Consider the following 72,089-nt stretch of genomic DNA (forward strand, 5'->3'; position numbering starts at 1 on the left):
GATTCTGGACCCAGTAATGAGGGGTCACTTCCCTTGCAAACAATCTTTGGCAGCCACCGCGTTTGCCATTGAGAAAGCTGCCAGCATAGCGATGGGGTGTTCCATGACGTTATTTATTGAACATGCTTTATTTGCTATTTTGAAGAAACCTAAGAGTACAGAGACAAAGGTCTTCTGCCTATGAGGTGGTCATATCGAATCCAGCAATTAAAATAGTCAGATGTAGAATAGTAAACCCTGCCATGTTTGTAGCAGAACCATTGGCAGAAGACGAGCACGCACATGACTGCTCGAATTATGAAGAATTCTATGATGAGATCCCAAGAGTGAAATAAAATGCTTTGGCAGCTGGCGAAATTCTCGTTATTGACGGTTCTTCAAAAATCGATCAAAATGATGGGCAAAGATATACAGACGCTGCTGCGGTAAATCACAGGGTCAATGGGGAGTTTGAAGTATTGATAAGTGCACGACTACCATCTCACTTTGCAGCACAGGCTGCATAATTAGTGGCGCTGATTGTCGTGCTCGAGAAAAACACAGACCAGGAAGTAACGGTGTACAGTGACTCCGCCTATGTGATGTCAACAGTACACACAGGGCTAGTACATTGGAAGAGGAGGGGCTACCTCCGAGCAGATGGCACTCCGGTGCAACATGCCACCGTATTGGACAGACTTATTGGAGCACTACAGTTCCCAGCAGCCATTGCGGTCGTTAAGTGCGCAGCTCATGCTAAGAGAACAGAATTTATCTCACATGGAAATCAAGCCACAGACAAAGAAGCAAAACGAGTTGCATGTTCAGAAGTTATAATGAGCTTTGATACGCCTGATGTGAATGAGAGAATGGTGGTGATGATGAGTGTGAATGAAAGTTTTAACAATTTGTCTAAGACTCAACTGATGGAAATTCAAGGGGAAGCACCACAGGATGAGAAAGATCTGTGGACACGGAGGCGGTGTTCTTTAACCCCTTACAAAGCATTGTGGCGACAGGTTGAGCCTGTTAGAACATGTTGCATTTTATGTAGTAAACTGCATTGTATGTCAAATGTTAACTGCTGGGCGCACGTTGCGTACAGTTAGAGGAGTTATACTGTGACCTAATGGTGTTTTTCAGCATTTACACATCGACTACGTTGATATGCTGCAGATCTGTAATGGATACAGATATCTGATAGTGGTAATATGTCTCTTTTCAAGGTGGATTGAAGCTGGTCCTTGTACACATCCAGATTCCACCTGCACAGCGAAATGTTTTGTACGAGAAGTGTTTACTAGATGGGGAATATGTGAAGTATTAAGATCAGCTAATATCCCCCATTTTGTAAACAAAGTCTTTGAGCAAATAAGCTTGTTGCTGAGTATAAAGCACAAGTTCTCTTCGGCTTATCACCTGCAAGCAAATGGAATCTGTGATCGACTCAACGGCTTGCTTAAGGAAAGGATAGCTAAATTAAAGCTTACATTGAAAAAAAGGATGGTTATATTACCTTCCCCTTGCATTATATGCGTTGAGGAATCAACTAGGCTCTGACCATCATCTTACGCCCATAAAATAGTGACAGGGAGGCGAATGACAACACCCCTCACTGCTCCATCGAGAACTAGAAGTGATGCCCAGACAACAGCAGAACTGTTAGAAAATAAGCTACATGCCTACTTAACGTGTATGACTGCAAGTATCTCTGTCATTTCAGAACAACTCAGTCGGAAGGGGTGTTGGGCTCAGAACGCAGATGGAGATCCTACATCAACCAGACCTGAACAATTACATCTTCCCAAATGTTTCCCCGGAGATGAGATCTTAATAAAGAACTTTACGAGTAAGTGGCACGAGCCCCGATTCAACGGCCCGTTTGTCGCACAAGACGTCACTCCATCAGCAGTAATAGCCCTAGGAAGACGAGCTTGGATATTCCTCGGAGATGTAAAGATCTACACCGGAGAGTCCCCTTCAGCCCCAACCCAGTCAGAAGCAAGCAACGGAGAAGAACTTCAGCATATGCAGACTAGATAGATGACGAGGAAAAAGGACGCAGAAACTGTCCAATAAGACAGATAAAGAGTACATTGGAATGAGGTTCTTTCGGGACACTCTTTGCAATTGCTAAACAAGGAGGGGAAGAAAGGTTATTTGTTCTCGAGCCACAGGAGCTTGCTAAACATTGGACTAAGACACATTTAAGTCTTGATCGAGAAGGAAGAGATGCCAGATTTGGAATTCATTTTTGATGACTGGAAGCGGGAACATTTCCTCTATTCCTTTCTCACTGAGTTCCTTTTTGGAGGCACCCATGGTAATGCCTGATGGCCACATCCACCAGATCATTCGCACTGTTTTATCTTCATTCTTCGTGCATACCCTGCAATTGTGGGGAGAACTGTTAGCGTTCATCTGTTCCTGCAGGATCCTAAAAATTGTTCAATCGTGAGGAGATTGCTTGCAACCATAATAGAGCAAGTACTCCTGCTTCCTCAGTACAGTTTGGAAAACATTAATGCCACTATCTGAGGACAATGCTAATAGACTAGTCGCAATGGTCTTTTATTTCCTGATTGAAGAACATCCTCATCTTGTTGGATGGCAAACTGACGTTCGTACTTTCCTTAGAGATCCACGAAATCTAGTGGCACTTAATCAGTTGCTTTGTGACATTAAGGAGCAACTACGTTTGTTTTCTGAGATAATTTAAAGTGACTTTCCAGAGAAGACATTCAGAACTTACTATCCTTGGTCTTTTATTACTTACTGGAAACACATCCTTATTCTGTCTGGCGAAAGGACGACTCCTTTGTGTACATCAGGAATCCTGTTAATCATCCTGCAATTAGCCAGCTGCTTGAAGAGCTTGTGGAACAGATCCAGATGCTGCCAGAGTATTTTATGATGTTGCCCAAATAAAAATTGATTTTTCCTTCCTTAAAAAAGATTCAGAATGGGCAAAATCGACAGCAACAACAACTTGGCTAAAAACGAGAGGCCACCACGACGAGCAAGGGGCTAGTGCTGCATCAAGTGGGCCTATTTGTATGCCATTTATACATGCATCTTATTAATTGTGATCCTTCTCTCACTCGCAGTACATACTGTCTATTATGTGGACACAAATAGGGCAAGGGTCCCTGTGTATCTTCATATGCAGAGGGAGGCTACAGATCTGGAAACTACAAGACAATTAAGGCCTTATGTAATTGTTCCTACACCAGTAGCACATGTAAAAACACTGATTTCACTGACAAATGTTCCTATGATTCCCCCAGTAGGAAGAACCTATGCTGATATAATTCATGAAATGATTAAGAAAGTTCATGAGACAAGAGGGAGACCTAATAGAAGTACTAGGGATGATGATCATGATTTGAATGATTACCTGGATAGTACAGCACATTTGGGAAACAACATGTGGTATCAGCACATGAAAGAAGTGGGAAGGCGCGTTCACTGACACATGTTCCTATGATTCCCCCAGAAGGAACACATTATGCTGATATAATTCATGAAATGATTAAGAAAGCTCATGAGACAAGAGGAAGACCTAAGAGAAGTATTAAGGAGGATGATCATGACTTGAATGATTACCTGGATAGTACAGCACATTTGGGAAACAACATGTGGTATCAGAACATGAAAGAAGAGGGAAGGAGTTCATCAAAGGAGGAATGCTATGTATGTGCTCTCCTGCCTTATAGTATGGGGAAGTCTAAGATTTTCACAGCTATTGAAATAGATGTCTTGACAGCACATTGTCTATCTCACATTGCATTCTGCCGAACAAGAGGTCAGTTCATGGGCCGAACAGCCTATCTAAAATGGGCAACTGAATGGACAGATCCAGGTGAAGATGACTATGTTCAAAACACAAAGACAAGACTAAGAGCACATACGAAAAATCACATCATAAAATACAAAAAAGCTTGGAGCAAAAGGAGCTGGAATCAGATGGGAAGTAAATAGAAGACTTGAGAGTCCAGGCAAATCTGCATAGATTCAAAGATGGAAGGAAAGAGGACAAATGCAGATTTGGGGTTCAGTACTTTCCTCAGATGGCTGGGAAGAAGGTGTGGAAATCTGCAGAGATTGAGTAATAGTTGGTAATTACAAGCCAACTGTTGAAAATTCGGGAAAACTGTGTGAACCATTATGGTCAAAACTTGCAAAACCATTGACATGGGTCGAAGACAAAGGAGGGCCTTTGCAGATAGTGCCTTTGGAAAGTGCAAAGCTGTGTTTCAGAAACTATGGCACAAGAAAAGTTGGGGAGTACCAGAATTGTAGTCGAATCTTTGAGGCACCAGGAATGAGCATTGGAACAGGAGTGATAATGGATCACTACTGGGCTTGTGGATCCAGAGTGTATGTGAAGCTGCCCAAGGATTGGGGAGGACTATGTTCTATAGTAAATGTTCATGTTCCAGCATTGGTGATTTCTAAAAGTGACCTGAACACTGGTGAATTTCCAAAATCAGATGCCCATATGAGGAAGAGATCTGTGGAGCTGATAAGTCGAATGAAGAGAGAGAACTATTTCTAAGCCAAGTCAATAGAAGCCTTTGATTCCATCCCATATGAACACAGATTGTTCAGTCGGACTTCAACAAAATTCACGATAATCTTCATGCCAAGGATCCAGACAGCAGCAAATACTAAGTGGTTACAAATAACCAGATGCGAGTTGTTGCAGACAATCAACACTACCATAAAGGGATTCAATGCTATCAGGGAAGAGCTGAGAGCCATAAGACTGATGACTCTTCAGAACAGATACGTCCTGAACATGATTACAGCTATGGATGGAGGTGTTTGTGCCAACATTGGAGAATCATGTTGCACGTTTATACCTTCTCATGATGACGAGAATGGCACCTTGACAGAGGCCATAGAGATGCTGACGAAGCTATACTTCTAGATGGTAGACGAAGTGGAAGATATTGCTGATGACAGTTGGTTTGGATCATTCTTTTTGTGGGTTCCACAATGGATGTCAGACATGTTCAAATTCCTTGGAGCCCTGATAGTGATGCTGTTACTTGGATTCAGTGTAATCAGATTGGTTATTTCACAATGCAAGAAGACTGCAAAGGAAGCTATAGGAATGAAGATAATGATTGATGTGGAATAAGGATGGAAAACTAAGGAGCTAACAAATGAAGAAATCAGAGATTATGTGAAAGCCAGTATCCATGCACCTCGGGGTACGGAATTCCTGTATCCAAAAGACCATAAGGTGTATGTGGGGAAATTAATCTACTGCAGTCCAAGTGTACAGTGAATGCTTATGACATGGAACAAGGATGAGCGTGTGAAGTCAGCTGTATGCCTGAAAGGAGTAATAAAGATATGGGTCCCGAAAAAAAACGTTTCTTCAGAAAAGGATGTCTAGATATGAAGACTGATGGGAGAGTGGTCGATGAATCGCCCTGAGGACGCTGTGTAGAGAAGCAGCCAAGTACCCCAACCTCAAGCATCATGCCCATGTTGCCTATATGCTGGGAACCGGAATGTGAAATACGTGCAGTGCCAGTGAAGATACCAATACCAATCACTGTTGTCAGTGATGTCATCAATGACATTTGTGATGCCATCTTTCATGTCCTGGGTGTTAGTGTTAGCAGTGCACAGTGGTGATGGCAGGTGTGGTTGTTTAGCCTACCATAACAGGCGAATTTCAGGGGGTTTTTGGTTTTACTTTGAACCATAATGGCACGTTTGAAAAGTTTTTTTAGGGAAGTGCAAAGGTTTTTGGTAGCGCAACTTAACCATTACGTCCCCTTAACAAAGTTTTTTTTGTTGTGAATTGTATGGGTTTTTAGTAGAGCAACCTAACCATAACGTCCCTTTAACAAAGTTTTTTTGTTACTGAATTTCACAGGTTTTTGGAAGGAGAACCTAATCATAAAATTACGTTAACAAGGTTTTTTTGCTACATATGCACTATCATATGATCTTGGGAGATTTGTAGTGTAATGTACTGACTTTATACACATGTAACATAGAACATACAGAACCCTCTCGCTATTGATATTTGTAAGGCACGGACTGAGCGCCTGTTTGCGGACGGGCGCGGACAAGGTCAACTCTAACCAAACAGTCAGGGGGAATCTGAAATTGTAATATTGTTTTACATAATAAATGGTCAACTTTGAAAAAGGACACATAAAGACATGATAAGTACTAATAAATTAATGTGGAAACCTAAACGTGTGAAATAAAAAACATGCATTCAATAATCATGCAAAATTAAATGGATTATACCATAACAAAAGAAAGGTATGCCTCCAATGCAAGTACCTCACAGAAACTTTGCAGCCAGGACCGACAGTGGACGCACACAGTGCAAGGAAGGCAAATTACAAGGAAATAGTAAATGAAATTAATTTTTCTTATATGTGTGTGTATTTTTGTTGGTAGGGGGGATCAGAAAAAAATATTCTTTCTCTTGTTTTGACACAGAAATGTGCAGTACTTTGGAATGGCTAGAGGAGAATTTTCCGCATGGGGAAATGTCAGAAGATAGCAATATTAATGGTGTAAACTGCTCTGCATAAGCAAAGTAATGGTCAGTATTTTATGGGCATTTAACATATATATATATATTTATTTGTAACAGATCAGGAAAAAGAAGATGAAAGGCCAACAAACAACACAGAGGAAGACAGGCTGAAAAGGATAGAGCTGAAAATGGACACATTGAAAGATAATTTTAAATGTTTAAGGGAATTAGTGGAGGAGTTTGCGAGAGGAAAAATACGTTATCACTGTCCCACCTGTACCTGCCCCCCTTCTCCATTCCCTAGTGATCCGTCCCCAAATCTTCAAGAGGAAGATAGACGTTTTGATGAAACATCCATCCCTTCTTCCCCGCACAAATCTTCCCCTCACAACCAGCCCGTATTGAATCCTAATTCCCCTGTATTCGTGTCAGTATCTGCTTCACCCTGTATTTCTGTTGATTGAAGTGTGTGTGTGTATTTGGAAAGTTTTTGTATATTAGTTTTTATTGAAGAGTTTGAGGAAAAAAAAGTTTTTTAAAAAGACGTAAAATGTTCGCAAACAGCACGCCTTTTCGAGCTATCCGTAAGCAATAGAGTATGGATGTTCTAAGGGCAATACACCTAACCATAGCAATGGCAACCAAGATGGAACTGATGTTAGAACGCACCATCTGTGCAAGTTGTGCGTAAATAAACAGAATGGGGCGTCCTAAGGACATTGTACTTCTCCGTACCGCTCATAAACGAGATAAAACATGTTCTTAGAAGACACCAGGTGTCCGGGATGTCTGTAAATGAGCAAAATGGGAGTGTTTTAAGGACACTATACATGTCCGTATCATCTGCATCCAAGATGGGAGCGTCTGTAGAACAGGGGCGGTGGGCGGCATGTTCCTAGTCAAAGATAATGGAGGTGTCCTAAGGACACTGGACCTGTCTGTACAGTCATGAGGTAATGCTTGCACATGCGCAGTACACTCATAAGTACATCGAACATTGCGCCAGTCCCTAACTGTCCGTCTCACTTGTATCGCACTTTTAATTAGTCGAAGGACCCGAACACTGTCCGTAGGACATTTCCGCGCATGCGCACGTTTGAAAATCTGCATTTGCTGTCCAGCAGGCACTCATTTCCCTCGCGTATGTGTTCAGGACGTCATCATGTGACCACACCCACGCTGAGCTTGTAGACTAATTTGCGCAGTTTGTGTGCTTCCGCAACATTACAAAAGAAGTTATATGCAGAAAGGGAAATTATTTCACAGTATAAAATCATCATTTCACATTTCCCATACAATAGCTGTACCTGTGTAAATATTGTTTGAAGTTTTTGGAATGCTTTTGAGTGATGAAGATGGTCGTGAGCCACACCCCTCCATCCCTATAAATGGCCGCACCCCCGAGTGCATCTTCATTGTGCTTCTGGCTATTGCACATTGAGTTGTGTTGCCTTTACTGGGGTAGCAACCAATTGGAAAGTATCCATTATGGCATCCATGGGTACTGTTGCTTCATTAGCCTCAGCAGCACCCCCAAACCCTCCACCGCCATCACCTCCCCAATGGCCTGCAGATGGATATACAGGTGAGGATGTAGAGATTGAGGAGGAAGAGGAAGAAGAGAATGAGGTGGAGGAACTCCGCACTACAAGCACTCGCCGGGAGTCGTAGGTGTGGCGGTTGATTTCTGTTTGTGGGAACATACCAAAACCACGTGCGAACCTGGTGAGGTGCAACCAGTGCCAGTTGGTGCTGAGTCACAGGAGACCTGGTGCGTACAGCTTTGGTACGACAACCATGAAGCGACATCTAAATTCGTTCCACAGTGCGGACATTCGCAAGGTGGTGCCATGTGAAGAACGTAGTAGATTGAGTTCCTCCACAGCATCCTCTGTGTCCAATCCTCTCACCACAAGAGACACTCCTGTGGGGGAGCGCATCCTTTTAGCTGCCTCACAAGCCATTCAGAATGCTGTTGACCCTTACCTTTCAAAGGTGACAATATTGTGTGTGTATTGCGATGCAGTACTCTGCGGGGGGGAGAATTTTCAAAGTGCTTTTGAGGCTACGGTCATGGAGCACCAGAAGAAGTGCCTCGTAGCCACTTAAAGCTCACCCTATATCTTTCTCTCTCCTCTTGCCCCTTCTTATCCCCGTGGTTGGTGTCCCTTCCTTACCCTCCTTTGACCTCCTCTCCTAGTGTGTCGTGTGGCCAAAAGCAGTGAAGTGGAAAACTACAATTTTTTTTAAAAAAGGGCTCTTTTCAGAGCCGCCTTTCTTAGTTTAACAATAGAACTATCAAGTAACCGTTGTAGGCCCCCGCACATTTTTGAAAAATTCCGCGGACAGTCGTAGGACACACAAAAATGGAGGGTGCAATTGGAACAAAACCAATGGCCTGTACGCTGGGAGTAAGTGGTGGCTCTGAAAAGAGCCTTTTGGTGGGGTTTTGTGTGCGTCAAAACTTGTACATTTGAAAAAACGATTGTCAAATAGGGTACAGTGAATGCAAAAAAGGTTGCAATGCGGATTGTACATTGCGAAGAAAAACTTTGATTGCCAGCATATGTGAGATGGACTCCATCTCTGCGAAAAATGAAAGAGCTGCGAAACAAAATGTTTTCATTGTGGAATGAAGACATGCCAACATCTCTTAGAAAGGCACAAACAGCCTTATTGACATTGTGCCTCGCTTTCTCCATTTGTGGACCAAATGCAGAAGAACGCAGCCATATTTGTCTTTGTGCAATACGGGAAAAAAGTATTTGAAAATTTGGAAACATGTCCATGGCCTTTGCAAGCCCTTCCATCATTGCAAATTGCAAAGAAATGCCAGAGACATGGGCTAAACTGTTTCCTCCACAATGAATGATAATTATATCAGGATGACACTCTTTCTGTAAAGTAGCACAGAGAGGTACCAAGTCGAGCCACCTCATTCCACGCACGCCATGCCAGTGCACTTCCACATGAGGAAATCCAAGATATGCAGATAGACCGCAACTTTCTGTATGCACCTTCAACCAATTTATCCTGGAGTCTCTGAAAATCCAGATAATCTGTTTGCGCGCACACAGAACCATGGCTGTCTAGTCTCCTGTCAGGGAGAAGACGGTCTCAGTAAATTTCTCCGTTCTGAACACACCCACTGAACTTTACTGACCAACCCCTAGCTCCGCTCATTTTCATTTGAATACGTCTCCACCCAGAATCCCCCTTGTTAACATGCGCTTCCTGCAAACCACTGCCATGTCCGCGGACACGTACAGGATCAGAGAGTGATGACTGTACATTTAAGTATTATTTCCCTTTTCCCCTTTAAGGTGGGCTCTGAAAAGAGCCGTTTTTTTTGTTTTTGGCCAGAGGCCTTACAGACACCTGTTATTTTGTGTTTTTTTAAATATTTTGCTTTCTTGCTTTACTCCTACAACCATTATAGAACCTTCTCTAATGCAAGCCGTACATTCCAAAAGAACATGGCATTTCCCAAAGAAGACAACGCAACACCATCTGCTTCAAAATAATCGGCATTACTGGGAACAATGTTATCGTGGTTGCAGAAAAACATACCAGCTCGTAACATGAAAGCACGCATGCCGCGATTGATGATACACCTCCCAATATTTTGATCAGGACAGAAAACAGAACTGTTGTCCCATTTTCCTCTAGGTAATAAACCAGAAAAAATTATTGTCGCAGTTGGAAAGATGTTCATGACAGCTTGAACCAACTGTTCCAAATCTTTTAACAAAGTATGTGAAGTCACGTAGACCTAATGGCAAGCACCGTAGTGCAAAAGTACCACATGCAGAGTGGTCATCATACGTATGTGTTGGCAAACTTCCAGAATTGCCTCAACATTACGATCACTCTCAGCGCTCCACACCACCTCCACTCCTCTCACATTGAAATGATGTCTCACATGCCTACTCTCGGCATAGTTCTGTAAACCATGGAGAAAAATATCCCCAAGCACCAAAACCCAGACTCTGCCATTTTCAGTGTACGCACCGTCTTTTGACACAAAAGAGCAATGTTAACATCTGATTGGCTGATGCCTACAGTCCCCTTTCCATGCTGGATTTGCTGTAGAAACCCGTATGCGACAAGCCCTACCCGCGGACAAGAGTTGTCTACGTGCGGAACGTAACTCTTACCCAGTCCTTCTACCCTTTCTACATCATTCGCGAATCCATTCCCTCATTGAACAGAACTAAGCAGTCACACAGCCATCCACCAATCACAATCATCATCCCTAAATCAAACTCCGTCATAAACATTTTGCCCTTCAAATGTACTATTGATGACTCTAAATGGAAGTTGCATACCATTGCAGAGCACCTACTTCAAAAACTACTGTGCAAGTGTCGCGGATTTCTGCATACATCTCCATGCATGCGCACATGCATGAGTATAAAGTACAGGTATGCATATTTTAATCAGAGAACATGTGCAACCCTTATGATTTAATTTAAACAAATTAATGCTAATAAATGTGCATAGGAAATACATACCAACTCTCCCCCTTTATGTGCAAGATATTCCATTTTTCATTGACAAACCGCACTACTTCTTACTGTCTCCTGCATAACCTATACATACGTCACAACTGTCCCTATTGAGCAGGAAACTCTATTGTCCATTAGAAAATGTCTGAATTTTGTAACGTGTACCGCCTACATTAATAATACTTGCAGTGCGATCGTATGAGAAAAATAAATGCTCCTGATTGCTGTGGTGACATCTATCGCTGAGGGTCTCCCGATTTTTCGGAATCGTACTTATAATATGAAAGTAGAGGAATTTTTCCCATCTACTATAATGACCTATCGCTTACAAACCTCTCTCCTATAGAAGATGCAGCTTTGAAAAAACAAGGCATTTTCATAACCTAAAAAGTGTACTCATTTCAAAAGCACGTGCAATTAAGATACTGCAAATAACATATAGAGGTAGCACATAGTGAAGTGAAATGTACACATGCACTATGGTGAAATATGAAAGGAAAAGTAACGTATATAGTAACATCACTTCTTTAAGCACACAAAGTTAGTAATTGTTTTTTTTTACATTCACAGTGAAAACTACTCTCCTGAAAATCAACAGCATCTACACTGCAAACGACATATCCGAAGAAACCTGGTCATTCTGCAAAAAAGTAAGTACAGTACTACCTTTATATTCTAACTATTACTCAAAGAGACTTTGTGGGTTATTTATTTAATTTGTACACCAAAGCAAACATTGATTTTGGAACCATTCTACCCACGAATCCCCATTTATTATGTAAAGAATAACAGGCAGAATGGCTCACAAATCCCTGTGTGTTTGGATTGCAAATGACATACAAAATCGTTAGAATGTTAGTACTAGAAAACAAATAGATGTTTTAATTTTATGCCATTACGTTTACTGTTAATGCTTCTCCTCTCCACTAGTCCACTTTGTACTCTCATCTGAAGCACATTGTAGTAGTATACAAACAGAAAAATAGCCTTCCCAAATCATTGTAAGAGGCCAATGCACATTGACACACCACCACAAAGAGTTTCCCCATCAAACGCATGCACGCAGGCACACAGCATACATTGTACAACAGACCAAACCATGCCTTCTTTTTTTCAACAGACCCCAAAGAATGGCTACCAAAAAGCAAGTGCGTAGAAAGGAACGCAGAAGTAGAGCAAATAAAAATAAAAGTGTCCAACCTAAGCATCCATCTGTAGCAGAGTTTGTACAGAACGTTGGGACAAAACCGCTAATACAGTCGTTTAGGAAAACAAAGGAAGCTTCAACTACCGACACTTTACCTACTCCATCAAAATGTAGCATGAAACACAAAACTCTTCACAAGAAATCCGCTACCAGTATTTCTAACAATCCTATTAATGCTGATATAGTAACAAGAACTCATAGTAAAAAAAGTATTTTAGCAAAAATGTTTCACCACACAGTCCTTCAGAATCTAATAAGAACAGGACCAAAATCATCCTCAACCCTTAAAACCTACCATAGAAAATTAATCCTACAAGCTCTCGTAGACAGTGCAATCCTTCTCAAAAGGAAGTTGTTCATATTAGTGTTAAATAGGATGAAATCAGTAACTAAACTAAGTACCAAACTACAAAAGAAACTTATCAATAAACGGAATGTGAACAAAAATAACTTCTTACATATTTGTGGAGGTGAATGGAGTCACACGACAACCACAGAACCATATTTTAATGATGAAGCATACAAACAAAATCAAACGAACACAATTGCCATCCATAGCAGTGGACGAGGGTATGAAAAAATCAATAATACCATCATGGAACAAGAAACAGTGCTTAGAAAAGTATCTCTTGAAAACTCAGAATTACCTCTCGATTTGACTGAACCAGACAGTATACAAATGGCCGTGCACATCAATGTGTGCCATTCCTAACAAATCTTTCAAATCTTTACGTCAGTTCCTCAATCAGTATGTTAAAGGTAAAGACAAAATTAAAATGAAAGTGCTGCAAAATATGGATATGTGTCCCGTGCGCAAATACACAGGACTGCAAGGACATTCATTAGCCTGCATTTCTGGACCTATTTGCAAAAGCACCTTCCATGATATCAAAAGGATATCAATACATCATTCAAATGTAAGAAATCTAGTGTATAAAATATACTATGCTAAAAGTCCAGCTTCAGAATTAGCCAATTTAAATAACACTCTTCTGCATGGTACACCCAAATACCTACAAGAAGAAATTGACCGTATCCAGAGAAAATATTTTGGAAGTGAAAGCCATTCACAAAATGCAATAGTTTTAGAACAGAGTAGCAACAAATCTGCACATAGCAACCTTCTATTACACACATACAAAAAAGAAATACTAACATTTAAAAGTGCATCTGCTGAAGTACCAAACCATGTGTATGTGTGTTGCCGCAGAACGTTTTACAAAAGGAACACAAACAATGTAGACATAGCATACAAAATAGAAAACAATGAAGATTCCAAATGGTTTCAATTAGCTCTCTACCTTTTAGCAGAAAACAAATATGAAATAAGAGAACCCCTAATTTGTTGCAGTTACTGCACTACAAAACTAGACAACAACCAAACTCCTTCTCGTGCTATCACAAATAATTTGAAATTGTTCCCACTACCAAAAACCCTGCAACAACTCAATTTGTATGAGAGAATCATAATTGAAGCAGTTCACCCATTTCAAGCAATTAGACGCCTTCACCCAAAAACAGCAAAATTACCTCCCTCTGAATTGGTGAAAGGCATTCCTGGCAAAGTAGTTTATTTGCCATTAGATCTAACCGAAAATGTACACACACTAGGAGTGCAACGTTTAATTGAGCATTCTTTAATTGTCTTGGTAAATGGTGTACCAACAAAGGATAAAAAAATTTGGCAACAAGTCGTGGACTTACATAAAGTTAGACAAGCCTTGCAATATCTGAAAGACAATAACGCGTACTACAAGAAAATAATTATTGAAGAAAACTTAAGGGAAGCAACTGAAATAATTCAAGAGCCATTAGAAACTGGACAATTTGAACTTCTGGATTCTGCTGCATTATGCACTCTTTTGGACCAGTACACAATTCATCCATTGCATTCCAATGAAAGCATAGCTGATGCACTAGAAACTTACCAAATGCGACAAACCAAAGGTTCAACAATGAGTATATGGGGAAAAAAGTATAGAAGCACATGCTTTTCCACTGCTATTTCCTACTGGCAAATGTGGAAGATACAATGATAGACCCACTCAGAATACGGCATCAGAATACCGCTCATTACAAATGTATTCGCAAGATCCCAGATTTAGGCAAAATGTAGAGTACATATTTCACCTACTCTTTGAAAGTAAACTAGCAATGCTATGTTACGGAGTTGCACACATTTTGAAATTTGGAACCCACTTTCAAAATATGTCAGCTATGCAATTAATACAAAAAGTACAGGAAAAAGATGAGGTTTTACAATCAAGTATAACAAATTTGTTTGCAAACATGCGTGGTACAAAAGAATACTGGTTTCGACGGCACGGAGACGTACGTTGTATGATCAGAAACCTTGGACCACTGACTTGGTTTGTGACACTAAGTTGTGCAGAATATGCATGGGAAGATTTACATGAGTTCCTACGCATAGCAAACACCTGGAGAACTTTGCTCTCTAGATCCAGTTAATGTGTCCAGATATTTCCATCATCGTTTCATTGCTATGCTACACTTTATTTGGAATAAAACTGTTCCTCCCCTCGGAGAAGTGCAACACTTCTTATGGAGAAAAGAATATCAAGCGAGAGGCGCACCACATATTCACATGCTTTTATGGATCAAAGATGCACCTAAATTTGGTCACGACAGTGATGCAACTGTTTTGCAGTTCATCCAAAAATATGTCACTTGTGAAATCCCATCACAATGGACACATAGTGACCTGCATGGGCAGATTTTACAATTTCAAAGACACAAATGTGGCAAATATTGTCGTCGCAAATACAAAAACAAAGGTAAATACTACACCACATGTCGCTTTGGTTTCCCTAGACCAGTTATAGAAACCGGTGAAGTGAACAACTTCTTGTCTTCAGTTCGACATAGTGTTAAAGGTAAATCACCTAAGAACACGTATTACATAAAAAGAACAGAAGAATCAAAATATATCAATGATTACAATGCAATCATTGCTCTGTTATGGAATGCAAACATAGATGTGCAGTACATTGCAGACAATTCTACTGCTGTTGCACGATATGTTACAGCCTACTTAACAAAAGCAGAAAAAATAGAGCTTCAAGACCTGTGGGATGACCTAGCATCAGACAAAACACTATCATAGAAATTGTACAGCCTAGGCATAACAATGCTCTCTCATAGAGAATGTGGTGCCTATGAAGCAGCAGATAGTTTAACTGGTACTGCTTTGTATGGAAAATCAGATATCATGGTATGGCTAAGTCTTGGTCCTGCTAAATCTAGAAAAAGAGTTCTGAAATCATATGAGGACATAGAAATGATAGCCAGAAATGATCCCAACAGCCAAGACATTTTAAAAAACAATTTACTGGACACATACTATCCGAACAGGAGTAGCACTTTGAAAAGCATGTGTCTATACCACATAGCTCAAAACTTTGCATACAAAAATAGTGTAAAACTCGATGAAAGCAAAGGTAGATATGGAGTAACCGATTGTGAAGGCAGCTTAGTGAAACTAACCAAACGAAGCTTAATTAATCATGTTAAATTGTCATTAAAAACTCCTCAGCAAAAAGAATTATATTACATGTCTCTGCTACAACTTTTTAAATGGTGGAGAAAAGAGGAAGAGATACTAGATAACTATAACTGCTATGAAGATGCTTTCAAAGCAAATGAAAGCGCTATCACCGATGTGAACTTTACGCAGTACAATACAATGTTACACAATGAGCAGCAACACGAAGAAGAACTTCAGGCCCAACTAGATAAGGACATAAGGACTCTTCCGACAGTAGTCAACCTTCTGTAACAGGAAGCCAAGAACCATTAGGACAGCCACTAATAGCAAATGAGGCAGAATTAGCTATGACAGGAGTGGAAAACACCATGTGTCACTATCAAGAAGATATAGAAGACCTAACTGTACAACAAGCAAAACTTAACAAAGATCAGCGCACCATTTTTGAAGACGTAACAAAACAAACTGTACATGGTGTGCAACACGAAAATAAAGAATGTACCTGCCAAAATTACAAACCTATACTTCTGTACGTCAGTGGTGAAGCTGGGTCAGAAAAAACATTCTTAATCAAAATCATCAGCAAGTTCCTTCAACAATTGATAAACAACAAACTGTCAGCTGTTGTAACTGCCCCCACAGGTTTAGCTGCCTACAACATAGGCGGTATCACTTTACACTGATTACTACCCCTTCCAGTAGAGCACCAAAATAAATTATACTATTACAAACTTTCTGCAGAAGCTGCAATGGAAGTACGCAGAGTATTAAAACAAATGAAAATGCTACTAATAGATGAAGTGAGTATGGTCTCCAACATAATGTTGGCCTTGATTCACCTCAGATTGCAAGAAGTACTTAAAACAAACTACGAGGAACTCTTTGCAGGAAAACACATTATCGTTTTCGGAGATCTTCTACAATTGACACCAGTGAAAGGCGAACCTATTTTTAAAACTTTAGGACACAAACTCTGCCTTAAAACTTTTGGCAGCATAGGAAATGTCAACCTTTGGCAACATGTCCAATATAGAGACTTATCAGAAAATATGCGGCAATCTGCAGATCTCACTTATGCCAACATCTTAAAAAGTATTAGATATGGTGTACTATCGCAAGAAGCACAGGCAATATTGAAAAACCGGTACATTCATGTACTTTATGGCGATAATGCATGTGCTACTGATGTTATTCAACAATTAGCCCACAAAAATGTCAATTGTATGCCCTTAATGCCAACTCTTGCAAGCTGTTTCAAATTCAATGAAACAATGTTTTTTTTTTTAAACATATTTTTATTGTTTTCTAATGCAAAAATAAACATTAACACAAATTATTTCTCCCAACTTCCCCTTCCTCCTCCCCGGAAGAGTGGGTCCTCATCAGTTTTCAGTTCTGGAACATTTACGTGCTGAACATGTCTGATATTTTAATATTATGTGGGCACCATTGGGCCATGTAGTCTGATTTCAAATACTCTAGGACTTGTCCCCATTCCTTCATGAACGTGTTGTTTTGGTCCTGGAGATGGTGCGTGATCTTTTCCATGGTCATTTGGGACCACACCTTTTGCAGCCAGGTGAATACCAGCGGCGGGTCTCGTTTCTTCCAACTTTGGGCTATCGTTGCCCAGGCTGCAATGACTAAACCCATGAAGCTCCTCCATTGTGCTTTGTGGAGTCTCTTGGCCTGTGGGTCTTTAAATCCGCACAACCACACTCTTTCCCCCATTTGGTCTGCCTCTGGAAACATTTTCTGGATTTCCGGACGCACTTCCTTCCAGAATCCCTGTATCCCCTGGCAGTCCCACCAGATATGCCTCCAGGTTCCTGCGACCGGGCACCCCCTCCAGCAGCGATCCAACGTTGCCGGGTACATTGATTTGAGCCTCTCTGGGGTGTAGTGCCATTGTGTGGTTATTTTCAACCACATTTCTCTGGTTTGGACTGCGCTGGTGAGTTTTGGGATGCCCGCCCAGAGTTCTTCCCATTGCTGTCTGGTTATTTCTTCCCCCAGCGTGGCTTCCCATCTCCTCATGTATGCCCATTTTATTTCCTCTCCTTGTGTGTTAATGTGGGTATATAGAGTTGACACCAGTTTTTTGTCTCCTGGGTTGGAAATTATGTACTGTTCAAATGGTGTGAGGTCCCTTGAGGCCGCCTGGAAGATCTCTGGTGTACTTAGCCAGTGTTTTAATTGCTCGTATCTAAAGCGGTCGGTCTCTGTTAGTTTCCACATGTTTTTGCATTCCTCGAACGATCGTATTTCATTATCCTGGATCATTTCGCCTAATTTCCTGCATCCAGCTGTTTCCCATTTCTCAAAGGCGCCGGATTCCTGTCCCGGGGGGAACTGAGGGTTACGGCAGATTGGCGTGAAGGGGGCCAGTGGGGTGAGGGGGCCAGTGGGGTGGTCATGATTCCCTTCCTGGTTTGGTCGTCCCATGCGTTGAGGGTGGCTTTTGATGACCTCACTGACTCTGAGGTTTTGGTGTCTGTGTTGTTTTTGTTTCCATAGTAGGTCTTCTAGGGGAGTCCTGGCCACTGCCCTGTCTTGTGTTGCCCAGATCGTCTGTTGGTCCCCCCCCAACCATTCCTTGAGGATCCAGAGTTGGGCTGCCTGATAATATTTTTTGAATTGGGGGAGGGACATACCGCCTGCCTTGGTAGGTGCTGTGAGAATGGCTCTAGAGATCCTCGGTGGTTTCCCATTCCACACGTATTGGGATATGGCTTTGGATAGTGCTTTGAAGAAGGAGTTGGGGACTGTCACTGGGAGGGCATGGAAGTGGTATAGCACCCTGGGGAGTATATTCATTTTTACTGCTTGGATTCTGCCCCACCACGAAATCCTAAGCAGGGACCATCTTTCTAGATCCTGTCTGACTTTAGCCAGGAGATGTGTGTAGTTGTTCTTATAAATCATGTCTACTCTGTGTGTTAGCGTTACCCCAGGTATTTGATTCCCTCTTCCAACATTTTTAGACTTAGCATACCTGCAACTGTTTCTGTTGTCTCCTTGTCTCCGGCGAGGAGCATAATCTCTGATTTATTCTTGTTAATCTTCAGGCCTGAGATCACCCCAAATTCCTCCAATATTTCTATGGATCTTGTCAGGGAGTTCACCGGGTCTTCCAGGGCCAATAGCATGTCGTCTGCATATGCAATAACTTTATGCTGCCTGCCCGCCATCTCGATCCCTCTTACCCCCACCGTTTCCCTTATCTTAATTAGGAGAGGCTCCAAAAATATGGCATATAGCAGTGGTGATAGGGGGCATCCCTGTTTCGTACCCCTCGTGATCTCCACCCTCCCAGTGACTTCTCCGTTTATTGCTATTCTTATCGATGGGGAGTTGTAGTTGGCCTTAACCATATTTATAAACTGCTCTCCGAACCCCATATGCTTCAATGTTTTAAGGAGGAAGGACCATTCAACCCGGTCAAAGGCCTTCTCGGCGTCTAGTGAAAGTAGGATTGCTGGTGTGTGGGTAATGCCTATTTTTTCTATAAGGTGGATGACTCTTCTTAGATTGTCGTGTGTTTGTCTACCTGGGATGAAGCCTGATTGATCTGTGTTTATAAGGGTCGGGAGTAGTGGTGATAGTCTGGCAGCCAGTATTCTGGTGTAGATTTTGGCGTCTAGGTTTATTAAGGCTATCGGGTGGTATGAGGCCGGGAGAGTGGGATCTTTACCTTTTTTGTGGAATACAAGGACTTTTGCCTCATTCATGGAGAGGGTGACGTTCCCACTGTCCTTGAATGTGTTTAGCAGCCTCGTCAGGAATGGAACTAAAGTGTCCGCATATTTTTTGTAAAATTGGGCCGTGAAGCCATCCGGGCCTGGTGCCTTTGACTTGGGGAGGCCCGCTATTGCCCTCTGGACCTCTTCCTCTGTAATCCTTGTGTCTAAAGCCTGTTTGTCTTCTTCTGGTATTGTCCGGATGGGAATAGATTGCAGGAACTTGTCTTGTTTCTTTTCGTCCGGGTGTTCCGTTGCATATAGTTCTTGGTAGAACGCCTCAAAGACCCCCCCATATGCTCATTGAGTTAGTATGTGGTACACCTTGCGGATCCTTGATGTTCAAGATCGACATTGCTTTCTGTTTTTCTCTAATTTGTCTTGCAAGATATTTGTCTGCTTTGTTGGCCTTGATGTAGTGTCGCTGTTTTAAATAAAGTAGGGATCTCTCTGCTTTTTTGTTGCGGAGCATCTCTAGTTGACCATGCACGTGTTTCATTGCTTTCTTGAGAGTTCTAGTGGGATGGAGTGTTAGCTCCTCCTGTATGTCTGTTAGTTTCTTTTCGAGCGTTCTTTCCCATTCTTGATGTTGTTTGTCTTTGGCTGCCTTTTGTGCTATGACATGACTCCGCGTTACTGCCTTAAAGGCTTCCCAGACTGTTCCCAGTGGAACTTCTCCATTATCGTTTAGATCAAAGTATTCCTTGATTTTTTCCCTTAGATCCTCTCCCTGCATCTGGTCAGTTAGAATGTCGGACGGCATTCTCCATCTCCAGAGACCTCTTTCCCTTCCGGGGGCCTGTATGTCGAGCCATAGGGGGCGTGGTCTGACAGCGCTATCGCTCCCTTTTCGATATCCTGGATCCTACCCATCAGTCCCACCGACACCCAGATATAGTCAATCCTCGACATCGTGTTGTGCACGTGCGAGTAGTAGGTGAATCCTGCATCTTGTCCTCTTATTTCCCTCCAAGCGTCTCGTAGTGCCATCTGTTCCATCCTTTGCTTTAATCGTTTGGAAGGGGTCCCATGTGCCTGCGTTCCCCCCGCACTCCTATCTATGTGAGGTTGCCAGGCCAAGTTCAAGTCTCCTCCCAGGATTATCTCTCCCTTCGCAAATTCCTCCAGTTTCCCCAGGGTATCCCGGAGAAATCCGTCCTGCCCAGTGTTTGGCGAGTATATTGCGGCTAGGGTGAGTCTATAGCCTTCTAAGGAGATATTAACAAATGCAAACCTCCCTTCCCTGTCTACTCGAGTGTCTATGAGGTTTGCCGTCAGACCCCCTTTCGCAGCAATCAGTACTCCTGCTCTTTTTTCCCCAGCGTTCGCCTGCGCCCAGATCGTATATCCTCTGAGGTGTACTTTCTTTTTGTCCTGTGCCTTAATGTGTGTCTCCTGGAGGAGCAAAATGTCCGCCTTTTCCCTTCTCAGCAGGGCCTCCATTTTTTTCCTTTTCACCGGTGAGTTCAGCCCCCTTATATTCTGTGAGAAAATTCTGAGCTTCCCCATCTCTTCTACTCTGCTTGTACAATTATCGTTCCCGTATGCTGTGATCCCTTCCCTCTTCTGGATTGTCCCACACCCTGGTTCCCCCCCCCCCCAACTTCCCATCTCTCCCCCAACTATTAACATGAATTCAACTTCGATCCCGAGGAGGGCCCAGGCACCTAAGGTTGCTAGGGCATTGCGCCTATCTCTCCCTGCCCTCTCATAGCTCGGGATTAACTGTGCGGGGGGTCCTAAACCCCGCTACATCCTCTACCTAGAGTACTTCCTTCCCATTCCCCCGCCGGGCCTGTTCTACTTGGTAATCCGAGGTTCTAGTTAATCTTCTTCCGTCCTCTCCCTTCAAGGGGGGACGAGCCGGTGGCCCTGTTGATCATCTCTAGTGGTCTCCTGCTGGTTTCCCTGTTTTCCCCCAGCCATTTGGTTTCTTCTTTTGTCTCACTACCTCCCATCCTCTTAACCTTTTGTGGGTCTCCCTTTTCGTCCTGCTATCCCCTGTGTCCGTCTCTTCCATCTGCTTGTCCATTATATTGAGCCCCTCCTCGCAGGTAGTCACCCTTCTCTGCTTGCCCTCCCATCCAAAAACTAGGCCGAATGGGAACGTCCATTTGTATCTGATTTCTTTCGCCACCAATTTCTTCACCAATGGGGCCATTTCCCTTCTTTTTAGGAGTGTTGCTGAGGCGAGATCTTGGTACAACTGTATTTCCACTCCATTCATCCTAATGTGGTCAAGGTGCCTCGCTTTCTTTAGGACAAGTCTCTTGTGTTGGTAGGAAGCGAGTGCTGCTAATACATCCCTGGGTCTCTCACCTGGGGCGCCAGTACTTCTCGGACCCACCCTGTGAATTCTGTCTATCCCAATGTTCTCTGATTCTTGTTCTTCGATTATATCTCTGAACACCTCCTGTATCGCTGTTTTAAGGTCTTTGTCCGTCACCGATTCAGGCACATTCTACGGATGTTGGATCTGCGGGAACGGTTCTCCAGATCTTCACACTGGATTTCCAGGTTATGGGTCAGCCGGATCAAGTGCTCTTGTGTTTCGCTGTTCTGTTTCGTTTCCTCCTCTAAATTTTGTCCGATTCTCTCTACTGTGTCTGTCCTTTCCTCCAGCTTGGCCACGTCTATTTTCAAGACCTGTATCGCCTGCTTCATCTCGTTTTTCATGGAGGCGAATTGGTCCTGGACTGTGGACATAAACTTGTCCTGGAGCTCCGCAAACCAGGCCTTCATATCATCCCTTGTCGGGGGGAGAGCGCTCTGGTTTGGGAGACACGTGTCGGAAGGGAGTTCTTCTCCTGATCTGTCTCTTGGGACTGGGCTTCTGAGGACCACATTTGTAGCAGACTTGTGTCCTGTTTGTGGGATTGCGATATGGGTTGAGAGGGGGCCCCTTTCCCCTTTGCTTGTGACATCCTCCTTGATTGTGTGGGGGGGGTGGCTGTGGTGGTGTGGTCACCCTCAGGGCTGCCAGAGTTTTCTTATCGGGGGGGTAGTGCCGCCTCCCCTGCTTCCTCCTTGAGTGCCCTGAGGCCGACGTCTTGTGTATGTGCCCCCGCCTGATCGTAGCCTTATGTGCCGGGGATAGTGAAGGGAGGGGGGGGGGGACGCTTGTGCGGGCACGCTCACCTCTCAATCTCCTCTCTTATGTCCGCAATGCCCGCCGTGCCGTGTCCGTGAGTGCCCGGATGGTGCCTCCTCCTCCTCTCGTTCTTCGCCGCCGGAGTGTCGATCCCTGTGTGCCTGTGTGCCTCGATGCTGTCGATCCGGCTGCTCGTGCCCTTCTCTCCCCGTCTGCGCTGTGCCGCCCACCGCACCCGGCGGTGATGGGGGAGTTCTTCTTGGTGCCGGGGCGGGTCCCGTTGCTCTTTTCTGTGTCGGGATAGTAGGCGGCCCTCTCCCCGGGACTGTTCTTTCATGGGTCCGCCGCTGCGTGGCCTTCTCCACTAGGCCGCCGAGAACGCCCTCCGTGGGGGAGGGGCAGTAGGTTCTTTCAGCGGCGGGATCGCCGGGGGCTGTGTTGCCGGGGTTGTCTCCGATCGCCACCGAGTCCACTGTCTCTTGGGTGTTGCGGCTCCGATTCCAGTGCGGGAACCGTCGGAAAAGCTCATTTGAAGTGCTTTTTTGTTTAGGCCCTGCGGGAGCGCGATCTAGACGCGACCGCCTCTGCCGGGGGCCATCTTGAAAATCAATGAAACAATGTTAAATAAAGAATGCAACCAATAATAGAAATTAGCGCCACAGACAAACTAGACGTACATGGTATGACACTACCCATGTGTGAGCAAGCCACAACAAGACTAAATAGCTTAGAAAATTCAATCTCCAACACAGCTGGGTTGGGAAAAATATTAAAATTATCCTTAAAATGTAGAGTAGTGCTTAAAAGTAACCTTGACGTGGAGCAAGGGCTAGTCAATGGGGCACGGGGTACAGTTATTGGCTTTCAATCATACCCACGTGACAACAACATTCAGTTTGTCAATATTCGCTCTCGACAAACTTTCAGAAGTGAAAAACATAGGGCGCTCAACTGCTCGATTCCTTCTCTTCAAAGACATGTATGTACGTAGAGAACAATTTTCTCTAACTCTTGCATATGCAGTCACCATTCATAAATCCCAAGGTCTTACCCTTGACAAAGCATTGATAGATGTAGGAAACACAGTCTTTAAAGAAGGCATGAGCTACGTAGCGCTATCACGCTTACGTACAGTTGACGGTCTATTTCTAATGAACTTTGATGCAACTACAGTGAACGCTGATATTCCTTGCATTTTAGAATACAATAGACAGCGTTCACTGTACACCCCACATCTTGAACAATATCCTGTTCCAGAAAAAGTAAAATGTGGTAAAAGAAAACTAAATCAAACAGAAATGCAACAGAATCTGATAGAAAATCCTTCAAAGAAAACAAAAGAAGCTAAAGCTTCATCAATTACCACAAGCAAAGAAGAACCTATTAGGGAAAGTAAACCAGGTACTTCTTCAAAGAAGGAACAGAAAGGCAGAAAAATGCACTCAGATTCACAACTAGCTGGTCCATTCAAATTTTCAAATGAAACTGGTGTAAGTTGCTATGCAAATGTAGCAATGAATATTCTATTTCAATTGCCACCAATTGTTAACAATATTTACTTACACAGTACAGACCAATTGTGTTTGCAAATGTTAATCCTGCATAGAAATGCAACAAACAACCCTGACAACACGTACAGTGTTCACGGAATAAGACAAGAATTGGACTACTGTGCTGGAATGTTGAGATTCACTATAAACACACAAGAAGATCCACAAGAATTGCTAATGTACTTACTACAAGTACTGGAAAACAAAAGCATACCTATAAATGAAATCTTCCAGATTTCATACATGTGGAAACATACATGCACTCTCTGTAGCAATGTAATACAGGAACAAATCCCAAATGAGCGATTTGTGTACGTATCCATACCTAGTTGTGAATCCATTCCATTTCAGAACTTGTACAGAATGCAAACCTTGGCAGATTATGTACTATGTGCAATTCAGACAATCACTCCACCTTCCTGATACAAACACATAGTAACTACATAATACTTATGCTTCTACGTTATAATGTAGATGGTACCAAAAACAACTGCAAGCTGACTGGATTCACACAGTCAAGTGTCACTTGGAAAGACAACCTTTACAACAATAGGTATAATCTACCATGCAGGAGCTACAACCGATGCAGGTCACTACACTGCATACATTAAAAAGAAATGTGGATGGTTGGAATGTAATGATAGCACCATTATTGAAAAACCTATCCTGGACGCTAGTATACCCACAAACTACAGGCCAATCACCACGGTCCCGTTTCTACTAAAAATCCTCGACCGTGCAGCATATCTACAAATTCAAGATTACCTTGAATCTAACAAACTCTTGGGACTTAGGCAATCTGGGTTCCGGCCACGTCACGGCACTGAAAATGCCCTCATAGATTTAAAAACACAGATTGAAGATCTAAAAGACAAAGGCAAACTTGCTCTCTTACTCCTCTTGGACCTCTCGGCGGCCTTTGATCTCATCAATCATGAAATCCTCTGCCACCACCTTAAATCAGCTGCAAACTTCTCCGATAAAGCTACAACCTGGATTAGCTCCTTTTTAGACAATAGATCTATGAGCGTGTTCTCTCCACTATCAGCCGCCCCACCTGCACCTGTCTCCTGTGGCGTGCCACAAGGATCTTGTGTTTCACCCACGTTGTATAACGTGTTCACCAAACCTCTCTTCGATATCTTGGACTATCTGGGTGTCACTTACACCAACTACGCTGACGACACCCATATACTAATCCCTATCTCAGGTGACTATACGGCTGACTCCCTCGCTATCAATGTCATCTACCAGGTCATCCAGGTGTGGATGGCTCAACAAGGACTCTGTCTTAATGATGAAAAGACTGAGCTCCTTATTCTTGGTTCGCCACAAAAACTTACCAAACTCGACCCTGCGTTCAAGCCCTTCATCATCGATGGGAACATTATCCCAACCGCCAAAGACACAAAAACCCTAGGGATCTACATTGACTCAACCCTATCCCTGACCAGACAAACTAACTCAGTCTCTTCCGCAGCGGCATATACCTGCAAGCTTATTACAGCCTGACGCCCTTTTCTCTCCGCAACCAATTGTGTCACCTTGGCTAGAACTCTTGTATTATCCAAGATTGATTACTGCAATGCGCTGTACCTAGGCACCAATTGCTGCAACCTAAACAAGTTACAAATTGTCCAAAACAATGCGATTAGAGCTGCTCTCAACATTCCCAGGTGCCAACACATATCCGACACCAGACGCAATATTCGCTGGCTCTCAGTCCCACACCTTATTTCCCTGAAAACCCTGGCTCTTACCCACAAATGCCTTCATAACCAAGCTTCTTGCTAACTGGCCAACCAATTTGCCCTCCACAACTCCATTAGACCCCACAGAATGGCTCATTTAAACTGCCTTGAGGTTCCACGTTTCAATCTCCAAAGATCAGGTGGAATTAGCTTCCCTATCTTGGCAGTGAAACTCTGGAACACGCTTCCTAATGAGCTTAGAGCAGAACCCTCATTCCCGAGATTCAAACACCTTACGAAAACCTGGCTGGCCGCCCAGGACATTTAGCACTGGGTTCTCTGCTTAATTTGTACATGTATATATAATCTGCTTGTCCTCCCATTGCTATTATTATACCTGTAAATTCTGTATTATACTTGTAAACTTTGTAATTATGGTTCTGTCTGTTTTTCTTATGTTGTAACTAAGTGATGTGCCTGGTTGCCCCTGAGCCTGGTGCACTATACAAATAAATAAAATACAAATACAAATTACTCTAAAGCAGAGATTGCCAGCTAATCTCACAAATGCGTATTTAATCTTCTTAAAGCCAACATTTTATAACTAATGTGTACTTCAACATTTCCCAAAAAATTAAGAGAAAGACTACAAACAGTTAGAATACGCCAACAGGTATCTAACTGCCCAAGAGTGTATAACAACGACACAGATGAATGAATATCACAGATCCGTAACCACAAAAGCACAGTTAGAATACGCCAACAGGTATCTAACTGTTGCTAAAAATCAGCAGCAAGGCAACAAAGATAACATTAATCAGAAAGAAGAAGGAATCACTCAAAGAAAAGAAAGAAATAGTGTGTACAATAGCAAATAAAGTTTTTTTTAAATCTGACAAGGATTTTTTTCCCCCAGACCCAATGATTTCAATAACAAACACAGAAACTGAGCAAAATGCACAGTACACTGGTTTGTAAACTAAATATGAGGATAAGAAAAAAAAAGCTAAACTGTCTATTATACAATGTAATAAGTCTTCATAAAATGCAAACACTAACATGCTTTTTTCTATTATCACAGAAATTTAAAAAGGATAGTTCCGCCAAGTACTAAAGTCATGTAAGACATAAATGGATTCAGAACAAAGTAAATAGTAAGTATATTATAGTCATCTCATACATATGCAAATCTACATGTGTAATCTATGGCACTAATATGCTGCAGCGGCTGTAGGCTAGCCCTAGCATCTTCGTTGTATAACCTACCACCTACACCCTACGGCCAAGCTACCAAGACTATAGGTCCTACCCACAACCATCGATGCATATCAAAACCCTAGTGCTTGTTATTTGACTACTTATAAGTTTTCTCTTGGGTGCATGGTCTACAGCCATGCACGCAAGACGCTAGGACGTGCACACAACTACAGCACCACACCACACCCATGTTCACGTGTAACCTCACTGCTTATGACTTCAGTCTTGGGTGCATGGGCTTTGGCCATGCACCCAAGAATCTGGGTCCTGGCCAGAACCATCACAGCATATGGCATCCATTGTGGCTTCTAATTTCACTACGTATAAAGTTGGTTTTGGGAGCATGGCCTTTGGCCATGCCCCTAAAACGCTACGCCCTCCCCTGAATGATGTTATATAGTACGAGTGTACTTATATCCGTGATATGCTGCAGTAGTTGTGGCCACAGGCTACAGACTCAGGTGTGAGGCCATAGATTTTTCAATGTATGGGTATGCAGTATATAAAATCCATAGAGGCTTACAACAGCAGTGCGTATAACTTTGTTCTTCGATGCATGGCCTTTGGCCATGCACCAAAAACTCTATGTTCTGCCCACAACTACCACACCATAAGACACCAATTGGGGCGTGAAACTACACTACGTACAAATGTGCTGTTGGGTGCATATCCTTCGGTTATGCACCCATGACTGCAGCCCCTCCCCACAGCCACCTGAGTAATGTACTACCACACCATATCACACCCATTGTGGCTTGTAACTACACTACGTATAAATGTGCTGCAGGCCCTCCCCACAGCCACCTGAGTGATAGGCGATACTACAGGTGTATGTATAGTTGTGGTATGTTGCAGTGGATGAGGCCATAGTATAGACTCTTATTTGTTTGTCCGTAGATATTGCAATGTGTGGGTGTGCAGTAGCTTAAAGCTCTAGTGCTTACACTACAGGTGTACCCATTGCTGTGACGGCCATGCACCCAAGACTATAGGCCCTGGCCACACCCAGCACAGCATATTACATCCATGGTCGCTTATACATCACTAATACACCCATACAATGAAACATTGTAAGTGGACCATGTACTCAATTTGTACACAGGACTCTAGGCCCTGGTCAGACCTACCAGATACATAATGGAATGTATGGCTGTGGTGTATGAAAGTGATGTCCTGCAGTGCTTGTGGCCAGGGTCTACACTCTTCGGTGCGTGGCCTACAGCCTTCAGCCATGCAACCAAAAGGTTATGTCCTGCCCACAACCACTGCACTGTATAAAATCCATGTTGGCTTATAAGTTTGCAGGTCATCTCCACAACCACCGCTGTGATGTGCCGTAGTACGGGTGTATCTATAGGTGTGCTATGCTTCAGTGCTTCTGGGCAGAGGTTTTACTCGTAGCTGTATGTGCATAGATATTGGAAGTTATGGGTGTACAGTGGCTTAGACCACCAGTGCTTATAACTTTGTTCTTGGGTGCATGGCCCCACAACAAGCTAATCGAAAATCAATACTACAGGTGTAGCCACCTACGGCCATGCATCCAAGACTCTAGGCCCTGGCCACAACCACCGCAGCATGTCACAGCCGTGGTGGTGTTTGAATGAATGGCGTATGCATAGGAAAAAGTAATGTATATACGGCATGTACTCAATTTCAATGTTCGCTAACAGCACGCGTGTCCTTAGAACAGTTTCATGTTCCCTGTACAGAGTACGGACTGAAATACTACCCTTATTATACCCCTCATTGTCTGTACGTACAAACATCCCGAACAAGGCGACCATAGAAAGTACATCAAGAACACCTACCGCCACAACAGAAGCAGTTTTTCACCCATCTCTTACTGTCTAAACCTCCCCAAGCACTTTGACACAGCAAAATAGGTTTCGAAATAGCTTGTTGCCACTGGTACCCGCTCCGCGGTCGGCGGATCCAAGATGTCGGGCGTATCCACACAACTTGACGCAGAAATCTCGCTGCAGCCATGACCCCATCCCCTTAGCCAATCGGTGTCTTTTCCATGGACCGAACAGGGAAGTGTGACCGCGGACCAGACATAGATATCACTAATTTTTTAAGCCCTACTTTTTGGTCATTTTACAGAAAAGTACTACACGGAAGGTCACCAAATTTACAAAAGCACACTTTCAGGACCAAGCCGCTGCTCCTGCCGCAAATCTTGTGAAAATCCGTCTAGCGGTTTGGTCTTTTTTCCTCCATTCAGTCTATGGGAAAAACAGAAGTTTTGTGACCCCCCCTGTAACTTTGTCCCCCCCGGACCAAACCTCACCAAACTTTGCAGTATTCAGAGTGCCCCATATACATTTTTTGCAAAGTTTCGCAAGGATTCGCCCAGGGGGAGCAAAGTTATAAGCTGCCCAAAAAAGTGCTTTTCCCATGGAAACAGCAACTTAACCATAACTCCCTATATGAGTGAGTGAACTATGGATGATTCCACTATGCATTTTAGCAGAGCTGGACCAGAAAAAGGAAGGCTTTTCCAGTGCGTCACAGCTGAAAAGCAACTGAAATACAGAGGTGAATCAAAAAGGGTGAGGCTGAATCAGCCCCAAGAAAGATCAGACAGTAGCTACAAAAGTGTGAAGGAACAAACTCCTGTTCAGAAGACAGGCACGAAAACAATGAAGACTTTAGAGGTTAATTAAATAGTAGTATTTTAAATACACCAGTGCTCAAAATCATGGTCTTCAGTCATTTGGATGGCTGAAAATGGGCAATTGTGACAAACCAAACCTATGCAGGGAGATAGAGCATGCTATACTCCCTCGTATTCTCCAGAGCAAGGGACATTTCAAAGGGCGAGTTCAAAGCCTTAATTGATTTACAGACCGCAAGAGGTGATGATAGATGAAATGCTAATTGGTGGGAAGCTATGGTCAAGACCAACCCACCAGCACCTGGATGCCAGCCTGAGTGCTGCTGGGGTATGTGGAAAAGTACTGACGGATGTAAGGGTGCCAACCAACTGTAGTGGGCCACGTAGTAAGGAGCCCTATAGTTTGTGTAGCCAATGGGACATTGTATATTTGACGACGTTCATAGTGACCTGTTTAAGGGGAGGCCTTAGTTGCCCCACCTGATGTTAAAGACCCTATCACTCTTGTAGACAAGTATGGAGCGTATACCTAGATGTTCCCGAAGACCCAATCACTTTCTCCAATAGGTTTTTGTAATTTGCCACATAGATTGACATCAGCAATGACGAGTTTTTACTACATAAGCCATATTTTTTATGAAATGCTGAGAGATCATGCTGTGCGACATCCGTTGATGTCTGTTGTACTCCTGGTTTTAGACAATTGCAAATAAAACAGTTTTCTTTTGCCAACTGCTGAGTTCGTTTGATTATTGATGTTTGAGTCTCTTCTGCATCCACATCCATCTCAAAGTATTAGATGATTGATAATAAAACAGCAAAAAGACTTGCCTTCTTCCTGAATTGGTCTGATTATTGTAGTATGGAGTTTTTCTGTTTCCCATCCACCTGCATGACACGCTACCTAATTTAAGACCCAATGGTTACGTGGTAGCAGTGGCAGGATGGTGCAGACCCATCGACCTGTTAACTCTAGATTTTCAGACGATCGAACATCCTACGCCATCTAGCCGGAAGACTGCAGGGTTTCATGTGGAGAGCGGCCAAATAGAAAACTTGCAAGAAAATCGAGGTGGTGGGCAGGGTCCCTCTTTGATGAAATCCCTACCTGGTTTCCACAGGATATCCCTACCTGGTTTCCACAGGCGCTTTACCGACAGAAGGCGAAAGTGGTCAGTTGGAGGAGGAGATGATACCGGGGGCCTCGAGTCTAACGACCGAATGATGAGTAGATTGAGGGAAATTGAAAATTAAGGGGATGGGATTATGATAATTTAAATGTAACAGGAAATATTCAGGAGAGATAGAGATTAAAAAAAGCACCCAGAAACCTGACCCATGGGGGTCTAGAAAAGGTTGTCTCACAATGCAGTCAGAGTCTCTAGGCTACATGTAAACAGGTGTACATAAGGAGACAAAAAATGTGATCGCTGAGTATTTTTTAGTAAATGTGTAAAGTTGACTAGTCTGTCTGTTTGTATTTGTGTTGAGTTAAAGTGTTGAAAAGTGATATATGTTGTAAAGAAATTGAAATTAAGCTAAGAAGCTAAAGGGACTATCTAGGGAAGTGGTTGGTACCAAACCAGGGATAGACAAAGGCTTGAGTGGCGATTGTTGGAGGGTGCTCATATTTGTTGTTTTCAGAATATCGAAAAGTGGTGAAAGTATTTTCTAAAACCTGGTAAGTAGTGACAGTCAATTGAGGCCCATCAAAATGGGAGACACTCCTTTGATACATTTGTGTAAGACATTGCCAAAAAATATGCACCAGCTCAAACAGTATAGTGCGGAATGGGTGAAAGGCATGGCAGATAAGATGTTCATGCCTTGGACTCATGGGCGATCATTGTCAAAAGCTGTATTGCAACACATGACCACATACTTGCACGCTGCCTATAAGGGGAAAAAAATTTGAGAACGCGTTATAGAGCTTTGGAAAATGTACCATGAAGAAAAGGAAGATCCACCCCCTGAGGAGTGGATGCTTAATCAGTGTTAGGAGGAAGGTGTTGAGCCTTCAGCTCCCCTTGCCTCACCTGAAGTAAAAGGCGCTAGTATGGAAGAAGTAGGGTTGTATCCTTTAAAGGAACTGAAAGCAGCAACAGGGTATAGTAATCCAATATACGAACCACCCGCCTACAGCACTGATGATAGTCCAGAGGAGAGTAAGAGAAAAAGAAGAGGTCTTTAAGATCATACAAGACAAAGAAGAGAAGAGTGGGCGGTCAAGCATATCAACAAAGATAGAAAGAGAGATTTAAAGATGCAAAGGGGAAAAGGACAAAGCTGACGAGGCAATAATCGTGCAGAACGAATGGATGGGAGGAAAGATATTACTTAAGTCAGATGGGAAATAATAGAGGAAGTAAGGCAAAGGGAGATTGAAGGAAGATGAGCACAAAAGAAAGAGCAAGGAACGACGAGAACAGATGTATCAACAGGATCGGACAGAGGAGCAAACAAAGTATGATAATAGGCAGAGAGCAATGGAACATAGGGATAGAAAATAAAGAAAGAGAGTGGAGGAGGAAGCACAGAAATTACGAGACTATAGGATACAGAGATGAAGAGAAGAGGAGGAAAGGAGAGCAGAAGTAAGGAGAGAAGAATGAAGACAAGAAGAGGAGAGAATTAGAAGGGAAATGCGAAAACAAAGAGAATTATATGAAGAGTTAGAAAAAAAAGGAGACAGCAGTACTGTGAGATTAGCTTTGTTTGTAAAGAACAAGTAGAGCCAAGCCCAGCAATATGATGCGATAGAATAGAAGAGTTACTTCAGTTAAAGGGAATAACATCAGGGGCATCTAGATTAGCATTAGAAGAGAATTTTGATATCGGAAGTATCGGAGACAGGATTGATAAGGCCTATCAAGAGTTAAAGGGCGGTAGAAAATCTGGTACCTGAGGGAAGGGAGAATCACCGCCATATGTGAGTAAGTTAGGATCGATACCAGCAGGTAAACTGACAGGAACGATTGTCCTTGCCATAAATAGTCAGACGATGGGAGCACACTGCGGGTTAGGGTTTACACAGTTTCCCTTATTGGAAAAATGGGGAACGAGACCACAATATATTCCATGGCCGCAGATGGAGAAGAAGAAATGAAGGTGCAAGCTCCCGAGTTTGACGTAGGGTGCTGGAAAACGGATATATGAGCTAGACAAAATGACAGGAGGAAGCACACTGGTCATAGGAGACATTAAGGGTCTCTTGGCAGCTATTCTTGGGGAAAGAGCTGATAACATATGGAGGAGAGCAGGCTATTCAAGTGCGACAGCCTGGAGGCCTGGAGGTCTGGTCCACTCCTCATTATACGTACAGCTGCCCCATCGGTGCTCCGCATGACTCCGTCCCAGAATCCACATCGATTTGGAACTTCAACGTGACGTAAGAGTAAGTGCACGCATATTAGCGCGTAATCCTGTCTTCATGCACTGCCTCACCTTACCTGGCACAGCGTTGCACACCCCATGATACAGATTCTTGTTCCAAGCAGCCCACTGACACTAGGGGTCATCAGCTGAAGATTTATCTACTGCATTCTAGACTTTTTGCCCACCACTGTCTCACGACCCTTCACCATGCTTACGACTTAACTAATGAATTGTTTCTGCTTGTTACTTCTTCTAACCAATCACTGCAAATATGTGTATACCTTTATACAAACTTAGGCCAGCATCATACGCTCAATGCTAGTGTTATGCATATATGTACATGATTATTGAAGTGCCATGTATTATATATATCGTCTATTACCTATCTGCATTGTATAGTGATCCATATACTATACTGGCAAATGCTAGCCCTATGACCACGGCAGCCAGTTCCTACCCTTCCTGGTATGCGAATTCGGGTACCTACAGCCAATGATTAATATTTATTCCGCTTTCAGGAAATTGACCCTAAGCACCATAGAGATTGCTACACAGACACTTCCGTGTTTTACTGTTCCATGGACACTCGAACTTAGGTGTACTCACAGCCAGTGAATGTTGCATAATGGTGATTTTTGCCGCCTTAAGGACAATTTAATCTAGGCATTCTGAGTTTGCTACATAGGCACACCTGTAATTTTTACTGTTGCATGGACACGCAAATTTAAGTGTACATATAGCCTGTGAATGTTACAACTATGAGCTCTACTGCATTATAGAAATTCGAATCTAGATGGGCACATAGCTTAAGATCAGATAATAGTCTAACCATTGTTCTAGCCTAGACTTTACTGCATAAGTACCACTCTTTATAGCCCTGAGTCAAGTAACTGTTATATTTGCACCCTCGCCAATGTACCCATGACCTGTTACTTCATTTGCCTAACGCTATTAGACTAGTTAGTCCTATCACCTAGACCCAGTGTACCTTACACATCATACAATGTACTTAATATTGTCCAACCTAGCATACCTGGGCACTTTACTCACACTAGTGTTATTGCACACTATGTCGTCCCCAACAGGAGCTACAACAGACACCTTTAATATCCTCCTATCTCCTCCTACACTAGCCAACCATCAGCATAATCCACAACAACTAACTACACAATGCAATATAGCCTTGAGAAATGACAGACTACGTGCACGACTACCTAGAATCTTTGATCCTCTTATCAAATTTGAAACTGACACCCGCCGAACAAAAATGGCCTTCGAACCCATTCCCAAATCTAACTCTTACAATTATAAAAGGCATAATAACCCTCAAATATATAGAGAAAAAGCCACCACCTCTACAGTGCCAATAAACATCACCTCACTCCCTTCAACCAAATCTATACCTAAACTCAAAGGCGCCCTAATAGATGCCAGATCTCTAGTTGCCCATGCTATAGAAATATCTGAAGTCATCTCCACTGAAGGCTATGACTTCCTAGCCATCACTGAAACTTGGCTCCATGAGGCATCAGGCCCAGCACTGTCCCTAGCTGTTCCAAACAATTACACGATCCTTAGAATGGATAGATGTGAAGCTCGAGGTGGCGGACTAGCCACCATTGTCAAAACTAAGCTTGGTATGAAACTCTCTCCTTCACCGGTCACCGAATCTTGCGAGAAAATGTCTACTAAAATACCTACAGCCAATTCTCAAACGCTCAACCTCCACTTGATATACAGACCTCCTGGTCCCACCAAGACATTCATAGAAGACTTATCTACCATCCTCTCAGAAAACCTAAAAGACACCACCCAAACATTACTACTTGTTGACCTCAATATAGGCTTTAATGACACAAATGATCCTCAAGCCACAGCAGCTTCCAACATCCTGACAGAACTGGGCTTCTCCCAAAGAGTGAATGAACCCACTCACATTAAAGGGAGAATCCTAGATTGGGTTGCTGACCATAACTGCAACATCTCTACCCTTACTATCTCACCTCATATATGGACAGATCATCATCTGATATCATTCACACTAGATACTAAAACTCCTAAACTAGAACAACTCTGTGCACCACCCGCACTTACCAGAAATAAAAAAAATATGACGATAGACAAATTACTCCCTGGTAATATGCCTAATTTAAACACTCTACCAGACAACTCAGATCCCAACGTCCTAGTTGAAGAATTCAACAAAATCATGAACAAAACCCTTGATAATATTGCCCCACTAATGCTCAGAAACAGCAAACCACACAGCCATCTGAACAATTGGTTCACCCCTCTCCTAAAAAACCTTAGACTAGAAAAAAGAAAATGCGCGAACACTTGGAAACTTCACCCTACTCCGGAAAATAAACTGAAACTAATCAACATTTCATCTCAATATAAAAAAGAGATCCTCTCAGCAAAACAAGAGACTTACAATAACAGAATTACACAACAACTCAAGCATGAAGGAATTGTTCTCCACACTTAGAGAACTGGAAAATCCTATAATTCCTCAAGACAACTGTCTTAAAGATAAAAAATGGTGCTTGAAATCCAGCATGCATGAGCCAACAAAGTCTTAAACCTCCAAAAGAAAATAGAATTAAAGAGAGAGACATTAGCCACCTCTACATTGCCCACCACAAAAACACCTCCCAAAACTAAACTGTCCACCCAATTCTACTTCTCCAAAGTTTCTATAATAGAGGTGGAGAAAGCAATACTTGGACTAAAACCCTCCAACTGCAAAGGAGATCTCTGCCCAGCTCAACTGATCAAAGATGCTGCGCGGGATCTAGCACCATTTATCACTAAATTGATTAATGCCTCCTTTAACACCGGCACCATCCTGAGTAACGTAAAGGAATCATGGGTGCTCCCACTCCTCAAAAAGCAAACCTTAGACCCGGCTATACCCACTAATTATAGACCGATCACAACTGTGCCGTTCCTTCTGAAGAGTCTGGATAAGGTGAGATATATCCAAATCCAGAACTTCCTTGAACTGAACCAACTACTAGGCTCTCGTCAATCCAGTTTCCGTCCACTACACGGCACAGAAACCGCACGTATTAATCTTAAAGCCCAAATAGATAAACTATGAGACATTGGAAAACTGGCACTACTCCTTCTATTAGACCTATCTGCCGCATTTGACTAAGTGGATCACAAGGTTTTGTGTAACCACTTAGATACAGAAGCACGCTCCTCCGCTGAGGCAATAGTGTGGATCCAATCATTCCTTAGTGACCGTACCATGAGGGTCTTCTCACCAACAGCAGCTGCGGACCCCATCCCCATCACTTGCGGCGTGCCACAGGGCTCATGCGTTTCACCAACGCTATATAATATCTTCACTAAGCCCCTGTTTGATGAATTGGACCATCTGTGTATCACCTACACCAATTATGCAGACGATACCCAGATCCTCCTCCCACTCATCGGGGACTATGATGAGGACCTAGCATTGGTGAACAGAATCTACAGCATCGTTCAGGCATGGATGGCCACCCATGGCCTATGCCTGAACGATGATAAAACAGAGCTTCTCATCCTGGGCACCACATCGCTCCTCAACAAACTAAGTACGAATTACTCTTCCTTCATCATCGATGAGAACTGTATCCAAGTAGCTAAGGAAGTAAAAACACTAGGTATATACCTTGACTCCGCCTTATCATTTACCAAACAGGTAAATACTCTAGCCTCATCAACAGCTTACACATGTAAACTAATTAGAGCGGGAAAACAATTCTCATCTCAGAACAGTTGCCTAACTTTAGCCAGAGCTTTAATCATCTCCAAACTACACTATTGTAATGCCCCATTGGAGCAACTAAATCCACCATCAACAAAATTCAGATACAGCAAAACAATGCTCTTCGAGCAGCACTTAACATTCCTAAGAGAGAACATATCTCGGAAACAAGAAGGAAACATAAATGGCTTACCACCTATGAGAAAATTACACTTAAAACTGCATCCCTCACACACAAATCCCTAAACAACAAAGTCCCACAATATTTAGCGGACAGATTCTCTAGAACTAACTCCATTAGACAAACGAGACTAGCTAACACCAATCGCCTTCAAGTACCCCGATTCAAACTCGCCACTATAGGCGGAACTAGCTTCCCAGTCAAAGCCACTCAAGTGTGGAACGAGCTACCAGTCACAGTGAGAACAGAACAAAACTTTACCAAATTCAGGCAAAATGTGATCAGCTGGTTGACAGCAACAAATGTTAAATGAATGTATGAATTTGCTCTTGACTGCTTTTACCTACATGCCTGCCACAACTGTTATATGCTTACTGCTGTTGTACAAAACTACTAACTTGTTAATCCTGTCACATGAATGACATTCTGTTACCTGTAACCTTGCAACAAGCTGTATGTTTTCTTACCTCCTACGCCCTTATACCTCAGGGTCCGGTGTGCATAATAAATAATAAACAAAAAAACAAACAAACAAAACACAGCGCACGATGGAGCGCCATTCAATAAAGGTAGAGCAGATGTTTGGAGGGCTCTCAGAATGCAGTATCCCGCCACATCAGATATGGGTGCAATTATGATACCTAAAATGAAGGAAGATGAAGACCCTTTTGCTTACATTCAGGATATTCAAGAGCATTGGCAACTTGAAACGTGGGAACCGTGGGGAAAAATGGTGGCAGTATTTTACCACATTTTATGTCAGGGATTGCCCGAGCCGGTTCAGAGGCAACTGAAGAAACAAGAGGGAAAGGAACCGAAACCATGGGCTGAAATACTGTTGATGATAGTGCACCACCGTCAGTTGTTGCAGGAGAAAAACAAGAAGAAAGATGAGGCTAGGAAAATAGAGGAAGCCAAATTAGTTCAGAAGAAGCTGTCAAAAATTGCTATAGAAGGGGCGGTATTGACCAGCGGAGAAGGTCTGGGAATGCAACAAGCAGTAGGTGCATCACAGGTGAATAATCAGCACCAGATGGACCAAGGAGGGAATGGGTTCATGCCACGAGGCAGAGGTATGGGATATAGAGGAAGGGGTGGATTTCAAAATAATCAGGGTGGGTTTCAAAATATACAGAATGAGAATCAGGATTCAACCAAGGAGGACTAGTTAGGCTACCTCCCCCTGTATGTTGGACTTGTGGGATGACAGGACACATTGCACACACATGCGGGAGCCAAGGGAATGTACAGAATGGCCAATTCCCAAGAGGTGGGACAGCTTATCCTCCAGCATATAGTACACAAACTACGGAAGGGTTTGTCCAGGATCAGACAGTGTATCAGACGCAAGTGCCACAAATGCAACAGACACAGCAACCAGAGCAAATGCAAATTAATCTACCACAAGGACAGTAGCAACACGCCCCCATGCAGACACAGCAGGACGCAAACACAGGAAAATTACTGACACATATAATAGAAGGTGCCACTGTGGTAGGAGGGAATCCTTTCACAGGTAATGGGGTATCCATGGACCCACAATAGGACAGCTCACAGGGCGAATTGATGTGTTAAGTACTATCAGTGACACCAGACCCCCAAGAGGAGCTAAGGGTTGATGTGACTATAGGAGGCAAATCTTTTTCTTTTTTAGTAGACACTGGGGCTACTCGTTCAAGTATACAAGAGGAAACATACCCAATGTCAGGAATTGCCATGAATGTTCAAGGGTTCTCTGGAGCCACAAGTCGAGTTCCTCTTACTGATGAATTATCAGTCTCTATAGGAGAATGTGACATGTCTGTTCCATTGTATTCATGACAGACACCAGTTAACATTTTGGGAAGCGACTTAATGACAAAACCTAACATGATGATTTCATTCAATGACGAAGGAATTGTGTGTTCACTCCCGAAATACACTACTTAAATGTGGACGAATTCATACTGGCGTTCACAGGGCAAATGGCTCTGCGAGGTGTTTCAGTAGAGCCAGAGGTTTTCCTTTATATGGTGAGCATTCTACTGACATGGTTACCTAGGTTAGTGGGAAAGATTGTGAGGATATCTGATGAATTCTTGTTCAGACCACAGATACCTATGGACGAAGAAGTGGGACAGGCTATCCCTCTAGAGCTAGAAGCAGCCGTAGTACGATGGGAAATGTCGATGCTTGAAGGAACGGATGAAGAGGGTAGACTATGGAGGACAGTAACAGTTCTTGAAGAAGGGTATAGGTTGACTGACATTACTGAAGACGATGTGTTTAGAAAAGACCCAATAGATGGTGAAGTAGTGTTCTTTATGAGCATTACATATTGGATTAGAATACAGAAAAGGGAAATCCCACAACAAATGGCAGTAATGCGGCAGCGTCCAGCATTTTTTTAAGAGGACTTGGAGAAAGTGCCAAACGTCCTGTGGTCTATAGGCCATTATGATGTAGGATTATTAAAGGAAATAGGGGAATTTAAAATAAAGTAGAAGCCAGGAGCAATTTTACCTCGAGCAATGAAGCTGATGAAGGTATATTCCAGACTATTTCAGCACTGATGAAACAAGGTATTCTGGTGCCATCAGAATCATTGTGCAATACAGCGGTATCGGTGTAGCCTATCAAGAAATCAAAGGGAGAGTTGTGATGTTATAAATAGGACAATTGATTTCACATGAGGGAAAAAAGGTGACACCTGAAAGAGCCGAGGCGATTATGAAAACTGCAAAACCACACACACTAAAACAGATGCTACAATTGTTGGGGCTATGCAATTATGTTAGAGCTTGGGTGTTGACTACAGTTCGTACACAAGACCCTTTTTGCAAGTTTTAAAGAAGCACAGGTGAATAAGATTAAAATAGAGTGGACTGTGGAGATGGAGGAAGGATTTGAGGAATTTAAGAAAGTGATTTATACTGCCCCTGTTTTAGGAATTCCCAATTATGCTGGGGAATTCTATTTATTTTCACACACAAATGGGACAGTCATGACAGCAGTGCTTACACAGAGGGTCGCATTGGGGACATGTCTCTAGTGTATTACAGTGGGATTTTAGACCATGTTATAAAAGGGCACTTTCCTTGCGAACAGTCGTTGGCAGCTGCCGCATTCACAATTGAGAAGTCTACAAGCATTGTTATTGGCTGCTTTATGACCCTCTTCGTGGAGCATGCTCTGTTTGGCATTTTAGAGAAACCCAAAGGTACATGATTTCGAACCCAACATTCAAAATTGTCAGATGTAAAATAATAAATTCTGCCACATTTGTAGCAGAGCCAATAGTTGACTGGGATCATGTGCATGACTACTCAAATTATGTTGACTTTTATGATGATATACCTTGCATAAAAGAAAATGCTTTGCCAGGAGGGGAAGTTCTCTTTATTGATGGTTCTTTGCAAATTGATCAGACTAGTGGAGAAAGACATTCTGGCACAGCTGTAGTGAGGCATAAAGCAAATTGCGAGTTTGAAATAGTAGCAAGTGCTAGACTACTGTCTCACTTTTCAGCGCAAGTGGGAGAATTGGTAGCGCTCATTGTCACACTCAAAAAATACAAAGGGCAGGAAGTGACGTTGACCGTACACGCAGGGCTGGCATGTTGAAACAGGCAGGGCTATCTCCGAATGGATGGCACTCCAGTGCAGCACGTATCCTTATTGGACAGGCTTATTAAGGCACTACAACTCCGAGTAGCCATGGCGGTTGTCTAATGTGCCGCTCACACTAAGCGAACAGATTTGATCTCTTGTGGGAATGAAGCCGCAGGAGCCAAAATGGTTACGTATTCACCAGATATCTCAAGTTTTGACACTCCAAATGTCAAATAGACGGTAGTTACGATTATGGTAATACAAGAAGGGTTTAATTGTTTGCTGAAAACCCAATTAATGGAGATTCAACGGAGTGCATCACAGGAAGAACAGGAGCTATTGAAACGAAGGGGTGTTCTTATCCCCCACAGAAGCATTATGGCGACAGGAAAGCACTGGAAAGCCAGTGATGCCAGTAGCATTGTTAAAGATAGCGCTTCAACAGCTGCTCTACCCCGTGCATGTAACTAGGGAAAGTCTTGCTGCAACAATTGCAGAAGACTAGTTTGTTCCAAAATTGTTAGAACATGTTGCATTCTTTGTAGTGAATTGCATCGTGTGTCAAAAGTTTACAGCTAGGCATAGACTAAGAATGATTAGAGGAGCAATACCTCAACCAAATAGTCCTTTTCAGCATTTACATATTGATTATGTTGATATGCTGCAAGTGTAATTGATACTGGTATCTGATAGTGGTGGCGTGTTCCTTCTCTAGGTGGATCGAGGCAGGTTCGTGCATGCACCCTGCCACCAATTGCACGGCAAATTTTTTAGTACATGAAGTCTTTCCAAGATGGGGTGTGTGTGAAGTGCTGAGATACGATAATGGGCCACATTTTGTTAGTGAAGTGTTTGAAAAGATAGGACTATTGTTGAGTATTAAGCATACGTTTTCTTCTGCTTATCACCTGCAAGCAAACGGCATATGTGAGAGACTCAATGCCCTCCTTAAAGAAAGGATTGCCAAAATCTAGCTAACTTTGAAGAAAGGATGGCTACATTGCCTGCTCTTAGCTTTATAAGGAATCAGCCTTGTTCAGACCACCACCTCACCCTGCACAAACTAGTGACTGGGAGGCAAATAAGAACGCCCCTTACACCTCCATCGAGGAGTAGAAGTGATGCCCAGAGTACAGCGAAATTGTTAGGTGATGAACTACATGATTATTTGACATGTATGACCTTTAGCATCTCTCTCGTTTCAGATCAACTCAAGCGCCAGAGGGGTCGGTCTCAGAAAAACAGATAAAAACCATCCAGCAACCGAATTTCCTGAACTTTTATCGGCACCTAAATTGTTCACTGGTGACACTGTTCTGATCAAAAATGTCACCCAAAGGTGGCAGGAGCCACGTTTCAATGGCCCCTTTATCATTGAAAATATAACCCACTCAGCAGTAAAAGTCCAAGGCAGGTGAGCTTGGCTTCATTTGAATTATATGAAATTGTGTACCAGCGAGACCGCCCCTCCAACTCCTACTCCCCCTCCTACTGTTGCCAATCCAGAAGCAAGACAAGAAGAAGAATTTCAGCGTGGGCAGACTCCATCAATGACGAAGAAGGATGATATAGCGATGAGCTGAATGATACAGATTTTGCATTTGGACTGTGACTCAGTTGGACACTCTTTATAGATATAATAGCAGGAGTGCAAACCTTTGTTGGAAGTCACAGGAATCTTTTGAAAAATGAACTTTAGAAATTTGTTGACGTATCAAAGTTATGCCTAAGCGACAATTCCTCATTAAAAACTGGAAAAGAACACAGTATCCAGATCCATTTCTTGGTGCATATTTGGTCGAAATATTCAAATTCCATGGTGTGACTGAGAGAGATGTGCATCGGCTTGTGCTTGCTATTTTTGTGTTTATCCTTCAAGCGTATCCTGCTCTTGTCAGAGGAGATGTTGATGTTCGCACTTTTTTACGGGATCCTAAAAATAGCCCTCTGATCAGGAGGTTGTTAACTGTAATCATTGAGCATATACTACAATACCAAGAGACATTGCAATTATAAGAGTAAAACATGTTTCTTTTCCCTTAAATGATCACATTATAAATGAGGAATGTTGAAAGTAATATGATTGTAGGAAATGAGCAAGCCCAACCAATTCCAGAATGCCACAAATGGTGGGGGTTAATATGTTGGTTCATGATATACGTATGTGCAACCATACCTTGTGGTTTTCTGTTTCTCCTGTTTAGCATTCCCTATTATATTGATGCTCCTGCTAAAATAGAGGCCACTATGATTTCCCCTACTGCAGAAACTGCTTTTGACTTGCTCACTTCCACTAAGATAGAGGTTCCTATGGTTTTCCCAAAAGAAAGGACTCTTTTTGATTGGTTTCATGATTATTATGCAAGTACTGACCTTGTAGAAATAAGACACAAGAGAAATATAGGGGAAGATAGTGAAGGGAAAAATACCTATCTAGATAATACAGCACACCTGGGTAATAACATGTGGTGTCAGCACATGAAAAGGTGGGAAAGAGAACCTCTAAGGTTGTTTCCTTTGTATATTCTTTCTCATACCCTATGCCATGGATGCAGCGTGAACTTTTATTGCAAGAGAAATCCCAGAACACAATGCCAGATGCCTTGTTCTTCTTGCAGCATGTATGACCAGAGGACAATTCCAGGGAAATTAGGCCACTGTGCGATGGAGATAGAAATGGTTGTTTCCATTCCAGGATGATTATATCAAGACTACACGGATGGAAAAGGAACCTGCATGGAAGAGCAAGATGCTTACATATCCGGTGACAGGACAAGAAGAGGTAATCATTGCAGAAATGAAGAGACTGAACTGACCTGATAAAACAGAAGTAGCTGGATGGCCTGGATGTTGGTAACAGACTCATGTTTTAGTCTATGGTCACGTGTAATCCAAGAAGGGATGGGAAGAAGGTCTAATGTCCAGTACAGCTCACATACTAAAGGCAGAATGTGTACAAGAAGTACAGAGAGTGAACGACGGATGTTTGAAATCATGGGCTAAACATGCCAAACTACTGATTGGGTAGAAGATGAGTCAGGTCCTAGGATCATGATCCCATTGGCGAATGCGACATTGTGCTTCTGGAGAGAAGGAAGAATTCATGTGGGCAGAAACAAAGGCTGCAAAACTACAGTTGATGTCTCCAGAATGGGGGAAGGGACAGCCATTCTAATGGACCTTTATTGGGCTTTTGTGTTCAGAGCCTACATGAAGCTGCCCAAGTTTTGGGGAGTGATGTTTTCCTTGGTGCTCATCCATGTTCCAGCGCTAGTGATTCCTCTGAGTGACCTGAACATTGGAGAATTTCCAAAAGTCGATGCTCATTTAAGAAGGAGAAGATCTCTTGAATTTCTGAGCCGAACCAAAAGAGGGAATTATTTATCAGAGAAATCAATAGAAGTCTTTGAGGATATTCCTTATGAGCACAGATTGTTCAGTAAGACGGCTTCCGCATTCACAACTATCTTTATGCCTGGGATCCAGATGATGGCCAATGCTAAATGGCTGCAGGTTATCAGATGGGCACTTCTACAGACCATGAACAACACCATAATGGGATTAAATGTTATCAGAGCAGAGCTGAGAGCCATAAGCTTGATGACCCTACAGAACAGATATGTCGTCGACATGATCACAGTGATGGAAGGAGGAGTTTGTGCCATAATCAGGCCATCATGTTGCATGTTCAAACCTTCTCACAATGACGTGAAAGGGACCTTGACAGAGGCCATAACGTAGCTGACAAACCTGCATAACAAGATGGAAGATGAGACAGAAGACATCATAGATGATGGATGGTTTGCGTCCATTTTCTCATGGGTTCCACAGTGGATGGTGAACATCTTCAGGTTTCTTGGTGAGCGATATTGGTGATGGTGATGTTTGGTTTCTGTGTGATCAGGATTATAATTACACAGTGGAAGAAGACAGAAAATAAGGCAGTAGGAATGAAGATGTCTTTATGATCGATGTTGAATCAGGGTTGAGAGCCAAGGAGTTGACAGATGAAGATATTAGAAAATACATGGACACCAGCATTGTAGCAACTGAGGTAACCAAGTTCCTATATTCGAAGAAACACAAGAAGTATGTGTGATGATGGGTCTATTGTAATCCGAATGGACAGTGCAGTTACCTGACTTGGAATGTTGATGAACATGTAAAATGAGCAGGATCCCTGAAAGCAGTGATGAAGATTTGGACCCTGAAGAAGCACTTCTTTAAGAGAAGAAATCAAGATGCAAGACCACAAAAGCTGAAAATTGAGCATTTGATGTAAAGGCTCTTTTTCTGTGGAACAAACTGCCAGCCAGATTAGGGAGTCTTGATTCTCTCCAAGTCTTTAAGAAAGAACTAAAAACCCTTCTTTTCTCTTGATATCGTGATAATTTGAGTGCTAATTGGACTCAGGAATTACATCTCTCTGTTTCCTAGTACATCAATCCTTAAAGTAATCTCCTGCTCTGGTACCTGTGGGGGACCCAGTGAAAATCTCCCGGGTCTCCTACTTTTTCTCTTTCTTCATTGGCTGATCATGTGTCTTGTTGCTTGTTTACACTGTCTTTGTCTCTGTCTGCGCCTTTATGCCTGAGGGCCAATAGTGCACATAGCAAATGCAATGTTGTTAAACAGGATATCATATTGTGCCTCCTTTATTGCATATATTGGCCTAAGCCCAGTCGCTTTGCGAAGAAATCTGCGTTACAAAGGGCTGACCTTAAATTGACTTAGCCGCCATTTTAGGTCTATCCGCCATTTTGATTTGCACCTCAAAGTCACTCTGTATTCTAAAATGGTGGACAGTGTTCTCCTGCTCGTAACCTTAGCCGTCCTAACCTTTACACAGTTTAATGCTTAAACTGCCTGTAGGCTAAATGTTTGGGTCGTGTAATAAGACCATGTCCTGTGTTTGACCTGAAGATCAAAGGATTACTCATGCCAACAAGTCCGATCCGCGGGCATACATTGAATATAATATTGTTTAAATACTAAATATGAGCACTTGTTGAACTACATTGTATAAAACATGTACTAAGGCTTAATGTCAAATTCTAAAATACACTGTTGCCATTGTGACTTGTTGTTTTATAAACTAGACGTAATCCACATGCATATAGTAGGACTAACTAGAGGCGAACTCGGCATGAACCCTAGGCTGAAATAATTAACTTGCAGAGGGGCTGGACATTGTGATTGAGAATTGTATAAAAGATGTGAATATGTAGACGTCCAGTACCTCTCACTTCTCACACCGAAAGGGCTGGTATTCTCTGTGATGTACTGAGGGCCAGATAGCTATCTGTTGCTTTGTTTCTTTGTTAACTGTACAGTTTTAGAATAAAGATATGTGAATCTTCATAAGCCTGTGTTTGGTGTATTTCCTTTTGGTGGTACTCAGCCTCAATATTTTTCTTTTGCTTTTACAATGTAATGAAAGATGTGGAGACCAATGAAGGTGTGGTTGATGGAACAACCAGAGGCGGGAGTGTAGAGGAGCAGCCAACTGCTTCTGCAGGAAGTCCTGCCATCCTACTACCTGTATACTGGAAGCCTGAAATAGTGCCATGTTTGACACCCGCAGTTGTGACTATTCTGCGTCGAATCTTCGAGAAAAGCTATCCACTATGAATACCCTATCAGATGTATCCCAGAAGAGATGATAATCTCCTGGAGGAGATTCCTGAAGGAATGTGAAAAAGAGAGAAAGAGAAGTGGTGACATCACAAGAAATAAGCGTGGCACACTGAGAATACTAGCTGATGAAGAAAATGTATGGACCTTGTAGGAACTAATGACAAAGTAAAGAATTGAGTAAACTTTCATGTGCACAATAAAGATCGCGTGTGTGAAAAGCACTAAAGAAAATGCAAGCTGTTTAATAATTGTACAGATGCAGCAACGCAAGTAGATTAAGTGATCATAGAAGCTGGCTATACGGAGTAAATAGACTGCAGGTGAAGCCGCCCTTATATAGAAGCTGGACATCGGTGTCACAATTTTAGTAAGCTCAGACCATGAAGAGAAGGGCTGAAGACGGTGTTGCAACAAAGAATTAGCTGGGAGCATGGAAGAAGCGAGAATGGTTGTCTGGCCTGGTGTCAAGACTGAAGGCAGCCAAGAACTAGTTATCTATCCTCAAAGAACAGTAAACATGAGAAGTTGAATTATTCCTCGTTAAGGTGCAAGGAAAGAACACCATGAGTGCCAAATTTATTAATTCAAGACAATTAAATGCTATAAAATGGGCCAAATTGCGGTCTCCTGTCATGTGGAGCTGAGGATGGGAATAGAGTGGGAACGCAGTCCGGATCTTTGATAAGCATGTGCCCGTACTCCCTTGTAATCCCAGAGACTAGAATACATTGCAAGGCCAAGTTCAAAGACAATCTCATGGCAGAAGGCATGGGTGATGAGGGATGATGGGCTAATTGGGTGGGGAGGTACAGTTCAGTCTACCCCCTGGCACCTGGGTTTGAGCTCACATGCTCCTAAGTGAATCGAATGTTCCAGAAGGGCACGAGTGTGCCAACCAGTTGTAGAGGGCCATATAACGAAGGGCCTTATAGTTTGAAAGTCAATGGAGTACTGTGTTTCTAATAACTAATGAAGATGACTTGCACTAGGGGTGGGCATGAGTTGTCCACCTGACTGTAGAGATCCCACCACAACCCAATCCCTTATAGAAAGTTTACTTAGATGTTCCCCTTGAGCCAACCACAATCCCTCGTAGGTTTTTCTTATTTCCCACGCAGTATGACGTCATGCATGACACATTTTTTGCATATAAATGTGTTTTTTATTTAATGCTTTGAGAGCTCCAGCGAACATCCGTTGATGTCCCTTTTAACTCCCTGTTTTAGATAATTGATAGTAAAACAGTAAAAAGACTTTGGGCCTCATTACGAGGTTGGAGGTAGCCATGGCACTATTAGCGCCATGGCTGCCTCCAAACTCGTTCTGACTCCACCCTGGTGAATGGAGCAATTACTGGACCATTCCAAGGTTGGCGGGCCGGTAATTCCCCATTCACCAGGGCCATTCCCCATTCCCATTTGAGCTCCCATAGGGCTCAAATGGGAATTGGGAAGGCGCTAATAACGGTACCGCAAATTGTGGTACCGTTATTAGCTCCAGAGTCCCTTTGCGGGTCCCGTCCTTAACGCCTGGAAAAACCAGGCAATAAGGGAGGACCCGCAAAGGGAACTCGTAGTAGGGCGGTAAGTGATTACCGGCACCGGTGCCCTTACCGGTGGCGATAATCCCTTACCGCCCACCTCGTAATGAGGCCCTTTGCCTTCTTCCTGAGTTGGAGTACTGAGTTATTCTGGTTCCCATGCACCTGCATGACACACTACCTAAATTAAGGCCCATATGGTCACACTCTACACTGTCGAGCACCAAGAACATCTACAAGCACAAGATACACTGTTTACGAAGTATTGAGATTAATTACTTTACCGACTACCCTCCTGTCAGTATCTAGAATGCATTCCTTTTCCTTCTTGAAACTGTCTGTCCTCTTGTCCTCTGCATTCCTTTTCAGGGTGGGTTGTATTTTGTAGTATGCTAGAACTGTCCCTTGTGATAATAATAAAGTAGATATTTGTATACAGTCCCTTTTATCATTGGATAATAATTGTATTTTCGCTGTATTGCAAATAACCAACAATGCACGACCTTGTGGAAATCAGCCTGCCATTGCATCCACGTTACCAAAATTGGACAAGGAGGTTTATAATTTGCATGTGTTTCCATCTGTTTGCAGCCGTTCTGGTGTACTAGAGGTGTGGGGCTGATTGATGGTTTAGAAACCGATATTCTTCCCTGGACCACTGGTGTCCCAGAAGTTGATTTGTCACAGTTCTGAAGCGCTGTCTGGCAGTGACTGTGTGGAAAGGCTCAGTCCGCCATGACCGTTGCCATCTTCTTCATGAATAAACATTGTGAAGAGTTGACTATTCCAATGGGACTCTTTTTCACTTTCGACCGCAACAGGAAATGCTACTGAAGATGTTGGGGGTGTCGGACTCATGTAAGGCAGCAGGAAGGGGTAACTAGTGCATGCAAAATGTAAACATTTTTCCATTCACTAAAATGAGCACATAGAAGGGGCAAGGCAGAACCAGCAAAGCCATAGCAGCGAAGACAGAGCAATGGCGAGGCAACAGATTCACCTCAAGTGGATTACAGTGCATTTGGACAATGGGTTATAGACAATAAATTCGTTGTGGATTATTGCTCCGCTTGATTTTGTTGCCATTTTGGTTCCTAATATATCCCACTATGATATTTGGGTAATTGATCCCACCTGTAGTCCCCGAATGGCAACCTCATTAGTATATTATTATGAGTGTATTGGAAGTATCTGTAACTGTGGTGTTATGGGGCGTGAATATTTACAAAGCAAATGAATGTCATATGCTATGGGTGGGTAAGAAATGGGGTGGTGGACAGCTTAGCTCCTACACCAGCATTGCATGAATGGTGGCTTTTGGGACTCTCTTGGCCATTCTGGGGAACAGCGCCCTAGTGGTTTCGGAGACGCTTGCCTTTAAAGTTGTAGCTGGGTGACCCATTATTACTAGCGTTTCATTTTTAAAAAAATAAGTGCCAGGCCGAAATATTTTCTAGCACTCCTGTGACACTACGGGTGGGCACCACTGCTGCTACCACGCATGCTCCAGGTCTTGGCTCGCGCTTTAGAAAAAAGATACATACACACACATACATACATGCTGCTCCCCACAGAGTCGACATATTGGAGTTACACTACAGCTCTCACCTGCTTTACTTTACTTAATTCTATTTATAATACGCATCCATAAACCCGCAGGTGTGAGGGTGCGGACAAGACAGACGATGCACAAAATATTCCAAGTCCAAAAAAGAGAGGCAGGCGGTGGAGTGGTCATTGTGGTTGATGGATGCACTGACTACCACCAATTCATAATTAAAGTGAGTCTGACACTAAGTGCCAGGGCTGAGCCCTGGCAACCCCCCCCCCACAAATTAAGCACTGATTACACACAAGAAAAGGGCTTGGTGTAGTAGTGCAAGACCACACACTGCCCGGCTATTAGTTTCCATGCAAGACCTTAGGTATGAGAGTTAAGCTCCCACTGACGTGTTCTTCATTAGGGTGAAAGCGTTGCCCTCACTGCATGGTGAATAAACTGCTGGTAATACTGTCTTCAGGCTCCTAGTTGCTCTGTTCTGTTTCGTGGCATGCTAGCCCTGAGCCTTGCCGACGTGCCATCCTCTTTAACATCTTGTAATGGAGAGCGTCAAAATGGGACAGTAGATCCATCCAAGAGACGTCGGGTAATACCATTCCCTGGCAATTCCCTCGGTTGACCAGGTCTTCTTTTACGACATCTGCTTCTAAAGGAAAACGAAGATGCGTGGCACATCTTTTCAGTTCTTCCGACTTCAGTAACAAAAGGACAGTGTTGCTTCTGTTGGCTAAGAATCGTCACTTTAATGCATGTGAGACAATTTATGACGAAGCCGGAAGACGTGTGCTTGTCCAAGGCAATATGAATATTCCCTTCTGGAATGCGTACAGTTTACGTGCCTGAAAACACAGGCTGTCGTGCGGCATTATTTGTTGATCATGTCCTATAGTGGGGAATAGAAATCTACTAATGCCAGAACGCAATGAAAAAAAAAGCATGACTTGGTGGGACACTCATCCCTGACATGAGCCAACTTGGGAGTTCCGCAGCTATAAGAAAATCTCTCGGTGGAGAGAGGTTTATCGGATGTGCAGGCAGCAGCTGGGCTCCTGCGCTGGACTCTTCTCTCCTCCATCACATATGGCAGTAGGCAGGACATTTCTTCCCTTTGCATTGATCCACCCTACTCCTACCCTCCGAGGCTGGCATTGCAAACCACTTGCTCTCCTGTTATCATATTGACTAACATCTCTCATTGATTCCCATCTAGGAAATAAGAATTAGAACCTGCCCCTCCCATGCACCTCCCTAACCATGGCACAAGACTTGCCTGTAACAAGGGCTGAAACAAGTATGGCTTATTACCTGCACCTCCCCAAGCCCAGTACTCAACCCACTTCCTCCTACACAGATGGGGGTTCTGCCAACAATGCTCGTCCAGGAGAAGTACTCAGAGGAACAAGTGGGGGAACGATGACTTATATTTTGGAAAAGTAGGGGAACATTATACCCATCTAGACCACTGTGTACAAGTATTCCCACCCCAGTCCCAGAACCTCCAATTCTTTTCTGTGCACAGTAGAACCTGGTAGCTTTCAGGTAAGATGTCCTCTTACTTTTGTGCATGCTGAAGCGGCTTCAGGTGGGTGGGATGGTGAAGAACGACACACTAGTGTTCTGACTATTTTAAGGGTGAGCCTGAATTGGCACTGCTGTAAGATGTACAATTGCAAGGAGTGTAGTCAATGAAGGAATACACCCCAGAATGCTGCGCGCACAGGATGCAAAAGTGATGCGGCATGAAGATTGAGTATGTTGAGTGCACTACACATTTCCTTGCTCGTGTGTGTATGCTGGGGGCTACTGATTGGGAGCATGAAAAAGTTAAAGATACGTCACATAGATCCTTCTCTTCACCTAAGCCAATGGTGTAAGATAAACACAGTTGGTGTATCAGATCTGCGTCTACACGTAATTCAGTTTGCCCTCATACGATCTCATTAGAGCTGATTGAGGAGCTCATCGAGATATCTGTTGAGGGAAAAGTGTCTCCAGTTTTGGGTAGAAAATCTACAGACCATCTGTCTTAAAAGACTAGGCCTGCTCTTGATGTGGCCACTGCTTCTGAGCTAGAAGGTTATGCAGGAATTGGCTGGGCATTATATCAGCAAAGATCAAAGTCTGTAAGGGATTCCCAGAGCAGTTGTCAATCTTGGAAAGGTTGTACCGTAAGAAGTTCCAGACTCCTTCCTCCATCCTTTCTATTCCTGAACTGGTAAGTAAAGTAATTCCAAGGGAAAGGAAGGAGCCAGACAAGTCTAATGTACCCAGGTTTCGGACTCAAATGTATTCTCTTCAGGGCCTTAGGATTAGTACTCCTTTACCCGATTCCTAGTTCATCTGGCCACATTGCGTTATTTTGGAATACGGTCTATGTATGGGTGCTGGTGATAGATTGGTGGACGCCACTTCAAGGAGTGACTCTGAATCTTCCCATTTTGCTATTTATGACTTTGCCTATGTCATGTGTGCATCCCAATCTCCGTGTTGGGGTGGAGAGGACAGAAGACACTGACATTGATCTGACGAAGCAAAACATGTCTCAGTTTTCGTCAGTCTGCATCTACGATATCCTGAAATCCTCTGCTCTACGTGCCTCTTTCAACAGGGTACAAGCCATCAGTATTGATGGAGGTCGGTGACGATCAATGATGCACAAAAATATTGGAAATCTTCCCTATTGAAGCTTTTCGCTTATGTCCAGAAGCTGTCTGGTACCCAGCTTGATAAAATTATGAAGCAGGCAGTAGATGACCAGACGCTGTCCATTCCGCTTAAAGCGGTGCCATCCAGGCCAGGTTTCCCTTGTCATGGTCTTTTAAGTTTCCTTCAGGAGAAAGAGAACAAGGAGGGATCTTTTGTGCCAACCCATCTACCCAAGTTGAGCTCCTCTCACAGCCAAAATAGCAGTAATCCTGAATTTGCCAATCTTTCTCTTTCTGCTGTTGTGACTGTGGGACAGTTCTAGATTTTCTATGACAACTGAGAAGAACACATTTCTACAGCATAGTTTCTTGAGGAGCCTCGTATCTCCGGGTGTCAAGTCACTCCAAACCCCTTGAGGTAAAAATTAAAAAATAAAATCATTGGAAAGGTATTTAGGATCTCCTCAACAAAGAGATTATCCGATTGACTGCAGAGTCAGAAAGTCGTTTGAGTTTTTACTCAATATTCTTTTTTAGTGATGAAGAAGAGGGAATGGCGTCTTATATTGTAACTCAGAGTGTCAACCATCGTGTGAGCAGCATCTTTTTCAAAATGATCTCCAGCTGCTTGATTTGTTAAGTTCTTTCCCGGGGCGACCTAATTTCAGTTTTTGAATTGTTGTTTCCAATAACTAATTTTTCCTTTGGATTTAAGAGTGCCTCTAGTTCCGTGTTCGCACTAAGGTCCACATGCCTGTGTGGGTGTATCCATGCAGAAGGAATCATCATTCAATCATACCTGTATAAATGAGTAGTGCTCCTTCCCAGCATAAGCTGGATCTGTACACAGAGTGTGCAGCATCCTCAAGCATCATGGGTGGAAATGGAATCATCAGAAATCTCATTTGATGCCCTGTCAAATGTAAGAAATCAATTGGCCTGTGTTCTATTCCAACAAAAGAAGTCTGGGCAAGATTAATTCTAAAAGGATCTATGTCTTTACTTCCACTGCATTCACTTCGCCATACATTAACGTACTCACATTTACTTCTCCATTCCTTTACTTCTGCTGTCTTTCACTGCCCTTAGAATTCATCTTGTCACTACAGGGTGAGACCTCCAGTACCTCCTTCTTTCTTACCTCATATTTTATCTCCCTGCCACTACTTGACCCAACTCTAACCTTTAGCCAGCCTTACCCACATGCATTGCCACCTTTACAATGTAAAAATGCAGATGAAGTAAAGGCGTGAAGATGTACAATTATGACAAAGTAAATGTCTGCCGAAGTGAAGGTAGGCTCAGTAAGTGTAGGGATGTTTTCTAGATGAAGTAAAGGGGAATACCATTCTAAAAAGCTAAATAAGACATATTCTGAGGCTATGGTCTCTGGACTCTTGTGAATATGGCTGGTTTGTTATTGTAAAGACTGGAGGGGGTTTTCTGTACTCCTGCCCTCTACATGGCAGAGTAGAAGCACAGAGCACCCCAGCCAAGCTTTCCTATAAGTTAGCTATGGTCGAGCAGTTACGGCTTAGCGCTCAGGAGGTGATGCAGACTGGTTCTTAAGTACAGTGTAGTCCCCAAGCCCCCACAAAGGGATGTCCACACACTATGTTAGTGATAACACAGTTCTTTATATAAATAAGGTTCAAGTTATATACACATACAATAACACACTTTGTGCTCAGGCAATACTATAATGATAAATGTACAATTTCTATGTGGTACCACGATTACTCTTTGAGTCCATTCAAATGCACCAACTGCTGACAGTTTCAAATGGCATACAAATCAATAGCAAAAGGTATCAACCATAGACTTGGGAGGAAAACAAGTTGGTGAAACAATTGGCAGAATACTGGGCCCCTACCAATAAGCACAGTTCTGTGTGAGGATCCCCCACCTGGGCAACCTGTATATAAAGATATACTGACAAGTCCAGTCCATATTTTGCTTAGCACAGTCTTATTTCCTTCTACAAATGTTCTACTACCCCAATGTACCTGGTTTAGTAGAGTTCGATGACGGGTTGTTGACGGATCCTTCTTGAGTGAACTCCCTTTAAGGTAGGAGCCACGTATCGTCGAGATTTTCCGAAGAAAAGGGTGATCAATGTTGTCGAGGCAGCAGCTTCGGTCCTTGCGGAGCTCGTCGACGATCGGTCGTGGACATCCTGCGAAGATGAGGCATGTGGGGCACCTCAGCGACGATAGTTTTTTGCCACAAAGAGTCAATGAAGAACATAGGCCCAGCAAGGGCGTCGGGTCATCAGCGTTTGGTGTCGGCGATCAGAACTCAACCACGGCTAGTCTTCAGATCTTCGTCTGCGTCTTTGAGGACTTCGGGTGGCGGGAAACCCACCGGCGCATTCTCCTCGGTTCGGCAGTGATCTTGACTTTCTCCGGCAGGACAAAGCAGTCGACGGTGATGAGCAACGGAGTCCTTCATTCAATGTCTTAGGTAATGGAGCGTTGCTGCTCCAGTCGGCGATGATGGTCGTCGACGGCGATGGACTTCAATGTCCAAGCACTTCACTTCCGATTCCTCGGCGGTCTCCATCTCCGGTCGGCAGCCTTTCGATGACTGACTTCCAGGGAGCCTTGGTGAAGGTTAGCTGGTGCACAAAGTTCCCTCATAGCTCGGGAAGAAATCTCCTAGCCATGTCCTCTCTTGGATCAGTTCTTGGAGACACAACAGCTTTCAGATTGCAGCAAAGGAAAGCAGCAGCAAAGCCTTCTTCTTCTAGCTGGGCTTCAAGGTAAGCATCAAGTTTCGACTTCAGCTTCTGAATGATTTCCATCAGTGGGAGGTCCTCAGATATACTGTTTGGTTTCTCAGTCACTCTGCTGGGTCACACTCAGGCAACCAATCATTCAGAAGGGCATTCAGGCAGGCAGCCAATCAGGCTCACAGTGCATGCAGGCCATTCTTCTCCATCCAGACGCTCACAAGAAGGAATGTGGATTGGGACAAGCACCCAGCCATTCAGCACTCCACACTGCATTCATACCAGTTTCGGGCAAGGCTGTCTCATTCATTGTGTTACATACTAGAAACCAGACATCCATAAAACAAAGTGTATGTTGGTCACACACCATTCACCAGGTCCCACCCCACGGGCGTACCCACAACATACAGTCATTGGGAAGGCTCCAGCCAGTCTGGTCTGGCTTTCCCCACAATACCATGTATGGAACTTCCACCCAACAGCCAGTCAGTGAAAGGGACAGACTCAGGGCTTCCTGTGACTTTGGGAAAACAAGGTAACAGTCAATAGAAAGCAAGAGGCCACATGGGCCATCTTCTCTTCTATCAGGAATCAACTGATTCCAATGGCAGAGCCTGGGTATCCCAAAATGCAGGATACTCATAGTACCTCTCAAATTCAGCGTGGAGCTGCCACCAGCCCATACCCTGCTCTGTGGACCACACACTGGTGCCCAAAAACATACACTAGGGGTACAGGTTTATACCTCAACCCATGGATGCCATAAGGGCATCCCAAGGGTCTGTTAACCTAACCAAAAAGAGGAAAAGCTGCACTGCCAGGAGTCCCACATGGGCTCCCGTGCAGAAAATAACACAGAACACATGATAAAAAAGAGTACAGGACAAGGACATGGAGGCCCTGTCCCTCCAATGCATTTCCAGCATCACAGTTATGATAAGCTCTACCCTCATATTATCTCTCAGTGGTGTTTGGATGATAGCATCTTTTACGGATGGTTGGATACAGACCCACATGTTGCTCTGGTGGCAACCATACAAGTGAACAAAATGGCATGTGAAGCAAAGGCTGGGACAACATCAACTCAGCGTAACTAGTGTCAGAATGAAAGAAAGAGGTTATCCAACTGTAAGGAGATATCTGTGATCTTTTTTTCTGTCATCATAAGCATGTTCGTGTAGGATGGACCATAAACCGCCTCTCCAGTGGTACCCCCATTACGATGACACAGAGTGCAATACTTGGACTGAAAAAGAAAAAACTATGACTCCGATCTCTTTAAATACCCATCAGCATCAACGTTTTAGTAATCTCTGGTCAGAAATGGAAAAACCAAGATTTAAATCCATTCATATCACTGGAGACAGTGGAATATGCATTGTTGGAACAACTAACAATTCTGCCTAAAGATTACTCACTTGGAGGAGATTTTGAGCCTCATTCTTTTTACTGAGCAGTTAACTTCCTTAATTATGGGAATGCACCACCAGAGTGATTCCAAAATGTTCCAGATTTTTGGTACATGTGTACTCATTACATTGAAGAGGTGCATGCTGAATACATTTTTAAAAATCGCATCAGCCCCACTTTACATAGAGCATGTAAAAATGGGAATGCAGCCTCATTTCTTACAGCACATACACACTAGAGGGGTGATGTGTAATGGTAATATGTAATGTGAAGTCGGTATGCACACACGTAGCTTCGGATTGTAGAACATCCGAACACGCTAGTGTTTGCGTATTGCGTAATGTAAAAATAATTATGTCACATTTTTTAAGATTATGTCTTAATATATAGCCACAATATCGAAATACGTAAATGGAGTTATATGATTGTGCAGATTAATGCATGAATATATTTCATGTTTTATTGAATGATAACAAATGTTGAAAGTTTATTAAATTTAACCTTAACACACTTTTTAGCAATAAATGATGAGACTTATAAAGATACTAATATGTGCACATTCAAGTTCAGTTCGCAATGTAGCATTTACTCCAAACTATAATTCCAAATACATATCCTTTGACTAAAGATGCAATACAGACAATAAGCATTAGCAAAGCCAATAGATTTGGTTTTTGTAGTTTTTAAATGACAAATGATCTTTGGGACATTTGTGGTTGTTCATTGAAAAACAAATGGTTGTACCTCTCTATCAGTTTTTCAAAAGTTTAATATGGTATACAAACATGAGATTGAACACCAATCTAACAAGCACTGGAAAAACCAATAGTTTTGGTGTCTTTAAATCTTTCATTATCAACTAGGTGTGCCTTCATATCTCCTAAAATAAAGTGTAATATGACATGCCAAACTGCAAACCTTTCTCTTAAAACTCACCTAACTAGTACAGGCAAAGAGAAAAGTTGTGGCATTTGTAGTTGTTCTTTGCCAAACAAATGGCTGTAACTTCGTATCTTATTTCTAAAAGTGTAATACGCTATTTGAACAAATGACTGTCAACATGTCTCACAAGCTTTTACAAAGTCAAATGGTTTTGGTGTTTGTAGATGCTCATTGACAAATAAATGGTTGTCTTTTCATATCTCCTTTCACAAAGTGCAATATGATTTTTAAAATAATGAGACTGAAAACTCATCCAACAACCAGTGGCAAAGCCAATAGTTTTAGCATTTATAGTTTTTTAATGACTAATGATCAAGCCTTCATTTCTTCTTACTAAAGTTTATTAGTTAACACAAACATATGACTGGAAAATAATCCAGTAAGCATTGCCAAAGCCAACAGGTGTTACATTACTACTTGTCCATTGACAAACAAATAGTTGCTATGTAGTACTTTATTTCTAAATGTGTCATGGGTTATACAAACACACAACACCCAAACATATGTCTCAAAACCCACCCGACAAGCAGTCGCAAAGCCAATAGTTTTGGTATTTGTTGTTTTTCAATTAACAAATAAATGGTCATAACATCATAACTTGGTCATAGTTTCTTAGCTAGTTTCTTAAAGTGTAATATGCTATGCCAATATATGATTTAAAACTCAGTGAATAGCTTTGGCAAAGCCAATCGTTTTGTACTTTGTAGTAGTTTATTGAACTCCAAACAGACATAGCTTCATATACAGTGCAATTTAAAAAATCAAATACAACAACGGCTACCAATGACTCAAAACACACAACACGCATTGACAAAATCAATCATTTTGGCGTTCCAATTCTTAATCAACAAGTAAATGGTTGTAGCTCCCAATCCCCTTTTGTAATTTTTGTAAAGTGTGATATGAAATACAAACATACGACTGAAATGTCACAGAAAAAGCATTGGCAAAGCCAATAGTTTTTGCATTTGATTTCTTTATTGATAATAAATGGTTGTATCTTCGTATCTCCTTATGTAAAGTGTTTTATATACAAACATAAACATGAAAATGTATGTAACAAGCATTAGAAAAGCCAATATGTTAGGCTCCTTAAGTTGTTTATTGACAAAGAAAGGGTCATAGCTTAGTATCTAGTTTCTTTAGTTGTAATATGATATATCGGTGTACATTTCCAGCTGGTCTAGCAGTATAAATACAAAATAATTGATTGCAAGATGTATGGTATTTGGATATCCTAGGAGTAGAATGCAAATAACAAAAATTATTGCAATAAGGAGAACGCTGTTCCAGCAGTATAAATACAAAAACATTGATTGCAAGGTGTATGATACTGAGGCAATAACGTGTACTTGAAATATGAAATGATTTAAAAGTTGAGAAATTGAAGGTCATATGATACAAAGAGATGTGAGAAATTGGTTGTTGATTGAAAAAGTTACGTTGATTTAATAATGCTTGTTAACATGAAAAATAATTAAGTTGATGTAATAGTTTCTGTAAAAGTGAAGAGATACAAAACTTAATAGAACTTGGCGCAGATGGGTAATTCTTGAAATTGTGCCATTTGTAAATGATCATAGCTTTGTATCCTGTTCCTAGTAATACCGCATTTGAACATACAGCTGAAAACTCACCTAACAAGTATTGAAAAAGCCGATAGTTTGGATATTTGTAGTTGTTCATTGATAAAGAATTGGCCATAGCTCTGTACCTAGATTCTTAAATTGTAAAATGACATATGAACATATGACTAAAATCTCATCAAAAAGCATTGGCAAACTTAATAGATGTGAACTTTGCATTAGCTCTTTGACAAACAAATGGATTTAGCTTCCTATCTCCTCTCCTAAAGTGTAATATTACAATTCAAAATGCAATTATTATGTCCAACGACTCTATACAAAGAACAAACATTGGCAAAGCCAATACGTCTACCATTTGGACTTCATCAAAAACAAATGGTTGTAGCTTCCTTTCTGATTTTGTAAAGTGTAATATGCTATGTTAACATAACACTGAAAACTCAACCAACTGTATTTGGTAAAGCCAATAGCCTTTGCGTTTTTAGCTCTGGTTAAGTTGTTAATTTTTAGTGGAGGAACACAATTGACAAATGGTTGTACCTTAATAGCCCCTGACATACAGTGCAATACTATATACAACAAACTGTTGCGGTCACCTGGTATCCACGGGGGCGCCACACGATACTGGATGGAGGTCTAAGCACTATCCCGGACCCCTCCCTGCTTGGTTATGTGCCAGATGTTGGGTAGCGCCTAAAACAGGAGAATGGAGGGTCAAAATACTGGTTCTGCGATGGGTGGACTCGCACCTCCCTCTGGTCCAAATACCCGCCCCTGGGGTTATTACTCACCTGAGGTTTTTGTGCGTTGAACTCTCCGTCCTGCGTCTCTGTGGAGGGTTGCATGGTTGGTGCGGGCGTTCCGTGGACCTAGTTGCTTCACTGGTCCGTGTGCCCTTATGTCGGGTCCAGACCAGCTGTGACTCCGACTCTGCTTGTTGTCTTCCAGGTGAGTTATAATGTCTTTTCTGTCTTTATTCTGTCTCTTTCTTTCCCTCCGTTTTCTCTGTCTTCTTGGCGTCTTGCTCCACTACGCTGTTCCCTAACAATGTCTCATTTTTTTTCACAGGGATGGTTGCAATCTCGGAGTTGCCGTGCCGATGGCAAAGACCACAGTGAGTTATTGATGCGCGGCGCACTGCGCTGTTTATTGGTGTTAATTGCTAACCTGTGTTCTCTTCTCTTTGTACAGGTTGCACTGATGTTCCGGAGTGATGAGCAATCGAAGCGCTGCTTGCCCTGGTAAGTGCTTTGTTAATGCTGACCTTATTCCTTCTCCCTTGCAGGTTGCAGTGAAACCCGGAGATGGGTGAGGTAAGAGAAGCGCAGGGTGCTGCCAGAACTCGATGCTTGCCCAAGTCAGAATTGTTATTAATGCTGTCCTTGTTTCTTTGACTTTGCAGGTTGCGGCGAACTCCGGAGATGGGCGAGGTAAGCGAAGCGCAGGATGGATTCAAGACCAGTTACTTCAAAGGTAAGTGTTCTTCTTCACTAATGCTGTTCTTGTTCTTCCAGGTTCTTGATGGAATCCGGATCTAGGACTTCAGGATCGGGCCGCCGGAGAAGCAGATGAGCTGGAGCTGGACACAGTGAGCGTTACGCTGCAGGAGTGCAGAATAACGCGAAGTGTGTTCTGCTGTTTGGGCATGCTTTACGCAGCCCAGGTAAAGAAGTTCCAGGCCAAGTAGTTCCAGGCCAAGCTACACCTAAAACACTAGACCGCATGGCTTGGTTCTAAAGAACTGAGCTGTGTAATAGGCCTCCATGTTGGATTAAGGTCCATAACTGGTTTTGCTTTATTCCTGATAATGAGCCTGTTGACAAAGGCGCCAGGACTGACTCCATGCATGTTTCTGATGGAGTTCCAAGGCCCTTGGGGCCAGTGTGAAGGGCTTTAGCCCCACTGCTGCCAGGGAGCTGTTATACCTCAGGGGGTCAGGGGCATGGATTGTGACAGCACTCCCCCCTAAGGCCCCTCTCATGGTATTTCCTCCGTCCGGCCCTGGTTTGGATGAATGGTTCCGATGACGTGCTCGCTAGGCTCCCATGTCCTGTCCTGAGGGCCGTATCCCTTCCAGTCCACTAAGTAATATAACTTGGACCTGGTGAGTTTAGAATCTAGGATGTCCTTGACATAAAATTCAGGTTCTAACCAGTACCAGTAACCAGTACCAGTTGTCAGATTTGGTGGGGTTTTGACCCGAGTTCCAGGCTGAACAGATTTTAAGAGTGACATGTGGAATACGGGATGGATCTGCATATTTGGTGCTGAAGCTAGTGAAGACGAAAAAATGGGAAAATCCCTTCCCCCCATTCTCATCCAAACCATGGCCTAGGACGTCACGACCCAAGCACCCACCGTGAGACCCGCTCACTTCCACACCAGATGGCAAGATCCACTGTGGCCACGCTCCACATGGCCAGGGAGCCCATCCGTTAATGAAACCACGTGCGGGAACCTCAGGTGGAACTGACATCGACCTAATGGACCAACTCGATTAGACAGTAACCCCAAAACGCCATCATCGTTAGAGGTGCCATAACGACATAGTTTACAGAAAAGAACACATGTGCCACCATGCACATCGGTCACTCACACACCAACCTACACGAAGAACATACTCAGTGCTAAAACACAGAGGACCGTGTACACCCACAGACATGCATCATTGATATTTTCCACATAGGCCACCTACAGCACTGCAGAAACGCAAGATGCTTGAAGAGCTCATGTATATGCTTGCAGACGCTTTCTCACCACTAACACCATGAAGACGCCACCCTTGGTCGCCCCTCGCAACCCCCATGTTATGGATCATGTACCGCCACCCAGAAACTAGGCCCAGGTAGGCCACAAAGCAAGAGTCCACAGGCAGAAGCTTCTCAGATAAAACTGCAAAGCACTGATCACGCAGAACAAGCCCCAACGAGAGCCCACAGCCAAGGCCGCGATGTTGCAATCTACATGCCAAGCTCCCCATGCCAAGATTACACCTGCCACTGCTAAACACTGTACGAGCCGAAATACAAATCAAATGCTCATAATTCTGCTCCAGCCACGGTCTCGCCACACGTGACCAAGCCGACCTGACACAATGCCAAACATACGGGACAGAAGAGCGCTGGGTTCTCACGTCTGGGACACAGTCTGCAACAATAAAGTGACAAATTGGACACCTATAGCGATGGGAAAGACATGCACACTAGCCACTGGTCAGACCTGTCCATTGTCCGGCACTGACATATAGTCACACATTGTTTCCAGCACCAGGTACACCGCGAGCTGGGAACAACGATGGTCCCAGGCTTGGGGGCTTGCGGGTGAACCAATCAGAATACGAGGGGCGCATCATGAAGCCAATATAGTCTAGCCAATCACCAAGTGGCCCCTTGTAACAAATTTGTTGTAGCAATTGTTGGGGATGGCCCAAGCATACCACCTGACCCTTCCTTACCCAATAACACCCTTTCCTATAGGTAACCATACTGACCCTACCACTCGGGGAGCCAACCCGAAGTGGCACTAAGTTTTGGGGATAGTTTTCCCAGGTGACGCACGTAGCGCGTCATACAACGGTAAAAAGAGCCTGCGAGCCCACTAATGATGAGAGCCTCCCGGATGCATCTGGTTCTGAGAGTTCGTCCTGCCTGTTTCTGTAATAAACTGCAGTATCTACCTTGCTCTTGTGTGTGCCTCATACTCCTTTTGGGACGCGGAAGGAGTTGGGGTCTCCCCAGCCCAGGAGGTCCGCGGACAGTCCTGCCGGCCCCCGGGAAATCACCCCGACAACTTGGAGGCACTGCTGAGATCTGTTTGAGATCTGCTTAAATTAAAGGGCAACCACGACAAGACCTCTTGCGTCAAGGTGGCCCGGCAGCGTGGCACCCTCTGCCGTTACCCCCTTTTGTGGACTACAGGACCATCGCGGAACTGTGAGATGACCGGACAGCACAATCTGGAGATTGGCCGGGAGCCGACTTGAGAAGTATCCCGCCCGCGGTTGGCGAGTGTCCAGACGTGGTCCAGGCGAGGGGAGGCGGCGAGCTGATTGGGAGGGGTGCCCGCGGTCGAGCGGCACCGGTGGACGAGGACGTGATGTGAGTATGGCACACACAACTGGCAATGTAAAGTTGTGCGGGAGGGGGGAGGAATTGTAAAGAGGGTGGAGGGCGGTTGTTACAGTGTGTTGAAAAAGATTTTGGTTAAGAAGCGACGATGAATGTGTGAGGTGTAGCGGGACAGGCACGAGGGCCCTCCACTATAACGTCACAGAGCGGATTGGGTGGGGCTTCGAGCACCCACGTATGACTGACGGATAACGCTGATTGGTCTAGATTGCGGGCACCTGTATAAGGGAGGTGTGGCTTTCCTATGAATTGACGTTGTAGATCAATGAATAGATGAGGATTCCTACTAGTTGAGTGTTTTAGCTTGGTGGGTAGATGACGTATTCCCTCCAGGAGGTAGTGAGATTGTTTCCCAAGTGCGGAAGATAGTTCACTGGTTAAGCTCCCCTAGAGAGGCGACGCAGCGTGCGCAGACCGATTATAATTGGTTATTGATTTTTGGATACTCCACTCCAGACGCAGTGGGAAGACAGCTGTGGGGTTAACGGGGAATAAGAGTGTCAAAAATATTGCACGTTCATTGGTTGTGTAATTGTACGTACCGGTCATATGTTGTAGAGGTTGGTAAAGTCACCCATAGGGCTTGTATAGGACATGACAATCATCTCGTCTTGATCAGGGAGGTGGATGGGACAAGATAACGCGGCAAGGGAGGGGCAAAGGGGGAGAGGCGGCTGCGCACGGAGAACGCCGGCCTGTGCTAGACAAGAGGTGCGGGAGGGGATAAGGAAGTACAAAACTGCGCAGGCAGTGAGGACGGGGGAGGAGGAGGAGCTAAGTTGAAGGTGTGCCAAGTATCGGCAGCACAAGAAGGTGGGGCGACTCAAAAGCACGCCACACAGGACACGCAGCCGCAGGGGGCTTCGTGCGCCACGGCTGAAGGGGGCCATAATTGAACATTGGGAGAAAGGAACAGTAAAGTATTGTAATAAAAAGATTGCTTTCCTTTACAGCGGACAGTCGGAAGTCCCCAATTTATGGGGCCAGGTAAAAGGGTGATATCGAAAAGAGTGAAAATTGTAAAATGTCCACCTACTAAGGGATAGGGTTGGGAGTGGGATTAGGGCGCAGAGCAAGTGCTTTAACCACACCACTCCAACACATTTGCTGAACATTAACACTGCACAGAGAAAAAATAGTAAAATATAGCATTGAGTGGACACAAGGGACGGACAACAAGCTCTGGATACCCTGGCCGCCAAACGGCAGCTTTGATATGTGTACGCAACACTCTCTGCTGGCATATCTACACAATACATACAAGGGGAAGAAGCTAGCGAGTCATTTAGAAATTTTCGATCTCTGGAAGATGTTCCAGGGGTGTGCACCAGGAGCACCAGTAATGTTCGCCATGCAGGGGGTAAAGGAGGAGAAAGAGGTAAAAAAGGAGAAGGTGAATGGAGGGGGCGGGGGTACAGCGCCGAAAAACCCACCCAATACTGAAGAAATCGAGGAAGAGTTAGAAGGATCATTCGCAGTGTCAGAGGTAAAAAAGGAAGGTGCAGGGGAAATACTGATAGCTAAAGAAGTGAAGAAGGAGGAAGGGGGATTGTATCCAGTAACAGAACTGAGAGAAGCCGCCCGATCACAACTAACAGCTGCTGAGGGCTATTCCAACCCTGCATACGGCCCGCCACCATACGCACCAACGGATAGCTACCAAGAGGGGACAGGGGTGCAGAGCACAGCAGAAACAAAGCAAAAACAGGCAAGCACGGGGGTCGGACAACGGGTCCTGGGAGATTTAGCAAATGTAGGGGCAGATGAATGGATAGCAGCCCAGGTGCTTCTGAAGCTCCGGGGGATGCTAACAGGGGAGGAGGAGGAAGCAGTGAAACAGGTAAGTAAGGAAGAGATGGACTACCTACAGACAGGGCACGGGGTAAGCAAAAAGGTGGAAGGACTATTGTCGCAGGACGAGGAAGATATGTTGGAGGAAAGACTGGCAGAATTAAGGGAAGTACGGAGTGTGCTGATCAAAGAGTTTGAGCGGGAAGCGTGGGAAAGAAAGGAAAAAAAGAAAGCAAATAAGGAGGAGAAGGAGAGGATGAAGGAAAAAGAAGAAGGAAGGAAAAAGGAAGAAGCGCAGACAAGGGTGATTGCGGAAAGAGTGGCACGCATGGAGCAACGGGAGCTGAGAAGGAAGGAGGAGGTGCGAGAACAGAATGACAGGGAAATTGGAGTATGGTAAAAGAAAATAATATCAGAGAGGGCGCGAAAAATATGAAGAAGGGAAGGTTATAGAAAGCATATTGAAAAGGGAGGGGGGAATATGGGGAAGGAAGGAAGAGAAGGAAAAGATATTAGGAAAAGTGAGTGACACAGTAATGGATGAACTTTGCCGCGCACGAGCGGATATAGGTGGCGAGGTAGTAAAGAAGAAGAATGAAGAAAGAGGAGAGAGGAGGATGGAACATGGGACGAAAAAGTACACACGTCAGGACAAGGAAGTTGTGACAACATCAACACAGGGGGCAGCGGGTAAGGGAGGTGAGTACACAGACATAGGGGGTAATTACGACCCTGGCGTTAAGGGTTTAACGGCGCCGTAAAAGGTGTCGGCGCCGTTAAACCCTTAACGCCTGATTACGAGGTCCCTTTGCGGGACCCGACCTTAACGGCTGGTTTTACCAGCCATTAAAGTAGGGTGCCACAAAGGGACCTCGGTTCTAATTACGGTACCGCAATTTGCGGTACCGTACTTAGCGCCTTCCCCAGTCCCATTGAGCCCTATGGGGCGAAAATGGGAATGGGGAAGGGCCATGGTGAAATGGTGAAATACTGCCCCGCCAACCTTGGAATGGGGCGGTATTTCCCCATTCTACCATGGCGGACTCGTTACAACACCGGCACCAACCATGGTGCTAATAGCCCCATGGTTTAGCGCCGGGGTTGTAATGAGGGCCACAGACTTAATAGATTTAAAGACAGTGACGGTGGGGGGAAAACGCACAGAGTGGGGATTGACATTTCCAGAGTGATTCTGCAGCGAAGAGGAGGAAGGTTCGTGCGGGGGTCGAAGTGATGGAAATAGGGAAGGTTTAGGTACATTTTACATAACACGCACTGACTGCGGGTCACCCTGGGAATGTGGGACACGGGGAGAGAAAAACACATAAGAAATGAAAGGTAGACAAATAAATAGAAAAACACCACGGCCACTAACACCAACCCCACTACACACGCCATATATGAACAGACTTAGGGACCTCCCGGGGCAGAGAATGGAAGAGCGAGCTCACACACACAGGATGGGGCAGGAAGGTACCAGAAGGGGGAACAAGAACATGGGAAGTGATAAAGTAACATACTGTAATATTGATAGTATTGAAGAGTTACCTAATATGGAAGAAAACGACGAATACACTGACATATTCCTACACAGACGAATGCCGGGGGAGGTGAGGGAGTACAATTTAATGCCACTCCTAGAGAGAGGGGGATCTAGACCACAATACGTCCCATGGAAACATGCAGACAAAGAAAATATCAAATGCAGATCTCCATCTCTGAGTGGAGGAGCTGGAAAGTGGATATATGAAATGGTAGAAAACCCTGTGGGTCAAAGGTTAGCAGTGGGTGATGTGAAGGGGTTGCTAATTTCAATAGTGGGGGATGCTGCAGACGACATTGGGAGGAGGGTGGGATTCCCAGGGGTAACAATAAGCGACACGTCACATGATGGAGCGCCATTTGCTAACTGCAGGCACGCTCCATGGCAGGCATTGAGGGTCCAATACCCATACACCTCAGACATAGGAGCAATAACGTCACACAAGATGCTTGAGAATGAAGATCCTGTTGATTACATCCAGGAGATTCAGGAGAAGTGGAGCCTGGAAACGTAGGAACCATAGGACAAGACACCAGCAATTCTTTACGACATACTGGTGCAAGGGCTCCTGGAGAAAGTGCAGAGACAGTTAAAGAAGCTAGTAGCAATGTAAGCTAAGGCATGGCCAGAGATACAGCTGATAATAGTGCACCACTGCAGGATGTGGCAAGAAAAGATGAAACAAAAGGAGGAAGATAGAAAGGCAGAGGAAGCAAAATTGGTTCAAAAGAAACTATCCAAATATGCCTATCCAAATATGCCATATACCCCACCCAGGTCACTGTAACACAAGACACAACACAACAACAGATAGCACCACTACAACAAGCACAAATAATGACACAGCAGATGCCACCACCACCACCATATACGGCACAAATGGGAGGAGGTTATATGCAAATGGGGAATGGGTACTCAAACAACTACCGGGGGAGGGGCGGACAAATGAGAGGGAGAGGATTTGGCCCAGCTGCGCAACAACAAGCGGGAGGGTTCTGGGGTTACAATCAATATGGACAGCAGGGGTACTCAGACAACACGGGGGGATACCCATGGCAAGCACAAGAGCCACCAACATGCTGGATATGTGGGCTGGTAGGACACATGTCACGCACTTGTAGAATGAGACCGGCACAAGCAGTTTGGGGCGAACAAAGACAGCAGGGGCACAACAGGGAACAACAATTCTACCAACAACAGCAGCTACAAAAAGGGGCGGGAACACCACCACAAGGGCAAACCACACAGCAACCCCTACTACAACAAGCACCACTGCAACCACAGCTACAACTTTAAACATACACACTACAACAACAGCAAGTACAACACCAACCGCAACAGGCACAGCAAGCACCACTGCAACCTCAGCTACAAATTCAAACATACACACCGCAACAACAGGTGGTTACAGCACAACAACAACAGGCCCAACCATTGCAGCAGCTTACACAAATACAGGACAACACAATATCATCCACTGACACACCTATACAAAAGACACAGCTGGGGAGGGTGACAATATTGGGTCATAACCCTTACACAGGGAACGGGCAGTCACTATACCCACAATAGGACTGCCCACAGAAGTCCTTGACGTGTCCCATCCTATCAGTAACACCTAACCCTGTGGAGGAACCACGCATACAGGTGGCGATAGGTGACAAAAAACGTTCCTTCCTAGTTGACACAGGGGCCACTAGGTCCTGTATAAGGGAGGACAAGTTCAACATGTCAAGCGAAGCTATGCACACTCAAGGATTTTCTGGGGCTCGAGGGTTGGTTCCCTTCACTGATAACATCTCCTTATCTGTAGGAGATCACAATATGTCCCTCCCACTGCTATACTCAAAATAATCACCAGTTAACATACTAGGAAGAGACATCATGAGCAGACTGAACATGACCATCTCCTTTACTGACAAAGGAATAGTATGGTCTACACCAGGCATTAACATGCTCACAGCACGCCACATCCTGCAGGCTTATTGTGGCAAAACAGTGGCCAGGGCAGAACCAGTAGATGGAGACATCTTCCAAAATGGAACAGACATGGCAATAGCATGGCTACCAGGAATCGAGGGTAAAATTTGGAGGAGACCAGCAGCTTACCTTTTCAGGCCCGAAACACCGGCTAGTGAAAAGGAAGGGCCATGAGATCAGTGAGCATTGAGAGTACTGTGGCAGCCACAGACTACATTGCAGTACATGCCCAAGATAGGGAGGGGAGAGCATGGAGAGCAGTAATAGCACTAGCTGAAGGATGCCGACTAACACAGGTATCTGATGAAGAGCTTTCCTCAGATGATAACGGAGATGGGGAGATGGTGTTTGAGATGAGCGTCGACATTTGGTTGAGAGTAACATACAAAGAAGTAGCACAAAAAATGGCAATGGCACTAGAGGTACCTGCCCCTACAGAAGTGCCATTTTATGAGGATGACTTAGCAGCAGTACCAGCATCTCTATGGACCACTAGCCCATATGACGTAGGTTGCATAAAAAGCATTGGAGGAGTAAAAATAAAGTTGAAAAAAGGGGCTGCCTAGGGTAAAGCAGTACCTACTATCAAAGGAGGCAGATGAGGGGATCTATGAAACAATAACCGCCCTAGTGAATAGAGGAATATTGGTACCATCAGAGTCCCCATGCAACACTGCAGTGTATCCTGTGCGCAAGGCAAAGGGAGGGTCCTGGCATTTCATCCAAGATTTAAGACCCCTCAACCACATTGTAGAACCAGAATACCCTATAGCAGCTAACCCAGCCACTGTACTATGTGGAATACTAGCAGAGGCTTCACGGTTCACAGTGATTGACCTGAAAAACGCCTTCTTCTCAATACCTCTACACCCTGACTCATAAGATCTAACAAGTTTCACATACCGCAAAACAAAATGGAAACACACAAGACTGACACAAGGGTACTGTGATTCACCATCCATCTTTAACAGAGTGACACAAATGGATTTGGGTAACATTGACATGGAAAGTACGGTGCTGCAGTATATAGATGACATCATCATCTGCAGCACCACAGAGGAAAAGTGCAGGAAGGACTCTGTAAAAATGCTCACAGTGTTAGCCAAGAAGGGGTACAAGGTGGACAGGGAGACATTGCAGTACTGCCAAGAACAAGTACTCTACATAGGCCAGCTCATTTCACAAAAAGGAAGGAACATTGCACCACAAAGAGCACAAGCCATAACAAACACACCACAGCAACAGAATTGCAGCAATTTTTGGGCCTATGCAACTACTGCAGGGCATGGGGTTTTGACCACAGCTCATACATAGGACCACTGCTTGAGACCCTCAGAGAAGCACAGAGGGGGAGGAAAAGTTGGGATGGACAAGAGAAATGACGGAGGCCTTCAATGAATTAAAATATGCCATCTCAACTGCACCAGTACTAGCCACACCAAACTATGAAGAACAATTCTACATATTCTCACATTGTGATACAGCAGTAATGAAAGCAGTACTGACACAAAAAACAAGCATGGGACACAAACCAGTTGCATTTTACAGTGGACATTTAGATCCTGTAATGATGGGTCACTTCCCGAGCGAACAGAGCCTCGCCGCAGCGGCATTTGCAGTAGAAAAATCATCTTCAATATGGGGTGCCCCACCACACTGTACGTGGAACACAACCTTTTTTCAATAGTGAATAAACCAAAATCAACATAGACCACTCAAAGGGCAACAGGTTATTAAATAATACTGTCCAGACCTGAATTGAAAATTGTGAGGTGCAGTAACGTAAACCCAGCAAAGTTTGTAGCAGAGGTAGTGGAAGATGGCAACTATGCCCACGATTGCACACAGGCCATTGAAATTTACTCGAGCACAAGGAAAGTTGAGGAAAATGTTCTAGAGGGGGGAGAGATAATGTACATAGATGGATCCTCAACTTTTGACCAGAGTGATAAGGTGAGAAGAACAGGTGCAGCAGTAGTACGACTGAGGGACGATTGGTCTTACATTCCAGTAAAATGCATCCAGCTACCACAACACTATTCAGCACAAGCAGCAGAGCTAGTAGCACTGATTTTAGCACTCAAAGAGAGCAATGACAAGAGGGTGACAATATATTCTGACAGCGCATATGTCACATCAACAGTGCACTCAGGGTTAATAAAATGGCAACGAAGAGGGTTCAGAAGAGCAGACGGCACTCCTGTGCAGCATGCTCTACTACTTGCTGAGCTAATTGAAGTAATTGAGGACCCTAAAGAAATAGCCCTGATGAAATGTCAGGACCATACAAACGGGGATGATCAAATATCAAAAGGTAATGAAACAGCAGACGCACATGCTAAATATGCTTCATACTTTGGCGAGACATGGACCCTCCCAGAAAAACAAAAAGATAAAGGGGGGGCAAGACAGATGTTGATGAAGGATGGGTACACACACATCCCTGAAACTCAAATAATGGAATTACAGGCAGCAGCACCTATGGAAGAAAAGGATGCACAATGTCCCCCACAGACGCATTATGGCGACAGAATAATACAGGCAAAATAGTGATGCTCCTGGCCCCATTGAAAACAACCTTGGCCCAACTACACCACCCCACACACACAGGGAAAGAGGTGATTGCAGCACGAATAAAGGAAGCCTGGCTCTGTCCCTAGCTAAATTTACACGTTGCAAACTTCATTAGCAATTGTCTCACATGCCAGCAATTTAAGGCCGGTCACACACTGCAAGTGATCAAAGGTACTATACCCCGGCCCGAAGGACCCTTCCTGCACCTACACATTGACTACGTTCACATGATCAATGTATGTCAAGGATACAGATACATGATTGTAGTAGTATGCCCATTTTCTAGGTGGATCGAGGCTGGTCCATGCTCCCATGCAGACGCCTTCAGAGCAGTGAAATTTCTGGTAAGGGAGGCGTTCCCGAGGTGGGGAGTATGCAAAGTGTTGCGGTCTGACAACGGCCCACACTTATCCAACGAAATGTTCCAACACATAACTGCCCTCTTGGGAATAAAGCACAAATATGCATGCGCGTATCACCCACAAGTGAATGGTCTCTGTGAACGCCTCAATGGCCTTCTAAAAGAAGAGATAGCAAATATTCAACAAACAACCAAAAACAGTTGGCTTTACTGCCTCCCCTTAGCCCTGTTCGAATTGAGAAATAGGCCAGGGTCGAACCACCACCTCACACCCCACGAGGTGGTGACCGGACGCCAAATGCACCTTCCGTTCACACCACCATCAAGAGCAGTAACAGATAGCCATGCTACACACAATGTCTTTGGTGAAGAAATGTATGAATATGTCTCTTCCTTGGTTACAAGTGTCGCCTTTATCTCTCAACAGATTGAACGGATATGGGGAGGGATGAAGAACACCCAACAAGGAGGAACAGCAAACGAAGAACAGGAACAACCTACACAGTGGACAGTAAAAGAGGGAGACATGGTCTTCCTAAGAAACTTCAACAGGAGGTGGAACAGCCCACGCTTCACTGGGCCCCACCAAGTAGAAGAAATAGCTCTTAGAGCAATAAAAATACAGGGAAAAAACGTGTAGACTCACCTCCACGACATCAAGCACTACAAAGCACAGACCCCCGCATATCAACGAAAGGGCCAACGCATCAGCAACGACAACTGACAACAACAACGAGACAGCCCAGAAGGACATAAAGGACCAATCACTCATATCCCACCCTATGGTAACGAGATCACAGAATAAACTAAACGCCGCCCCATCCACCACCTAATAAAGAACAGTATCCAATGATCAGCAATATACACCACACTGTGTAGACAAGTGCATGCTATCTTCTTTTTGTCTCGCACATGCAGGTAAAGTGCAGTACTGTTGTATAGGTAATGCAAAGAGAACTGAACACACGCCACTAAAGCAAACGTCATTGCTCAGGGGTAAATGCTGCCCGCGGACGACAACACCCCAGAAGCATTGTCACACCAATTTGTTTACGTTATAAAAAGACCAAAACACTTAAAGAAAAGAAGAACA

Source organism: Ambystoma mexicanum, chromosome 2q (assembly GCF_040938575.1).
Source record: "Ambystoma mexicanum isolate Mex_15411 chromosome 2q, UKY_AmexF1_1, whole genome shotgun sequence".
NCBI lineage: Eukaryota > Metazoa > Chordata > Amphibia > Caudata > Ambystomatidae > Ambystoma > Ambystoma mexicanum.